Source organism: Mangifera indica, chromosome 3 (assembly GCF_011075055.1).
Source record: "Mangifera indica cultivar Alphonso chromosome 3, CATAS_Mindica_2.1, whole genome shotgun sequence".
Lineage (NCBI taxonomy): Eukaryota > Viridiplantae > Streptophyta > Magnoliopsida > Sapindales > Anacardiaceae > Mangifera > Mangifera indica.
The window spans coordinates 12,257,536-12,329,624 of NC_058139.1; the positions used below are offsets into that span (position 1 = coordinate 12,257,536).

Genomic DNA, 72,089 nt, shown 5'->3' on the forward strand with positions numbered 1-72,089 from the left:
AACATCATTTGTGTGTTTCTGCAGTTTGATTATTTAAAGGTATTTTTGTAATTTCATTTGATGGTTGAATGATAAATGAATGAAATGATTTAAGCGTATGTATGCTCAAATAAACTAAGTTAGAGACATTTTCCTTTGGAGGGTAGTAGTTTTGAATAGGGTATTATATCCTAGAAGAGTCTGCTCCAATTTGGTAATTTGTAATGTTGTAGGTGAGTGAACTATATAATGATGCTCACATGACTAAAATGTCAAATCTCTATCTTGACTTAGTCTAATCGACATAATATTTACTTTTAGTATGAAAAAGTGATTTCATCTGATCAACTAAGAAATCAAATAATCACCGTAGTTTAGGACTCAAAGTGATTCTTTAGTGATGGAAAGAGATCACAATTAATCTCGAGAGAGTGATACATGGTTTTAGAACTTCTCGAGTATATAGATGAGAGTAGTAATACCCATATTATCACAACTGAGTTTAGAGATAGACTCTTGATGATCAAGTTAAAGCGGCTTAAGCTAGGGGTATTTTAAAAAATTACTAAAAGTTAAGTAGAGCCTCATACTTGCTAAGTGATTTTCACTCACTCCCGTACTTTCTATTTTTTGAAGGTATAAGTGATCATGCTAATTAAAAGGTAGTGCTAATTAGTAAGCTTAGAGAGAGTATGAGGTACTAACGTCATTTCTTAGTTTATATATTCATGTATTTCAATACTTTGTTGGACAATGTATCGATTTTATGTTATTTTGCTACACACCATGCTTAGTTTGATGATTAACTTTTTCATGTTGACATTTTTTGCACATTTCCTTTATTGCTCTTATTAAAAGGGTATTTTTGAAACTTTAGTTAAATTACGAATGTATGAAATGATGTTTGCTCAGTTTTCTAAGTTGGTGACTTTTCCCTTTGAAGTACTTCTAAAGGGGTTGTTACATAAGATTGGGCAGACTTGCATATTTATCCCATTGTTAGTTGAAGTCAAACATTATTAGATTTATAAGCTGTAGGGATTATAGGTGTTTTCCTAAAGTGCCACCTTGATAAAGCTCGACATAGTGTATGGCACTTAAAAAATGCTTGTTATATGATATTGATGTTTATGCAAACATTTCCCTCTTGGAACTGGGCTTTTTGGGCATGGTGTTTAGCAAATTATGAAATTTTGTGTTGATTGAATAGTATTAAAGCATTTTAAGGCCTAGGACTGATATCTCCCTTAGGTTACAATGTGCAACCTTGAAGATGAATTAGCTCTACGAGAGAGGTTGTAGATTGCTCTTTGAGCTATCTAATGGTTGAAAAGCCTTTTGATGTCATTTTCTACAAACTACTGTTAGAATTTGCGAGAGATTATTCATATGAGATGTGTATATGCTTCTCCTTCTAGCATCAAATTGTTAATGTGATCTTTTACCCCTAATTTATGTATGCAATTCAAAGTCATGTGTAAGATACGTTACATAGTAACGATTAGAATAGACTCCGATTATTCTCTTATAGGTGTGTAAAAGGATATATTGATATGTAAATTGGAATACCTATGTCCACGATATTACCACTAGTTTGAGTGTAGTACAAGAATAATATAATATAGTAATGTTTACATATTAGTGGTCTCCTTTCTCTAATTTATCTCACTCTTTTTTCTCTTTTTCCTTTTATATACAAGATTTTTTGAGGTAAAATACCTTTGAAACTCCCCTGATTTAGGATCTAAATCCTTGATTTAAATCTGAATGGGATTATGACTATATCAACAATATCTTGTTTATGAGAAAAGTTAATGTCTTGTTGGATGATTGTTATGAAGACAATAAGTCCTAAAATTCAGATAGGTTCCTTTTTGATAGAATTATATTTGCAACCTTATCTTATAAAGAATTTGTAACACCTTTTTCCAAATGATTACCTTTAAAAGAGAATGCAACCCACAAAGTGAGTGTCACTTACATAGACTTAACGACATGCATGCATATAACCAAAATTATCTGATGTGGGAATTAACATATTTAAAAGGATTCAATGAAATCAAAACCTTAATACCCATAAAGTTCAATCTCTAAACCTTACACAATAGAATTGTGCAAAAGAAATTTTATAATATTCATACATAAAAAATACGAAAGGGTCCAAGTCTATTGTGAGTAAACAATAATAATAAGAACATAACATAATAGTCATCTCTTTATGCATCTCTCCTCACCGACTAGCATTCTACAACCACTGTTCACTTATTAGTAGCAAAACATAAAAGGAAATAAATGACTGTTGAACACTTAGTAAGCAACCAACTAAGTAGCTTTACTTCATTTTTCCTTACCTGTTTGTTTGCTTTATAACTTAGTTTTACAAGTCTTATATCATAACTTCGTCATTCAGGATATTTGATATTATCCCTAACTATGATAATATGAGATGCAATGCATACTAAAAAAACATGTTAAAACTTATGAAAGTATTTCATTGAAAACTTTTCTAAAAATTACATATGTTTTTGTCGATTGAACTAGGTTGAGAGAGGAATTTTGTACTCTAGCCATATGATCTAACATAAAATGATACAATCTCTCTCTTCATTCACACAATACACGGTCTAATATTCACATAGCTACGAGATTGTTAATATAACTCTCACCTTACTATAGGCGTGTGCAAGAAGGAGTTCATAGATGCTCCCTTGTTGTAGCATTCATGAAAACATAAACACTCATAAAAAAACATATTTTCAAGGAGCATTCAAAAAACTTTTATAACTCATGGGATCAAGTTCCATATGTACACAATTATGGGAACAAGTTCCTCAGAAAACTTAAATGCTCAAATACATTCTTTAAAAACATGCATATGCACACTCTTGCTTATCTCATGCTTAAAATAGAGTATGTTTTCATACAAATCCAATATTATTTGTATCCTACGGCTTGTATTATGCTTTCATATCATTCTCAACATTGACTTAAGCAATCATTCTTAGTTCTTACAGCTGGCATGCTCTTTTTTTTTCAAACACAGTTCTTGGCGCACCTTTAAGCTACAAAACATGTGTTATGGTCTTTAAAATGATCATTCCCTTCTACTTGACTGGAACAAACATTCCTCTTGTGGAACGACAGAATGGAACAAGCGTTCTAGTATCAAAACAATTGGTGCACCAACTGAATTCTCCATAATATTTAACTGTAACACAAAGATGCTAAAAAAAAATCCTTAACATGGTGATGTAGGGAGATTCCTACTAACCATATATGTGAAGAAGAATGAAAACTTCGCTAAACGGACGCCTTTGAGCCTCCAATCGAGAGTGACTTTTGAAAACCTGTTTGACCGAATAACAATTAACATAATAAAAGTTGTGGAGGTTACAGATGGTTATTTTGCACCTTCGGCCCATCTGAGCTGATGCCTGACAGATTGCTTACCTATTGGGTTCGCGGCCTTACATGTATTGGTTCAGCGTGCACCCATTTCATGCCGGGAATAGTGTCATATTTTGTGCAATAAAATATGGGAGGTGATTTCTAGCCACCTCAAATTGACGACTATAATTTTTTTTTTCTTTTGACAATTTAACCTGGGTAAAAATTTATTAATTATGACATAATAATTTTTAAATGCTCTCATACTCTATTTTACATTTTATTTTCATTTTTCTTAATTCATATCTAAATCCTAATTCTAAATTTTCTAAAATCATTTGAACATATTCTTTATTTCAAATATTTCTTTGTTTGGTGATTAATAAAGTTATTGAGGATGCAATCATGCAACACAATGAATCTAAATCTGAAGAACAAAAATTTAGTTTTAAATTTGAAATTGAAAAAAAATTGTATAAACTATAAAATCTAATTAATTGTAAAACTGAGTAAAAACCCCAATAAAATTTGAAATTCGGCTAAAGGATGTAAACAAAAAATCTAATTTAATTGGAAATTTAGGATTAGGTGTGCAAACAAAAAAACCTGATAAAGTAGGATCAGAGTCGATTTTTACCCGTATTATTTCATAAGATATTGATTACTATGATTCAAGCAGTAATATAAACCGAATCAAACCATTTTTTTTACTTTGATTTGAAAATTTTTCAAATCATTTTTTAGTTTGATTTGAAAAGGCTCTCAAACTGCATAAAATCAAACCATGCACACCTCATTGTATTATAGTTGTGGCCATTTATTAACATTCAATAAAACTATTGAGTACACAAGTAAATATACACTTTATGAGTGTTATCATATTAGTAGATGATTTTAAATTAATAATAAAATAACACTTAATCATATGATAATATATATAAATATATATCAATCTATATCTTTTAATGGTATGTATAGTATTACTTATATATATCAAGGGGTTGGGCCCGCTCGCAATACAACCTAAACTCTCTTATTTTGGCATGATCTATAAGCGTATGGCTCACCACTGAGATAAGGCCCTGCGAGGCAGCTTGACATGGGCCACACAAATTATTAAATATTGATTAAAAATTAAAAATATTATTAAAAATTATATAAATTATATAATTAAGCTTGACCAATAAAAACATGCAGATCAATTCGCTAAACGTTAATGAAGGCATGACTTGGGAGGCCGTAAGTCATGGCCCCAAGTTGTGTCACAACTCTTACAATTGGTCAGTCCAAAAGACATGTACTATAACAGGTCTTAACCCAACACAACCTACATATATAATGAGCCACATCAAAATCAATTCAATTTTGTCCCAGTACGACCCTCTATCACCTTTAGTATTGCTCATTAGCATTACTATTTTTTTCAAGATGATAACAAGCTCATTTATGGGCATGAGATATTGAAAATTAGAAATAACTTTCAATAGATCAATCAGTCATAATCAAGGAAAAGGTTATGTGATGTGTTGAAAATTAACCCTTCAGGCGACAAGCTGGACTTTCTCTTTAGTGATTGTCAAACTTTCCTTCGAACTTTTTAGTTAGAGTGGCGCATCTCATCACCCTTTGTCACCGCCATATTAGATCATTTAATTATAGTTGGCCAAATCACTATTTTCCACTCAAAGTTTGATACAAACTCAATTTCTCACATGTTAATTATCGAAAATTTTAATACTTATCAATCTGTTAAATTTTACTATTATTATCAAAGATAAAACTGTCATTTAAAGATTTTATTTAAAAAAATTTATTTCTTTTTTTTCACTTTAGTTTTGAAAACTGATAATTTTTCTCACTTTTCACATTTTCTAGGTTTAAAAATTGACTTTTTAACCCCAAGTATAGGGTTTGTAACCTCTATATTTTTCCTTTTCACATCACCCCCCACAGCCTTATGAAAAATCTTAATTTCAACCCCATTTTCATTTTCAAGTTTTTGCATATTCCGATGACCTCCAATAGATTCCTTTGCCCAAGACCATAACTCCCTTCCCCTTTGGTGTCGGTCTAGCCTTTATCTCCAGTGGAGTCTCTTTCACTCTACGAGATCGCGACGCGATAGCTTTCCCTATCGTCACGTAACTTTCGTCTGTCGCCAACATCCTATGTCGCATTGTTAGCATCTCTTCGTCGGCTCTTGATTCTTTGTTGACATGTTCCCTTGACAATCTTTCATCGACGACAAAGAGATGAAGACATCGGTCAGGAGCGAAATAGGAGGGAGATAAACGCCAACAACTTGGATAGGTAGAGGAGACGTCGAAGATAGAAGGAGAAAGTCTTTTACCACAATCTAGAAACTAAATCTAAAATGAGTTGAAACTAAGATTTTTCATAAGGGTAGAGGCGACTCTGAATGGGAAAAACATAGAGGTTTTACACCCTATACTTAGTGCAAAAAAGTCAAGTTTTAAACTTAGAAAAGGGAAATTGAAATTTTTAGCCTTTTTTTTACCGTGTATACATATATGTCACTCATTCTAAAGCTTAAACAAATATACCACAACCGTATTCTACTTTTCTAAAATACCCCCCTTTAATCTTTTATGCAGAGATTTTTTCTTTCTCTACAACTTTCTCTCTTAACTGAGGAAGAAATCCCTGCAGCATGAAAAAGATAAAATAAAATATTAATGGAAGAAGACATGTGATTGAACAATAAAACCCGTGAGAAATCCATTATAAAAGATTCAACTTGGACATAAGGGAGGGAGAGACAAAACTTGCTAAATTTATTAAGAGAATTAACATCATTAAGAGAATTAACATCTGCTGCAAAGACTTCATAGCAAAATCATCCATATTCAGGTTAGTGTTGAGTTAACCTCATATGTTATGTTATCTTTATAAATAATTGAAAATGAAATAAGTATGGTATATTCATGTTTATAATAACTTCATGTAAAATTTAACTTTATTGTGATTTCATGTTGTTAGATTGTTTAATGCTATTATTTCATGTTGTTTCTATTGTTTAAAGTTGTTATTACTGTTTAATGTTGTTGTGATGGTTATAAAATACCAAAATATAGCCCAAAAAAAATTCCAGATGATGAACAGGTTGGCGTTAACACCAACCCTTGGTGTTAACGCCAACTCCCCCAGCCCCAGTGAATTTATTTATTTTTTTCTGTTTTCTTTCATTGCACTCAATTCTTTTATTTTTTATGCTTATTTATTCCAATTTAGAGCTTGTGTGTGCATTGTTTTCCTTGTCTTGATAGAGAGTTACATAAAAAATTATGAAATTGCCACTGTCATTTTTTTCATGTTTTTTACTGTCTTGCCTTGATAAATTTTTGCACATCACTTGATGATATGATAGTTTAATGTGTTATAAATACGTATATATGAAGCTTGATTGCATTGGTATTGCATTTGAGGCTTAATTTGAAAAAATGGTAAAGTAGTGTAATTTGGAGTTTTTATGTTTTTTAGGTTTATTTTTAGTCAGGATGGAAAAAGCTGCATTTAAGATTCGCTATCGAGGCCAATGGGTTAAAGGTGATGATAATGTTGCAAGATATGTTAGTAAGAATGAGAAAGGGATTTGTATTGACACCAATGTTGATTTTGAAGAATTTATTACAAGAATCAGTTATCGTCTAAGACTCGATCGAAGTCAGTCAAATGTGTGCATATTTACACTAGGTGATATGGGTCCAATGGAGATTGTAGACGATGATGATGTGAAGTTTTTAATGGTTGTAGCAAGAAGTTCACAAGGATACACAAAACTTTTTGTTATCGAAAGTCAAATTGACGGAAGGGACAATCAACAAGGCAAAGATGTTCATGAGGAAGAAAAGGAAAATCATTCGACAGATAAGTGGGCACATCCATAAAGTTTTCAAGAGTTTGATGGGAATTATGGTGTTAATGATGATAATGACGACGACATGGATGAGGATTATGAAGTAGAAGGTAATGAGGAGGAGGAGGAGGATAATGATAAAGACAAAGAATTCTTGAGGTTTGATGACAACATATACGGTGTTCCGAGCCAAGACGTTGGCAGAAGTCAAAGTCATGCTTGTTACGATAGGGCTGACTATAGCACAAGACGTCATGACTTTATGAATATTGGAGCATATCCAAGTCATATTCATAATCCAAATCAATTTCAATAGGTTCCTAAACTTGTTGTTGATGTTGAGAATGTAGGTATTACTAATCACGCAATACAAAGGGGCAACCATTTACAAGTAATGGGCTTTTATAACTCCAAAGCATAATTGAGAGCATTATTTCAAACATATTCCTTAGAGACAGGAATTCAGTGGAAGGTTGGTCATTCTGATAACATACGGTATGAGCTTAAGTGCATACACCCACAATGTAAATGACAGGCATGAGCAACGAGAGAGCAAGACATAGACTATTGGGTCTTACGACTTATGGACGAGACCCACACTTGTCCACAGGATCAAATATTGCGACATCATAGACAAGCTGGTGCATAATCGTTAGGGAACATACTTAAGTCAATGTTTATGGTTGATCGTATTTATTGACCAAACAAATTATTTCAAATATGGCAGATAGGTACCGAATTGACATATCCTACATGCAAGCATGACGTGCCAAAACATATGCAATAAATACACTTCGAGGATCTCCAAAAGAGTCTTTTGGCATATTACGTGAGTACTGTCATAATTTGGAGCTTAAGAACCCAGGAACTGTGGCACGTATTGATATCGATCCAAAAAATAAGTTCAAGTTTTTTTTCATGTGTATGGGGTGTTCTATAAGAGGGTTTCAATAATTCTGTCATCCAGTGATATGCATTGATGTTTTACACTTAAAAGGAAAATATCTTGGGTCTCTTTTCATTGTTGTTGCAAAGGACGGTAATAATCAAATTTACCCACTCGCATTCGGTATTGGGCATAAAGAGGGAATAGATACATAGGCACCCTTTTTGACATGCCTTAGTATGCGCATTGGTGATTTGCCAGATTTGGCCATTATTTCTGATCGCCATCATTTAATAACTACTTCGGTCGTGAATATAATGCCTCGTGCTCGTCATAGGTTTTGTAATTACCACATAAAGGGTAACATGCATTCGTAGTTCAAAAAAACTAAACATATTGAAGGACTATTTTAGAAAGCTGTTAAGGCATATCGTCTCATAGACTTTCAAGCTGCTATAAGTAGAATTGCTAGAGTAAATCCTACTGTAGCAGCCTATTTGACCGACATTGGGTATGAAAGATGGGCGCGTGCACACTTTGGAGGATGACAATATAATATTATGATGATCAATATTGTTGAGTCCTTCAATGCTTTGACACGGACTGCTCGCGCTTTCCCTATCACCATATTGGTTGAGTTTCTTCGAAGCACAATGCAACATTGGTTTTTCAATAGGCGAAACATGGCTGGTTCATATGACTAAAATTTTAATGATGTTTCTATTTTTTCATCGCATTTATTTTAGTTGTTTTTTGCAGGTGAGAGATCTCACCCTTTAACACCATGGGTTGAGGACAAGCTTACTCGACATATGTTCAAATCTGCTAACATGGTTGTTAAACTAATCAACATGCAACAACACGAAGTTCATGATTCACGACAACAAGTGTTCATCATGAATCTTCTATATCGAATGTGTGATTGTGGAAAATTTCAACATTCTGAAATTCCATGAGCATACGTTGCAGCTATAACAAGGTATAATAACCTATCGGACTGTGTAGACTGGGTCAGTACATACTACTCTATTGAATATTTACGTAGGGTGTACGAAGAAGATATTAATCCACTAGGGAATCAATCAACTTGGGCACCATCAAATATATCTGCGATTTATCCTCTAGTGACGGAGCAATGAAGGTCCGACCGCCCTTCCAACCATGCAAGAAGACCTTCACAAGGAGAGGAAGTTCAACAACAATACTGTAGCTGATGTTATCAACCTGGTCATACTCGTTTGAAATGTCAGAGTCTAGCTCCAGCACCTGTGGTTAGCTCGTCCCGCACACCAAGTAACACACGAACCCGAGGTCGTCGTAGTCACGGTGTAACCCATACGACCGAATAGATTATCATGATTAATTTATCTATTGGGTTTTTTACATGTATGCGATGACAATGGATTTTAATGTATTTGCATGTTTAATTTTATGTAATTTATCTATTAGGTTTTGTACAAATTTTAATGTATTGCATTTTATTATTTTTTTGTTCAAACTCTTACATGTACGTGATGACAATGGATCAAAATAGTTGAATGGAATTACCACAATATGTATTTGTTACCCTATCATTTTATGTATATATTTGAATTTTTTCCTATACCACAACATAAAAGGGTTGGTTTCGCCAACCCTTTTTAATTTTATAAAAGGTTGACGTGGCCAACCCTTTATGCCAACCATTTTATTTTATTTTATAAAAGGGTGGGCCTATGCCAATCCTTGTATTTTTATTGTAGAAGCATGAGAGAATATTGTAGAAGAATCTTGCAAAGAATTATTGGTGCAATAGTATTCACGTGATTTATCTTTAATATATATATATAACACATCTATCTTAAATATACCATAAAAGAGAGAGAGATCTATACTTTGCACGAAAAAAATTTCATTGAGCAATCAACCGATGAAACTTGTTGGATTTGCAGAGACGAAATAATGGCAGGACAACAGGTAAGGTTTTCTTAAAAAACCTTAGTATAAATGTATGTGTATTGTATTGTACCAAAATTATTTCAATTTGGATTCAGTCTAAATCGCTTCAATTTAATTTATCGGAATTCCATTAAGTAAATTAAAATATTGTTAAATATTGTAATTTTAATAATATTGTTGATTAGCCAATTGGTTCAATCTTAAAAATGAAAAATCTGTCAAAAAACTAATTTTGACTGGAAAGATTTGGAAAAAATAAGGGGTTGGCAACCCTTTTATTGAATTTTGGCTTAATTTATTTATATTTAAACAAATATATATATTTTGTTTAGAGTAAATATTTATATTGTTATGCATGTATAATTTATTATTCTCTATTTGTTGATCATATATAAAATGAATATGTTGACTAAAGACTACTATCTGAACTATAAGATGAATCTAATGCACAACCTTTTCACTTATCTTGATGTCATGCATGAGAGATATTATGATTTAAAAGACAAGGGTATAAAATTAATTGAAAAGGAGAGGATATCTGGATTACTAAGGTCATTACTAGATTATTGGACTTCAATAATTTCTGATCTTGTTCAAGATAAGAAATTTAAGAATTATTGGCAATGTGTGAATGAATTACAGCTCGCTGAAGAACGCAAAATTGTAATGAATATAAGAAAGTCAACATCTCTCTCTATTTTCCCAAATTAACGAAGTGCGAGACATGTAGGCTATTGCAAACATTATAATAATTTTATCTTAGATAAAGTTACTTCTAATATTGTTAGAGATAGAGAAAATGTCTTTTCTCAATCTGATTGGTGGAGATTAAATCCCTATAAATATGGAGAGCGTTTGATTATTAAGTTACCCTATTTTAAATCGTACAAATCTCAAGCCAAGGATGGTTAGGAAGTTGGTCATAGTAATTGAATTTCATGTCCAAATTTATTTTCATGCCCAAATGTTGAACTCCGTGTTGATATAATATAATATATTTTATGGTTATTTGTGGGAATTCTAAAACTGGTGAAAATATAATGTAAAATATTTTATGTCCAAAATATTATTCATAATAGTAAAAAAATGGTTGACGTCAACCATTTAATTATAATATAATATAATTAAAAAGGATTGGCGACGTTAACGCTAAGAGTTGGTATTAACGGCAACCCTTTTTAATTTTTACTTTTGAGGGTTGGCATGTGGCGTGTGGCGTGTGGCCAACCCACGCCAACCCTTTTTATTTTAAAGGTTGGCTAAGGCCAACCTTTTTAATTGAAGGGTTGGAGTCCGTCAACCCTTTTTCACTTTTTTTTTTTTCAGTTAAATGTTAATATTTTATTTTTTTCGGTTAAATTCTACTAAATGATCTTCTTCAATCATCATTTCTTACACGATATAAAGTGGATGTGGTTGAGTTTTAGTGGGTTACTTTTTTTTTTTTTATATCCCTACTTTGAAGAATTTTTAATCTGAAATTCATTTCCCTTTTCAGTTTTTTTCTTCCTTTTTTTGTTTTTGAAGCACTTATTCTATTTGTTGCAATACAATTCCAAAGAGAGAGGATCTCTTTGTATAATTTTTTTATCACTTGAAAGATGAAGAAGAAGAGAGAAAAAGTTGTAGAGAAAGAGAGAAAATCTTTGCATGAAAGATTAGAGAGGGGTATTTTGGGAAAGTAGATTACTGTTGTGGTATATTTGTTTAAGTTTTAGAATGAGTAATATTTATATATATATATATATGGGTTAAAATAAGGTAAAAATTTCAATTTCTCCTTAGAAAATATGAGAGTATAAAAGAGTTATGAGTTTTTAAAATTAAAATAAAAAAATAGTTTTTTAATAAAATTTTTATATAATAATTTTATTTTTAATAATAATAATAAAATTTAATAGATAAATAAATATTTAAAATTTTAATAATTAACAGACAAAAAATTTGGAAATAATCATTTGGCCATTATAATTTTCACATTTTCCATGTCTGTTTAGGCTTTTGGCTTATATCATTATATGTAACAAATGTCAAAGCAAGCAGCCAATAACATTGATTCTGTTTCTGACATGCAAAAAGCCTACCGCACGTAGTGGAGAATTTGTTTTTTCTATTTTTTTAAAAAACTTTTTAGTTACTACAAAGAAAATTCCTGCCGCCTATGGAGAGAAGAGATACGGACCGTTGCATTTGAAAGGCGGGTCTCTGTTCCCTGACCACACGGCAGGAGTTGTTCCCGCGATTTGTTTCAAAGAAATGGATACCTAGTTCCAATATTGTACTTACTGTGCGTTCGATTAAGAGATATTACAAATTATTTTAATAATTTTTTAATTTTTATTTAAATTATTTTATTTGATTTATAAATGATAAAAAATTTTGATAATTTTTTATTATTAATAGTGCTGTGACAGACAATATAAGAAATAATCTAATTATCACTTCTATCTTAAGTATTAAAAGATAACTAAGATAATTTTAATTTTATTATAATATATAATTTATTTATTTATTTTTTTAGGACAAAAATAATCTTATTTTTTAAACTATAACAAATAACATAAAAAATATTTTAAAATAATTATATTTAAGGGTATTTAAATAAAATAATATATTAATATTCTTTTATTATCTGTAATCAAACATAATAATTATTTATATCTACCTATTTTTATCAAATATAGTAATAATTTATACCCAATAACCTTTAAGATAATTTATCTTTAAGATAATCTTTTAATTTTAGTAGTAAAACATTCTCAAAATTAAACGTCATATTAAAGTTTTAAAGAAAAAAAGGGTTATACCATTTTCCGCTAATAAATAATAATAACATGTTTTTCACGTTTATTTCATAAATAAAATAGAGGATAAATAAATAAATTGTAGAGATTTAATTTATCTTTTTAATTAATATTATTTTCTTATTCAATAAAAAAGATATATTATTTTTTTTCCAATTATAAAAAAAAATTTGCCGATAAACAGTAAGAAAATAAACTAACATAAAGTGTTTTATCACTAAGACAAATAGTGTCATTGGTACGCTAAGAATAAACCATTAGGGTAGTGAGATAAATGAATGTGGTTCTTTTATTATTAAAACAACTTTAGTATTATTTTTTAAGAGGTAGATTTGATAGTAAAAAAAAAAGTTTTAGGATATAGGTTTAAATTTTCTTGATAATATTTTAAAATCAAAATTTTAATTAATTTAATTTAATTATTGGTTTCTCGTCATAAAAAATAAATTTTTATTTATATACTTGATTCCTTCAACATATTAGAGTTAAAATAAAAATAAGATAAATCAACATTATATTTGATTGGAAAATATATGTAGATGATAATATGAATTTTTTTTATTCTTTGAATATAATTGTAAAGTTATTCTTTTAACAGATAAAAAATCTTAAAACTGGTGAAAAAGTTAAAACTGTTATAGAAGGTGGATTTTCCACCACGTGAGAAGAAACTTTGGCCAAAAGAGTGTGAAAGTATTAAATTGCTTTTGCCTGGCTTGAGTGTGAAAGCCATTTTCCTTGGCTTGAGGGCTGTGAAGGCTTATAAATACACCCCCATCCCTTTGTAATTGAAATATCAGAAAATTATATTGCTCTCAATTGCTTTTGCTCTCTTCTTCTCCTTTCTTCTCAATTCTTCTTTAATTTATTTATCTTTTTATATCTGTCCATTATATTTATAATACGTTATTAGTACGAGCAGCTCAGGTATATCATAATCTTTTTATTATGTTGTTACACTGCTTATATATTGTAAATACGGATGTCCTAGTTGTGATGTCCTAGTTATCTTTTAATTTCTGTTATGCTTTTATTTAATTTTTCCATTATAATTGTATCTTATTTGCAACCTAAAGTTTACAAAATCATGAATCTGGACCTGAAGTCTGGAATATCATAAATTTCGACCTGAAATCCTACATATCATTTGCAACCCGAAGTTGCAAAATTATAACTCTGAACCTGGAGTCTTGAAACCTTTGAATCTAAACCCGAAATCTTAAATATTATTTGTAACTTAAAGTTTACAAAATTATGAATCCAAACCTGTAGTCCCGAATATCATGAATCTGGATCTGAAATCCTAAATATCATTTATAACCGAAACTTTACAAAATCATAAATTTTATTTGTAACCTGAAGTTTACAAAATCCATGAATCTGTGCTAGAAGTCCTGAATATTTATTTTTATTATAATAATTTATTCATTTTATTTGAATATTTATTTATTTGCATCTTTAGTTATTTTAACCTTTATTTATTTGCATTTTTATTTTTATTATAATAATCATAACCGATTTACAACCTGAAGTTTGTAAAATGTGAGAATATATATATATGGGCTCGAAGTCCCAAGTTTCATCAAAGTCTTTATTTTAAAATAATTATATCATCTTTGCAACCTAAAGTTTGCATAAAGTGTGAAAAATATAGACTTGAAGTCCAAAATATAATCAGAATACATATTATAATATTTTGAATACTAATTACAAAACCAAAAATTTTGTAACTATGGGATAACATATGAACCTGAAGTTTTTAAAAATTAGTCCTAATATTTCTCATACAAAATCAGCTATTTTGTAAATATGAGATAATATTTGAACTTGAAGTTTCAAAGATTAACTCATATATATTATCTACGAAACCAGAAGTTTTGTAAATATGATAAAATTTGGACCTGAAGTTCCTAAAATTGGATAGATAACATTAAACGGGCTTTTTACATGATTCTTCACTTAGAATTTATGAGCTTTGAAAAACTGATTAAATAAAATGTCCCAGAATGACAAATACAAGACTATTATTTTTCAGCGGCATATCCCTGAAGGATTGCAAGCCGAAATATGGATATAATGATAAATCCATTAACTTTGCAGAGAAATTTGAAAGATAGATTTGAATATCAAATTTAATAATACTCTCAATGGCTTTGTAATTTAGTATAACTCTGCGATGGAAAATAAAATATTCTCCACTTTTTATTTAATGCTCTTGTAGTAGAAATATCGGAAAAAGATATTTTGGATTAATATTTTGTCGTTAATGAAAAAAACCATCAAACTCGCCCTATAAATATTATATCATTCTTTGAAGTGAACGCAACTACAAGAAGTAGTTGTCATGGGCATAAGTAAGATCATCCCCATAAGTATGACATCGTTACCTGAAGTGAATACACTACCAGAAGTAATTATCATGGGTGTGAGAACTAATTTTTGATTCAAAGATTGTTATGGTAGAAAATATCAGTCATACCACCAGAAGTGGACTAAGACTGAAACGAAATAAATTATAATGCAGAGTAAACCATAAAATAATAAGTGTGATTACAAAAGCCATTGGTGGTGTACCTATAGTACACACAAACATTGGGTGGACCTATATTAAGCGACTATAAGAATTAAATTTTTAATAAATTAGACCTTGTCGATCTAATGAATCTTGATGTTTCAAATCCTCTTTCAAGGAATAAAAATATGGGTCAATTGAATAGTGACAAAGATGCCCAATACTTTTATAATTAAATCCATCATATATATTTATTTTGGAGTTATGACTATTATTTTGTATTTTATTATCATGTTCTCTTCTTTTCAATATTTGTGTACGTTATAATTAACGTAATTTTTAAATGAAAGGAAATGGACTCCAAAATTGAAGCGTTGACTTCAAAAGCTGATGAGGGAGACATGTGTTTGGTGGATAGTGCAACAACGCACACAATTCTCAAGGAAAATAATTTTTTCTTAACTTTAGCATTGATTGAAGCTAAAACTAATACTATATCAGGATCAATCAATTTGATTGAAGGCTCCGGAAGAGCCACAATTATGTTAAAAAATGGGATCAAATTAAGCATCAATGATGCATTATATTCAAGTAGATCCAGAAAAAATCCATTTAGTTTTAAAGATATAAGAAAAAATGGCTATCATCTTGAAACCATGAGTGAAAATGGTGTAGAATTTATTTGTATAACTGGTAATCCCTCAAAAAGAAGGCTTATACTAGAAAAAATTGTCTGTTTTATCATCTGAATTGTATTATACAATCATAAAGACAATTAAAACTTACGTAGTATCGAACCAAAAGTTTGTTGATCCAAGAGCATTTATGCTTTGGCATGATCATTTAGGCCACCTAAGATCTACAATGATGCATAAGATTATTAAAAATTTACATAGACATACATTAAAGAATCATAAAATTTTATTGTCCAGTGAAAAATTTTGCACTGCTTGTTCTCAAGGTAAATTAGTAATAAAACCATCCCCTTTCAAAATTGGAAATGAATCTCTATCATTCCTACAAAGGATTCAAGGGGACATATGTGGACTCATTCATCTACCAAGTGGGTCATTTCGATGTTTTATGGTCTTAATTGATGCATCTACATGATGGTTTTATGTTTGTTTATTGCCTACTCGAAATGTTACATTTGCTAAATTATTAGCACAAATTATAAAATTAAAGACACATTTCGTAAATTATTCGATCAAGTTAATATGGCTAGTTAATGCTGGTGAATTTACATCCAAAACATTTAATGATTATTGCATGTCTATAGGGATTGAGGTTGAACATTCAGTCCTGCATGTCCACATACAGAATAGATTAGTTGAATCTCTTATAAAACAACTCCAAGTAATTGCACGTACCTTATTACTAAAAAGTCAATTACCTACGTCTATGTGAGAATATGCTATATTACATGCTGCAACATTAATTCACTTGCGACCTTCTTCTTATCATCAATATTCTCCCCTACAATTGGTTTTTGGTCACCAACCTGATATATCTCATTTAAGAATATTTGGTTGTATTGTATATGTCCTTATTGCGTCTCCTCAATGCACAAAAATGGGACCCTAACCTCTTTTGAGAATTTATGTCGGATATAATTCACTATCCATTATTAGATATCTAGAACCATTAATAGGTGATATTTTTACTACACGATTTACAAATTATCACTTTGATAAAACAACTTTCCCATTTTTAGGGGAAAAGAAAATGCTTCTTGAAGTTAGGCATGAACTTACTTGGTATGTACCTACTATATCTTATTTAGATCCTCGTACATCCCAAAGTGAAACTAAAGTACAGAGGATAGTGCGTTTATAAATTATTGTCAACCAAATGTCTGATGCATTTATAAATATGACAAAAGTGACAAGATCACATATTTTAACTGCTAATACACCAGCAAGAATTAATCTGACTATTGAACAATCTATTCGAGCTGTGACTAATCAATCTACCTCACGCTAGAAGCATGGTAGACCTGTTAGATCGAAAGACATTGTTTCTCAAAAAAGAAAGACAAATAATCAAATAAATATTAATCATGATGATTCTAAGATTAATGAAAAATCCACACTCTCTAATATTTCTTCAGAAGAGATTATGGTGCCTGAAGAGTCTCAAGCCCCTAAAGTAGCACAAGTGAAGTGGTACAAAATCCTGAAGAATAGGAAAATAAGAATATTGAAATATCTTTAAATTATACTCATACACAAGAGATGTAGAACCGTGAAACAATTATAATTAATGATATATTTTCATTTGCAGTAGCTACTGAAATTCTGAATGATGATGATTTTGAACCACGTACTGTGATTGAGTGTAAACAAAGACCTAATTGGCTTAAATAGGAAGAAACAATTTGAGCAAAATTAGCTTCTCTAGCAAAACGTCAAGTGTTTAGGCCTGTAGTTCCAACACCTCAAAATGTACAACCCGTTGGATATAAATGGGTATTTGTGAGAAAAAAAATGAGAAAAATGAAATTGCTAGATATAAAGCCAGACTTGTAGCTCAAGACTTTTCTCAAAAGCTCGGTATAGACTTTGATGAAACATATGCACCTGGGATAGATATAATCACATTCAGATATTTAATCAGTTTAATAGTCTCTGAAGGATTGGATATGCATCTAATAAACGTAGTTACTGCCTACTAATATGAAAATTTAGACACTGAAATTTATATGAAATTTCCTGAAGGATATAAATTGTCTGAAACAAAAAGGGTCAATTCAAGAGGTATATACTCAATTAAATTATAAAGATCATTGTATAGATTAAAACAATCCAGACGTATGTGGTACAATCACCTCAGTGAATATTTAAAAAAAGATGGTTTTATGAATGACCCTATATGTCTATATGTCTTTATCAAAAGGTCAGAATCGAGATTTGCTATTGTAACAATTTATGTTGAGACATAAATTTAATTGGAACTCTTGAAGAGCCATAAAAAACTGCTGAATATCTGAAAAAAGAATTTGAAATGAAGGATTTGAGGAAAACAAAATATTGTCTTGGCCTGCAGATCAAACACAATTCAAATGGAATATTTATCCATCAATCATCATATATTAAAAAATTATTAAAACGCTTTAATTTGGATCAGGTTTATCCTTTGAGCACCCCAATGATTGTTCAGTCTCTTGATCCAAAAAATGACCTATTTTGTCCTAAAGAACTTGGTCCTAAAGTGTCGTATCTTAATGCTATTAGAACCTTATTATATTTGACCCAATACATGAGATCAGATATATCTTTCGTAATTAATTTATTGGCCCAATTTAGCTCTGCATCAACTCGTCATCACTGGAATGAAATCAAACATATACTCCGTTACTTGAGTGTTTGAACTTGACCCAATTTATCTTTTGTTTGACTTGAGTGTTAAAGGCATTCTCCTTGACTTGAGAGCGATGAAGGCTTTTAAAAACACAACCCCCCACCACACCCACAACCCCCCCCCCCCCCCCCCCCCCCCCCCCCCCCCCCCCCCCCCCCCCCCCTTTTTGTAATTGAAACATCTGAAATTTATATTACGCTCAATTGCTTTTGCTCTCTTCTTCTTCTTTCTTCTCAATTCTTCTTTAATTTATTTATCTTTTTATATTTGTCCATTATATTTACAACAAAAATTAGTATTTTGATATGCATGTTATGTTTTTATATTTTGTATGAATAATGAATTAATATTTTGCATACAAACTTTACATAAAAACTAATTCTTACAAATTGATGTAGTAATCACATTGATTCAATGTGATTCTAATTGTTGTTAACGATTTTTGTCACCAATAACTGTTTTAGATTTTAAAATTTAGTTTCTTTATAAATCATGTTTAATAAAGTTTTGAGGAAAAATGTTGTTTACTTTAATAAGTATTAAAAGTTATAGAGTGCATTTATTTGTTTTTAATATGATTATCCTAAAAATTAACTAATTTCACTTAATGGTAAAATATCATTTTTTTGACTTCAACAGTGAAAACTTGTCATTTTAATATAATTGGGCTTAAAAATAGTTGTTCTCTGTTTAATACATTAATTAATTTCATAAACATTATAACTGTTTCACATTTAAAATTGTTATTTAGTTAAACTTGTGGATTCAATACCGAAAAGGAAGTGGAGAGAGAACTTTTGTTTCACATTTTGTCAAAAAAACCCCACTTTAATAATTAAAGAAATAAAAAAATAGCATATACACAATCTCTTTGAGTTAAATATTACATAACATTAACATTCACATCTTAACTTCTTAGCATGAGTCACACAACATTTGGCCTATTATTTATTTACTTAGTTATCTTCCACACAACCTACGACTTCATTATCATCAATCCAACACATAATAATCATATTTCATAATGTGTGCATTATTTCACACAACTTAAGGTTTTCTTTATCAATAAAACTATGTATACTCATTTTTGATACACAATTTGTGTACACAGATGAGGTATTATCATGTGATTGGATATTTTTTTATTATATGATGACACATGTTTTAAAATCACTTAATTACATGATGACACATCACTGTATACATGAATTGTATATCAAAATAGGTACACATAGCATTACTCTTTCTTCATATCCATTCCATTTATTTCACATAGATTGTAACTACTTCTCATGTTCAATTGCCTTATTTCACACAAATTATAACTACTGTCTGTTCATTTGTCTTGGTGCACACAACTTAAAAATGTTTAACATTTCATTTCCTATATAGAACAACTTTATGAATAGATGTTTATGGTCTATGAATGATCGTATATCATTTTTAAGACATGAACATGCATTATTGTCATTGTCACAATTATTTGCTACTGCATCTATTAACTACTATTCATCATCTCTAAATGGTCGACTATTTATCTTCAACCTTGAAGATAGAATGACCATTTGCCACCATGAATGTGCACTCTGTTGAGTCTATAATATAAAATATACATTTTTTTGGCTATTGTTCATACACTCTAATGCATCAACTTGTCTATTCATCATGGTTCAATTCAAAGTGTCACAATTTCTCTCTCTCTCTTTTGAATGATTTTTCTATAACTTACCTCTCCTCTGATGAAAAGCAATCATCAAGCTTTTTAAATTCATTGATTAGTCCTTAGAACAATGTGAAGTCAACGTAGAGGCTTTTGTAATAGTTATCCCCTGAAACCTTGTTTTGTCCTCTTCTAGAACCACAGTTTTTTTATAACTTCCGGTCATGAAATGGTGTCCCTGTTACTGTAATGAGCATTCATAGCATCAAAATTACTCTCTTGACCTAATGCGATCAATTATCCATCCTAAACGACTTACAAGCATAGAACAAACATTTATCTTTAATGAATGACTGTTCATTAACACTTAAATAAATTTTAATGAACTTTAAAAAAAATATAAAATAATTAAGATACCCTTGAGATGTACTTACAGATATTACACACTAAACATTGCACGCAATAAAATATCATGTTAACCCGCATTTAGTCCATAAAAATATATCATTTACCTGATGTATGTGGGTAATTGAAATTTCATTTTACCCCTATAATGCCTGCCAAAAAATTATATTTTCTCTACGCATGATTTATGCAATACGTGTGATCAGACCTATTGGAGAATTCATGCCTAATGACAAGATTTCAATTATTTCCTGACGAAATTTATCATTGTCTACTAAATAACACAAGCTAGACTTTCTTAAATCACTTTTTCGTTAATGATGAACCAATTCCAACTAAAACATAACATTCATAATTAAAAAAAAATCCAAAACTCCAACCCAAAATGGAAAACATCAACCCGTCAATGCAAACATAAGAACAATCATAAAAAAAAAAAATTATCAAAATAAGAGAATTAACCGATTTCTACTAACTTTTGAACTCATTTTCAACAAAATATGATTAACAGATTTTCTGTTGAAAATTCTGTGAGTTCATAGGGTGTAAAGTTCGAACGTAGTTAACTTTATCCAAACCAACTTTTGTATATTGAGACAAATTTATCAATATTTTAATTAGTTGCCTTTGATATGTAATAATGAAATATAACTTTCTTTAATATATAGTAGTTTAAAAAAGTAATATTAAACTATTTGGATTCTTTTATTAAACATGTCCAATATTTTCCCTAATTCATTAATATGCTTGAGAAATTATTTTTTAAAAATAAACATAGAATATAGCTTCTACAATTAAAAAAGAATGATGGCGCTATCTATAAATAAGTGGGAACAAAAAAGTCAATTTGGGAATTAAATGCTTCAATTATATGGTTTCTTCATTTTTTGCGTAGACGTTTACGTTCTCGTGGCTTTTACAGGAAAAGCAATACCGATAACAAATCATTGTTGTTTCCTTAGGGAGAGATTAGTTGCAGAGGAGAGCCTTTTCGGTGGTTCAATGCCTATTCTCCGTTTAAGTTTCGCCATTCTATTTTTAGCCTCTGCAACAGCATTCTCTCATTTCACCTGAAACCAAAAAGCTCTTCAATTTCTAACAGAAGCCCGACTTTAACGACGTCCTCTTGCACGTACACATTTCTTTTTCAGAAATATGTATACAAAGAAATAGAGACGCTGATGTGATAGAAGTTTAAACATTTCTCGTGTTCGTGTGTGGTCCTGGTCTTTGACCATTTTAATTATGGTTTCTTGTGCATTGTGCGTCGGTTTTTGGTGACATAACGCAGGCTTCATTGGCGGAGCCGTTGGATCTAAATCTTATCTGTTTGTTCAATAATGGTACGTTTTAAAATTTTTTTTTTTGGAGTTAATAATGGAAAATTCATTTTTGTTTCTCTTATATTGATGATTTTTATAATCGGTTTTTGTGTTGATTGCGGAATGATTCTGGTGATCAGCTATATATAATGTAGATATAAATGTGAAGAATGTTACATTGAATTTACAGAATTGAAACAATGTTGTTGATTTCTTTCAGCTGCTTTGCGTAGGAAAGTGTTATACGGAGAGTTTAGGATGGCCTAATGAACTGGGTGCTTCACTTTTTATGTTGAAACGAATAAGACCGACCCCGTTTCTAGTTGCATTTTTATGGAATTTTATCTGGTTGGAATGTAACATTCTCGCTCTTGTTCATTGTCTAACGAATCCTTCCTATCTTCCCCCTTGAGATTTATATACTCGTTGGATGAATTGTGGGAGCTCATGTAAGACATACATTTCTGTATCATGCATATATATGATGAGATTAATTGTGTGGCTGAACCTTTTTCATCCATTCTCAATGTTTTGCACACTGTGCTTGGTGTTGACGGACCCGGTATGCCCCATTTCTTCTTTTTGGAAAGTTTAATGTATTTGAATGTATGCTATGCAATTGAGTGGAATGGAAGAGCGGCATTTCCATTGTTGCTTGCATGATGACTGCCTTTGGAGTATGTTGTAAACTTGGTGAAATAAAAGCCATTACAACTTATTGGTAGCAATAGCACTGAAGAAAGCCACTATTAAATTATTAATTGATGTCAACTAAGTTTATTGGTGTCGAATAGTTTTAGCTGTGAAAATGCTGATATATGAGAAGCTGGTTTCGTTACGTAAGCAGGTACAAATATGTCGAAAAGGTCTATGATAAATATTGTTGTGAGATGAGAAAAAGGCCAATTTCAGATCCTTTTCTGTAACTTCTTGATACTTGTGTTTTCAAGAGGAAACATTTACCCAATGTGTGATGATAGTCACCCTCAAACTGGATGGCGTTACCCATATTTTATCATGTGTTAGAAGGAAAAAAATGATGACTTATAGCTTATGTTCTATGCTATTGAATTGTATTCCATTGATATTAGTGACCAAACTATTGCTCATAGAGTTGCGTGGCTTGTACTTGTTTTGTTATGCCTATCTTATAGATGAAGATCAGACTACTTTCTCAGGCTGATTTACTTATGATTACTTTGCCCTCAGGCTGGTCAAGTCAATTTGTCGGTTGGGTCTGCTGTTTGGACTGAGGATCCGGAGGTAACCTGGATAGATGGGGAGGTAATAGCAGTTAACAATGATGAGATCAAAATAAAGTGTACATTAGGGAAGGAGGTAAGTGCTGCCTCTCAGTCGTGTTTATGCATCTTTTCTATACTAGAAAAAGGGTACTTTTTGTTATCTTTGAAAGCTTGTTTTTGTAACCATTGTATATAAACATTGATACCCAAATATTTAATTACGTGGTAATTTTATTAATCTTTTTTTTTTTTACATTTTATAATTGGATAATGTGTATGTGGAAATTATATTCTATATATCTTGTATGAAGGTACTATTGGATTTAATTACGTGGTAACGTGTATTTGACTACTGCCCTGTCTGTCACTACAACCAGTCCTATAATAACATGCATTTTAAGTTAGTCACTACTTGTAATTCTATGCTTCTTTAGTATAGCTTATTTAATCCAGATTATTGGATCATTGAAACAGGAAATAATTTTCCCTTATATTTTTTGTATGTTTAACTCTTCGCATTGCATTGGTCTAAATATTTCATATTGAGTTGGATAAAAGTGAAGGGGATTATGTTTAATATTGTCATGTGTTTAGTGTAACATTGGATTATATGTGTAACTATTTATAGAAAAATATAATTATGTAAAATATTAAATTATTGAAATATTTAAACATTAAACTAAATATAATCAATCTTTCAGTATAAAATTTTGAAAATAAAATAAAAAAATAACTAAACCCCCAAAATCTGTAACTTTACTATTATGATATCTACGTGAAGTTAGTATTAAACATTTTAAGTTACAGATATTAGTATATCATCAAATATGTTATATTGGTATTGTGTTTTTCTTGAGTTTTTACGATTGATGATTTTCTTAATTTATTTCTTTATTTTATAATTGACGTTTATCTAATGATACCTCCTTAGTATAATAATTTATTAAAATTTAGTTTAAAAAATAGCATATATTTTGAATTTAGTTTAGAAATTAAACCCAGTAGTGTAGTAGTAAATAAAGCTAAAGTATTATGCATATTGGACATTTTAACATAAAAATTCAACTTTTTAGACTATATGCCGAACATGGGAAGTTTATATTAGAAGTATTGATTGGGGAAGATTTGCTTCCAGAATATGTTAATTAATGCATCTTTCAGCATGTGTTTTAAAGTAGACGGTCGTTACCCTTTTACATTTTTCTTGGATACGAAATTGCTTCATATCAGTATTGCTTGTTAGAGTGAAGGCTGTGCCTGGACACAGTACAGTCAAATGACTGGTTTTGTGTTTTTGTTGGTGTACTGTTTGATCTGGGTGTTTAAATCGTTGGCTAAAAACAAAAGAAAACCCTTGTTGACACAAATTTTAGGATAAATGATAACAATAAAATGATACGTACTCATTTTGAACACATATTTTATATGTGTTATTATATGATTGAGTGATTTCGAATTAAAAATAAAATAATACATAATTACATGATGATATACATATTTATGTATTCAAAATAGTTACATATAATATTATTCAAATAATAATGATCTAATATTTAATAGGAAAAAGTTAGTAAAATTTGGAAATATCATTGTGTGATGAAAGTTGCTTTCGTCTTTCTTTTGGGAGGCTATTCCAATAGCAAATGCTGCTTGTCATTGCCCCTCTTATTTTGTGTTGTGCAAGTATCTTAATTAATGCAGGATTTCACATTAGAATCCTTGGACTTGGTTCATCTAAATGTGCCGTTTTTATTTTGTTTTTGCGTAGATATTTAGTGTACTGATGTACCTATCTCATTATTGTTGCTATTATTTTTTTAACAATAGTTTAATCATTTCTTATAAGAAAAATGGTAGCTATGCTTGTAAAACTTTTTGTTTTCCTTGAATGTTATTTAACACTTCATGTTGACTGTATCTTTATGAAATCTGGTATCTGCTTCATTTTTTATTTAATTACAAGAAATTGTCGGTTTTGTTGAAGTGTTCTTTATATATTTACTGTGCATGTTCTAGGTTGTTGCCAAAGCCCCCAATGTCCATCCGAAGGACACTGAATTTCCTGAAAATGGTGTCGATGATATGACGAAGCTGGCTTATCTTCACGAACCCGGGGTTCTGTACAATTTAAAATGTCGATATGATATAAACGAAATATATGTAAGTATAAACAATTAATCTGTATACAAACATTTTCCTTCAGGGCTTCTTGTTTGGTAAAAACATTAACTGTGCAGCTCTTATTTGATGCTTCATATCATTGTTACTATTTCATGCATTTGTGTTCTTTTTATTTTTGTTCTCGCGTTGGACAGTGCTCATTCTGCTAGCATATGTGCTTAATATTCTGGTGCTAATTTCTTACTTCGGTTTTATTTTTCCCTGGTAAAACTTTATATGTATTAAACTAACTACTGGTTATTCCAGACTTATACAGGAAATATATTAATTGCTGTGAATCCTTTCCGAAGACTTCCTCATTTGTATGATAATAATACGATGGAACAATATAAAGGGGCAGCCCTTGGTGAGCTGAACCCTCATCCTTTTGCTGTTGCAGATTCTGCTTATAGGTAATATATCTTACGCATTGGTCTGTCCTAATTATTTTTTGCTATAGGTTTTGTAATGCATCTGAATTATAAAAATTCCTTATTGCAGACAGATGATTAATGAGGGAATAAGCCAGGCAATTTTGGTTAGTGGGGAAAGTGGAGCTGGTAAAACAGAAAGCACCAAGATGCTTATGAGTTATCTTGCCCATATGGGAGGAAGAACTACAGCTGAAAACAAGCGGTCTGTGAAGCAGCAAGTCCTAGAGGTAGCAAATTAGTCTTATGACTTGTCCAATTTGGTGGTATGTGACTAAGATGGTATATTGCATTAATTCCATTTTTTTCCTTGTGTGGCAGTCCAATCCTGTCCTAGAAGCATTTGGCAATGCAAAGACTTTGAGAAACAATAATTCTAGGTGAGAAAACTTGTTCTAGGATTTTTATTGTATTGTCTGTTTCATGGCAAATTCTGTTGGAATTGTTTGTAATGTCATTGCAGTCGTTTTGGCAAGTTCGTGGAGATTCAGTTTGATCAAACTGGGAGGATATCAGGAGCTGCCATTAAAACTTATTTACTGGAACGTTCCCGTGTCTGTCAAGTGTCTGATCCTGAGCGAAATTATCATTGCTTTTACATGCTTTGTGCAGCACCAGCAGAGGTAAAGTATGTCCTGTTTATGATATTTGTCTTGTGTTGAGTGATGATAAATTGGTATGGTGTTATGATGCTTATTAGATATATAATCACTAATTCTTTATCAAATACAAGGTTTCAAACATTTTTCTTCTTCTTTTTCTAATATTTTTGGAACAATGGTAGTACAATGTATGGCTTGTTTATGATGGTGGTTGGTGATAAAATGAATATAATGCTATAGTGTTTCTCAGTCATATAATTATTCTCTATGTACAAAATTTTGATGGTACTTCATCTTATACTTCTTTTTCCATCCCTTTTGGATTACTATAAATATGGGTATCCCTTTGCAAAGTAATTTCAAAGGATTTTTTTTTTTTTTTTTATATTGAAAAGGGATTGAGTTGTTATCTAGTCTATTGAACATAGTTGTTAAAAGCGTGTTTAAGCGAGAAACTCCTCAAAATAATAGGTCCATCACCTCTACACATGTAAGGTGAGCAAAAGTCCAAAAGCACAACTTAATCTCACATTTATTCCATTTAAGAAGAAATAAAAAACACTAGAAAAACACACTTTTTAACCAAACCGAATAATATTAATATAGGTTTAAATCTTTTTTTAATTTTATAACCCTCTTATTTATAAATCACTCATTGTGACAATCCAAAAAAGATCAAAATCTTTTCTTTTTTTAAATCTAACCTTAAGTTAATATCTAAAGATAAAGAAGTTTTAGAATATAAGTTTTCTAATCAAGAAAAATGTTTTGACAAAAAATAGATGAAATCGGAGATAAAAAATTTGATGATGAGGAAGAAGATATGACTTTCCATGATAAAGACTTAGATTTTGATTAAAATATATATTTAATAAAAGTTTATGTAAATTGAAAAGTTTTAATATTCTTTTATATTTTATTATAAATATTTATTTATACTTTTGAGACTCTATCTATGATATTATATTGTAGTATTTGAGTGATTACTGTCTATTATTTTTTTTGGCTTTTAGTCCAAAAGCAATGCCTTCACCTCTCTTTTTTCGCTTAGGCAATGGGACCATTCATCATTTTTGGGCGTTTTTTGTCTTTAACAACTATGCTATTGAATCGGAAAGCAGTTTGATTGTCCATCTTTTTGATAATGTTATGACGTTTTTAATCTTGTTGAGGGAGTTTTTGTTGTTTAAAAAAATTATAACACTAGTTACTTGCGCCAATTTTATAGTTCCAAAAGTACTTTTTGCTTTTGTAGAACCAATGCTTGCACTAAATGTGGACTTGTGTTTTATAGGAGGTTTTTGTTGAAAGTGTGTTAACAATTAGAGAAGGGGTTGCTTTTATAATCAAATTAAACGAACCTTCCTTCTTTTGCCAAAATATAGACATTGTTTCAAGAGGATTGATGTTGTATACGTGAAGACGCATCCCAAAATTCCCATACCAAGTGATACAGTTATGCCTCATAAGATGATACATCACCTGGAATAAGAATTTTGGGATGTTACTTGAGTTACGAAATATAACTCTTTTGAGGATGCTACACATATTTTGTTATGAAATTTTCATGTTCTAACTTTTATGGTTTTTCCGTAAGTAATGAAGCCACAATACTAATTCTTCTTATTGAAGTATTAGGAGTGCAAAGACATGCTATATATATCTGTGTCTTCGTATTTGGATTCTGTGAGTTACCATGTCCAACAGCATGTGTTTGTGATTTTTGTATCATAGAATGAAGTCCGTTGTTTTTGTGTGCATTAAGGACATTCAATTTGTTATTTCTAAATGAATAAAGGCTCTACTAGGATTTATGTGGTACTATTAAGCTAGAAGTTATCATGATAAACTTTATATCAATGTAGTTGTTTAATTTCATTTCACTGGTTAGTGTAGTGCCTCTAACCATATTTTTATTATGGTCTCTATCAGGACATTGAGAAGTACAAATTGGGAAATCCAAGGACCTTTCATTACATAAATCAATCAAATTGCTATGAACTAGATGGAGTGGATGATTCTAAGGAGTACGTTGCAACCAGAAAAGCTATGGATGTTGTTGGGATAAGTTCTGATGACCAGGTAATTTGTCTAGAATTTTTGGCTATGAATTATAGTTATATAAAACTTAACTAAGGAGTTTCCTTTCTTAGGATGCAATATTCCGGGTTGTTGCTGCAATACTCCATTTGGGCAACATTGAGTTTGCTAAGGGAGAGGAACCAGATTCTTCAGAACCTAAGGATGATAAATCTCGGTTTCATCTCAAAACCGTGGCTGAACTTCTCATGTAGCTTATTATACTATGAACTTTTACTGATATTCACATAACTGTTTTAATTATAAATCATGGAAGGCAAATCCTTATCCGCTACTTTGTTCAGGTGTGATCAGAAAGCTCTTGAAGATTCCTTATGTAAACGTGTCATTATCACTCGGGGTGAAAGCATAACAAAATGTCTTGATCCAAACTCTGCAACTCTCAATAGAGATGCTTTAGCTAAAGTTGTTTATTCGAGATTATTTGATTGGTAGGTTCAAGTGTATTTGCAAGTTCATTCATATAAGAAACAATTTTTATTAACCTTTCATTGATCTATTCAGTTTCCAGTGTTTTTGATGTCTTATAGACTTGTTGAATCAGGCTTGTGAACAAAATAAACAATTCTATCGGTCAAGATCCAAATTCAAAAATCCTAATCGGAGTTCTAGATATTTACGGATTTGAGAGTTTCAAGACAAACAGGTGCTTAACCGGTACGCTTTTATTTTCATCATTTATGATGCTAATTTCTTATGGGTGAACTGCATAAATTCTTGTGTTTTCTGAGATGATAATGCTTAAGGAAATGGAAACATTAGTGGCAGTATTGCCACATTTAGATTGATATGAGAATTCCTCTTATTTTTATCTTGTCAAAAGTCCTAATGATGCATTCTAGTATTCAACTCTTCATCTTCCACTGGGGGAAATATTTGGGTGGTTGCCCTTTGCTAAATTCTTCTGCTAGCTCTTTGCTTTTGCTTCAATAAATAGCCAATGTGTTGGATATTTGAATTCTTAAAGCATGTACAAGTCAATCTATGATAATGTGCCTCTGTCTTTTCTACTGGAATTTCTTTTCAGACTTTCATAGTCAGCATATTTTGATGATCACATTCATTTTTTGATGTTGACTACTTGTCTGCAGCTTTGAGCAATTTTGTATCAATTTGACAAATGAAAAGCTGCAGCAACACTTTAACCAGGTTAATCATAAGATTTAGCTGCATTCATTTCGTGTTTTTAGTCTTTTATTGTAACGTATAAACTAACTCTATTTAACCTTAATACTCTGCTCACAGCATGTTTTCAAGATGGAGCAAGAAGAATATAAGAGGGAAGAAATTAACTGGAGCTACATAGAGTTCATTGATAATCAGGATGTTCTTGATCTTATTGAAAAGGTGTTTCAATCTCCTGATGGTTAACAATTTATGTTGGATTGCATTTTACATTATAATGCCAGAATTAACCGATATTTTTTGTAAATTGACTTACTTTAGGCTGTTTTGATTGTTATATCAGCATTTTTTCTGGGACATGCAAAACTCTTCATTGCATCAAGACCAATTGCACTTAAGCACAAGCACACAGACCTCTGAGTATCAATTGGAACAATTAAAGCCACACACTTAATGGACTTGTAGATATAGAATCTGGATACATGTTCACCTTAGCTGAGAGGGATCTGGTGCATAATAACTGTTTCTCTCCAGGACATTAATGATCAACTGTTTATTAAGTTTTTTCATTTATATTTTATTTGTAAAAGGGAACTCCAGGTACAACAGTTTACTGGTGGAAGAATTGTTACGGTGTTTTCTAAATGTTCACTGATTTGTTCTGTTACTATGCAAATTTACATGAGATTGAATGGCACCGTACACAACTGTTTGTTGACATAGTCATAAAGATGAATTTATGTTTTCCATTCAAATATATACTTCCACAGTTTTTGCATATCAAGTGTTTTACTGCAATCCTACTTTACCTTTGCAGTTTATTTTGGATTTCTTCATTTTTTTTGGTTTCTTAAATTAGTTTTGCTCTATTGCTGTGAAGAAGTTCTCCAAATGGTGACAGTAAAGAGAAGTTTGTGCTTCATTTGTTTTTTGTATTTCTAATCTTTACCTTTTAATTTCAGAAACCCGGTGGCATCATCGCTCTTCTGGATGAAGCATGGTATGTATTGAAACAAAATGCAGTTACCACTTTTCCTCTTTGCTTCATTTATTTTCTCTTCTTCATAGGATAATCTTCTGACATGCTTATTGTAATTATATCTAGTATGTTTCCTCGATCAACACATGAGACTTTCGCGGAGAAACTATACCAGACTTTCAAAGACAATAAGCGTTTCAGCAAGCCAAAATTGGCGCCTACTGACTTCACTATTTCTCACTATGCTGGTGATGTACGTATCCATGTTGTTTCGGCTGCAGAGTACTATGCCAAATTTAGTCAAATATGTATTAAAAGAAAGCAGTGATTTCAGGTCACTCACTGTTGGTAAAATATGATTTCAGGTCACATACCAGACTGAGCTCTTTCTGGACAAGAACAAAGATTATGTTGTTCCTGAGCATCAAGCTCTTCTGAGTGCTTCTGGATGTCCCTTTGTTTCAGCATTATTCCCACCTTTACCTGAGGAATCCTCCAAATCGTCAAAGTTCTCATCCATAGGTTCTCGCTTTAAGGTTTGCCTTGATACGCATCATTTGCCTATATTTTCTTTGAAGTCCTCGGTGGTCATTCTTATCAAAAACTTATATACAGCAACAATTGCAAGTATTGCTGGAAACACTGAGTGCCACTGAACCGCATTATGTACGGTGTATTAAGCCGAATACTGTTCTCAGGCCGGGAATCTTTGAGAATAATAATGTTTTACAACAGCTACGTTGTGGGGTAAGTTTTGCCATATATGCAGTGATTGTAGTGCCCAGTGCAACAATTTCAAGCTCAAAGAATTTCATTTTTCCAGGGTGTTATGGAGGCAGTTAGGATCAGTTGTGCTGGATATCCCACTAGAAAGCCATTTCAAGAGTTTTTAGCTCGTTTTGGCATCTTGGCACCAAATGTCTCGGATGCCAGGTAACTTCTCTACACTATTAAAGTTCAGTTAAACTTTTTTTTTTTTTTTTTGCCATTTGTTGGATCTTGAAAAGTTCTGCCTTGGCTGTTTCATTATTATTCTTTGGCTTCTACCCGTTTGTTATCAGCCATGATGAGGTCATTGCTTGCAAGAGGCTTCTCGAGAAGGTGGACCTCAAAGGTTATCAGGTACATGTTTTACTCTTATCTCTTTTTTTTTTTTTTTTTTCAATGCTGTTGTTCTTGTTGTCATTAATATCTGTTGTGTAGAACCATATCTAAAAAATGTTTCCTTCTGCGGAAGTTGCACATTCCCTTCTGCTAGAAATGTGTCATATTGTACCAGTTTTAGGTTCAAGTTGCATCACAATATTGACGCTTTCACCAAAAAAGCCAGTGTTTAATATAGGGAAATTAAAATTTTTACCTTTTTTACTGTGTATACATATATACCACTCATTCTAAAGTTTAAACAAAACTACTACAACAGTATAACATTTTCCTAAAATACCTCTATTGATGTAACTCATGCAGAAAGAGAGAACACCATCTCTCTTTTTTTCTTCAGCCTTCCAGTGAGGAAAAAATCTCTGCAGTATGAAAAAAAAAATTTTCAACAAAGAAAACATGTGATTGAATAATAAAACTTATATGTTATGTGTTTTTTTATGAACAATTGAAAATCAAATAATGTATGATAGATTCATGTTCATAAATTCATGTGAAATTTAATTTTGTTGTGATTTTATGTTGTTAAATTGTTTAATATTGTTATTTCATATTGTTTTTATTGTTTAAAGTTGTTATAATATTATATTAATGATTATAAAATACAAAATTTTAAATCTGAAAAATTTTCAGACGAAGAACGGGTTGGCGTCGCCAACCCCTTGGTGGCAACGCCAAGGGGTTGGCGACGCCAACACCCACTGGTTTATGTTTTTATAAAATTCAGTTCACTGTAGAAAAGATTCAATTCACACCAATACCCATGCAGTGGGCCCCACTGAAATTAAAAATTTCTGAATTTTCTTTTATAAAAATAATATTTTAACTTATATGGCCCACCATATGAAAGAAAATCCAAAAATTCATAACAATAAAATAAAATGGTTGGTGCCAAGGGTTAGCGATAGCAACCCTTTTTAGTTTTAAAAAAGGTTGGCGTCACGCTAACCCTTCTATTTTATAAAAGGGTGGGCTCATGTCAACCCTTTTTAAATTGAAGGGTTGGCCAATGTTAACCCTTCTTTAATTAAACGTTAACTCTTTTTTAACATTTTTTTTTAATTTTTCAGTAATTGTTTTTTTTAGTTAAACGTTAACTTTTCATTTTTTTAGTTAAATCCTATCAAATAATTTTTTTTTGCTCATTACAATACAATTTTAAAGTTGTAGAGAAAAGATAGAAAATCTCTTTGTATAAGTCTTCACTTGAAAGTTAAGGAAGAAGAGAGAATAAATTTTCAGAGAAAAAAAAATTTCTGTATGGATCATTTAAAGAGGGGTATTTTGGAAAAGTAGAGTATTGTTGTAGTATATTTATTTAAATTTTAAAATGAGTAACATATATGTATACACGGATTAAAATAAGGCTAAATTTTTCAATTTCCCTTTAATATATATGCTATCTGGTAGCTAATATTTACAAAAGCACTCTTATCGATTTAATTATATGCAGATTGGAAAGACCAAAGTGTTTCTGAGAGCAGGTCAGATGGCAGAACTAGATGCTCGACGAAAAGAGGTACTTGGAAGATCAGCAAGCATCATTCAGAGGAAAGTTCGTACGCATTTTTGTCGTAAGCGCTTCATCTTGTTGCGGTTGTCTGCGATACAAATCCAAACCTTTTGCAGAGGTAATGATAGCACTTGTGCATCTCGGTGAATTAATTGTGTGCTGTTGCATTTTGTCTAAAATTTATTGAATTATTGCTTTGAGTTGAGTTATGCATATTTTACAGCTGTTTATCCTCTGAGCTATTTGTAGGACAAAATTCACTCCATCAGTTTGAGAGAATGAGAAGAGAAGCTGCTTGTGTAAAAATTCAGAAATATTCGCGTAGGTATATTGCAGAGAAAGCTTACAGTAAGCTGCGTTCTTCAGCGATATCTATTCAGTCAGGCATGCGCAGGATGGCTGCTTGTAATGAGCTTAGGTTTAGAAAGCGGACAAGAGCAGCAACTATTATCCAGGTGAGATGACATTACCATTCTGTGTCTTTTTGTCTTTATGTCCTATATTTTTCGGTTTGCATCTCTTCATTTTTTGGCTTGTGGGTAATGTGCGGAAACTTTTCGGCAAAACAATTGTTTGTTTGTCTGTTGAAGTTGAGTTTTCTAATGGTGAAGGACTATTTCCCACCCAAGTTTTAACGTAAAAATAAACGCACAAAGGTTTTAAAAATCTAAAATTCCACTCATCATCTAATTTTTATTAAAAATTTTTTGTTAAGATTAAAAAGAAAACAATTATTTTACTAATAATATTAAAAATTATAATTTTTTCTCATTTTTCTCTCAAATTTTAAAAACTAACAATTTCACCTTATTTTCAAAATTTTTTAGTTTTAAAAAGTGGTTCTCCTACCCCAAATCCCTAGGGTTTCTATCTTTCCACTAACCACCATCTGTGACGACATCAAAAAGAGATGATGACATCTTTGTGTCTTTATCAATGTCCAAAAAAAGATGTTGACATTTGTCTCTTTCTTGATGTCAATGAAGAGACAAAGACGTCTCTTCTTTGACAGCAAAGCTTCTCCTTGTTGATGGAGGTGTCACTATCTTTTCCTCTTCGTTGTTGCTGGAGATGGTGGCTAGTGGGAAGATAGACACCCTAGCAATTTGGGGGGAAAAAGCCACTTTCCAAAAATAAAATAATTTTGAAAATAGGATGAAACTGTTAGTTTTCAAAACTTGGGGTGAAATAGGATAAAATTATAATTTTTTTAATATTATCAGTAGAATGACGGTTTTATCCTTAATTATGATAAAAAATTTTAATAGAAATTGAGTGATAGGTGGAACTTTGGGATTTCGAAATTCTACAGATATATGTTTGTTTTTACATTAAATCTTGGGAGGGAAATAATGGTTTGGCATTTTCTAATTAATGGTATTGAGTTTGTACTCTTTGGACCTAGCTATGATCAGATTCTACTTGAAACGAAATTGTGTGGTTGCATAGCATATATGAATTCATTGTATTTTCTGCTCCAATCAGAACTATGATTTCTTAGTTTATTGTTTCTCAACTCATGTTGTTAGATTAAAATTTCTGAATTGACAATTGGTTCAAGTAAGATTGTTAGTGTTATAGGATATAAACTAAAAGCATTAACAGAATAATGAATCAAAAGACTGGGCTTCTTATCTAAGTCAATGTTGATTTTAATTGTAACAACATCTAATATTTAAGAGTTTAACAACCTTCTTACATGGTTTTTTCCCTCTGATTGTAAACACGCAGAGTTACTGCCGGCGAAACATAGCTCGTTGCTATTATTTAAAGCTGAAGAAAGCAGCAATTGCCGTACAATGTGCCCAGAGAGCGAAAATGGCACGCAGAGAATTAAGGAAGCTTAGAATGGTGATATCCTCATTCATATTTCATCAATATTCTCTATTTATTGGTTAAGTTTTTTGTTAAAATTATTGGAGAGAATTTTTACTCCCTTGCTTAACAAGGAAATGTGCAAGCTTAAATAGTGGAGAGACTGAAAACCTTCTTCCACTATTTCAGAAAACAAATAAAACCTATCCAAAAAAAAGCTAAATCCCAGTAAACCAGAAAACTAATATATCAGGATTAGGAATTTCCTTAATCTATGAAAATAAAATAGCCAACAAATCATTTATTGTAAAACTCCCAGTAGTGAAGAAAATTAAGGCTGAATTTATTTGTAGTAAATTTCTTGGAAATTAGGAGAATACCTCAACCGTTTGAAGAAAAGTTGGTGTGAACAATGGTTTGATTATCCTTTCCTCTATGATCTCTTTTATGAAGCGACCATTAATCTCCCCATTTTTTGTCTTGCCATGATGCATAGGGTTCTTTACAATGCTAATAGAAGACTGATTGTCATAGACATCTTTATAGGCTCCTTATTTGAGATTTTAGTTCTCTTAGTATTCTTCTCAACCATATTCCTTCATAAATGCATTATGCCATGGCTCTGAATTCAACTTCAAAACTACTCGATTCAACTAATTGTTTCTTCTCCATATGACTGGATTACCCCATATATTGGTACAATACTCAAAGGTTGATCTTTGGCCATTTACTGATCCAACCTAATCAACATCATTAAAGATCTCAATGTCTTTTCTTAATGTCTTCCTGAAGTATAAACCTTTGCTCGGTGTTAGCTTCAAGTATGTTAGGATTCTATAAACCATCTCCAAGTGTTCTTCATTAGGGTTGTCCATGAATTGACTTGTCAAACTGACACATAAACCAATATCAAGTATATTGTGGAATAGATATATGAGTTTTCCCATGAGTCTTCGATATCTGCCCTTGTCTACCATTGTACTAGCTTCTTTAGCCCTAGTTTAGTTGTTGAGGCCATAAGGAGTATCAACAAGTTTGTACTTGAGATTTCCTATTTCCTTTAGAAGATCCAAAAAATATTTTCATTGAGATACAAAAATACCATTTCTTCACTAAGCCACTTCCATGCCTAAGAAGCCTTTTCTTAAGGGTTGATTGTGACTGATTGAACAATTTTTTGCAATAATTAAATTTCTCTTTTCTTGAAGAGTTTACATTCAAATGATGTAGGGTTCTCATAAGTGAAGGTCAGGTTGTCATAACCTTTTTTATTACTAGCAAAATATGAAGGCTCCTGATAGGATAAGGGGACATTTGTTTTTATCTTAAGGATTATAAAAAAAGAAAGAAGAATTATAAAATTTTGGGCAAACTTGGGGTTATGGGTAGCCTTAAGTGGCCAAATAACGGATGCCCTAACTCTTTGAATTGTTGGTTTATCAATAAAATCATTGATATTTTGTTGTGTTTTGAGTTTATATATTGTATTGGGAATAGGTTGGGATCTTAATAAAGATAGTATCAGAGCAATGAGATCCAATGAGAGAGGCAAAAAGGCATCAAAATGGTTAAGAGGAGATAGATCAGTGTCAAAAAAAGCTGGAGAAATCGAAGAGTCACAAAAATATAGAAGTATATGAAACAACATTGGGAGGTAAAAAGGTGTGGCAACGTTGTTGTTGGAGCAGAAATTGTTGACAAGGGAGTTTGGTGGATTATCGATGAAAGGGAAAAGTCACGAAAGTTGAAACATCATCACTAGACATGATATTGGCAACGGAACATGATGGTGAAAGATAAATTGGCATAGGAAAGATGAAAGGTTAAGGCTGCAACAACCAAAAAATGTGTGATTTGCTAGAAAATAGTGAAAAAGTCAAAGTTTGAGCGAGATTGGTGACATTCTTGGTGAAGGCGAGTGTAGCAACAGTGACATAGTGGAAGTTAGGTCAAATGTGGAAGAAGTAAAAAGAAAAAGTGGAAGAAAAAGCGCAATAGATAAAAAGGCAAAAAAAAAGGAAAATACATAAAATGTGTTGGACAATTGATAAAAGAAAAACAAAAGGAAAAAAAAAAGAAAAATGTTTTGGTCAAATGGCAGAAAGGGAAGAGAAAAACAAGAAGAAGCAAGAAAAAAAGGTATTAAATTTGAAAAAGTTAAAAATCAGCAAAAAAAAAAAAGAGGAAAAATAGAAAAAAATATATATATGTAAAAAGAAACCAATATTTCTTTTCTTGAAGACAAAATAATTTTTAAAGAGATGGATAATGTTAGGATAGGAAAACATTTGTCTATATCTTATAAGTTAGATTTTATTTATGTGGGATAGTTAAGGTTATCAAGAAAAGGGAAGAAGAATTAGAGAATTTTGGACAACTCTAAGGTTATGGGCAGCCTAAAGGTTGAATGTAGAGGTCTCTGATGCTTTGAATGATAAAAAATGGGAGGCTCTGAATTTATTTGTTTGCAACCTCTTTCTATCAATAAAATCATTGTTATTTTGTTGTATTTTGAATTTATTTATTGTTTTGGATGAATCATGGGTTGGGATCCTAATAGCTTGAAATCCTCTAGTCTTCCATGAACCATCTCACAAGTGTCTTTGATATAACTAAGTTTTTGACAATGGTCGCGCCATGATCATCCTCTCTTTTGCTTGTCATTGCTAAGATATTGAAATTTTCAAATAGTAAGTGCAAAATTTTCCAAATTCAGTGTGGCAATTAGTGACCCCATCATCACCTTTTCCCTACACTCTTCTCTAGGAACTAGTAGGCTTCTAGAATGTTAGGTAGGAGGTTTTGAACCCAGTATTCTTTATCAAGATTTTCATTGAGACCAATCAAGAACTTGTACATTCTTTTCTTCTTAGCAATCTTCTTGTACTGGATTCGATTTTATGGGTTGTCCCATTTGTATTTCTCAAGCATATTCAAGTGTTGCCAATGACAAGTGTATCAAGGTATTGAGTCACTATCAAATCACCTTGACTTAAACACATGAAGGATATTTTCTATCTTGATTAACTTTGATGTATTTTCATTATTGAATATGTCTTCTTAACAGCTTCCTAAATTTCTTTCATTGTTCCATAAAGTATGAAGTTTTCTCCTAAGTCTTTCGTTATGAAAATGATTGGCCCATTGGGTTTTCCTTGTGAGGTTTTTAATATAACAATTTTAGCTCACCCAGTCCCACTTGACAAATATTGAATAATTATTTACAAGTGATGGAAATCCAAAAGGGAGTTGTAAAGAACGGTTTTCCACCTCTTGAAGAAAGCCTATATAATATTCATCAAGATGAGAGGCCGGGGGGGAAGAGTTCTATACATAGCCCCCACCCCTACTTCACATAATAGATACACACCCTTTTTGCTTGAATAAGCTAAAGAGAGAGTTAAAGAAATTTCTCCTTTCGATATTCTATACTTTGAACCTTTAAATTTCAATTCTCTTTCAATTTCTTCTAGTATGTACGCAACACATGACATGACCATGCTGTTTTCTGACTTTCATGCCTGAAACTTCCGATCATATTTCCTTGGTTGAAAGGCAACTTCAGCGAGGCAGTCATCTTTCCCTTACTGCAAATGAACATCATCTCATATTGAGACCATTGCAAATAGATGTTCCCATTCAACTTGTATCTTGTAATAGAGATGCGACTACCATTTGAACCTCCACTATTGCTTGAGACCATGACTTCTTGCCTAAAGTGACTTTGGAGGAGGAGGAGCTATGCTTTTCAGTGACTATCCTGTATTTTGGTCATTTGGAAATTTTAGAGATCACAGAGTACTCTGCTACCATGTGGAAAATTATGGAATAGAATATATTTTCCCTTGCATAACAAGGAAATATACAAGCTTTAAATAGTGCAGAGGCTAAAAACCTTCTTCCACTATTTCGGGAAACAAATAAAACAACTTAAAAGAAAAACCTAAATCCTGCTAAGGTAGGAAACTAATAAATTAGGATTGGGAATTTTCTTAATCTATGGAGATAAAATATTAAACAAATCAATTGATGTATTTGCTGTAAATCTCCTAGAAATCAGGAAAACTAGAACTCAATATCTCCATAGTTTTAAGCTTAAATTTTGTTTATTAGCATGCATATGCTTATTTTGTTTGATAATTGTAGGTTTATTTTGATTCTTTGACAAAACATATTTGCACAAATTTAATTTACCAAATGAATATTTACGTTGATTATCAGGATATCCAGACCAGAAGTTTACATCATTAGGCGACAACATAGACTGCTTTTAGTTTATGTAAGAAAAACTAAAACCTTTTAATGGAGGTCCTTTAGAAGACAAAACTAAATGGTTGTTGTTCATTTACTAACTAGGTTTTGAAGTTTCTGTCAGTCCTTACCATTTAATAAACTGAAATAAATTGTTGCTACACTATTTTGGAAAAACAGATAACATAGTGTAGGTTAGAAGTGGTAATTTCACTCTTAGCGGCAGGATCCAGTGTAATTTATTATTTCAGAAATATATTAGTTGATTAATTGTACTAGTATACCTGTAATTACAAACAACTCCCAAATTTTCTTCTGTTATGTTAATTTTCTATCTTTAGTTCTTGATGATTTTTTATTGGGAATATCTGAATATTTAGAAGGGTAAAATATTTTGTTGAATGGATCTGAAATATACCTGCTTCAGGTTGCAAGTAAATTGTCAAGTTTTTAGGTCATTAATTTCACATTTTCTCTCTTGCGATTTTATACTTACGTCTCTTTTTGTTGTTACTAATTATGAAATTAAATCCTGAGGTCGTCAGTTTGGTTATTCATACTCTTTATGCTCATCTTTCTTGAAGTGATCATTTGCATGAATATTTCCTCGTCCTTGTATGTCTGTAGGCTGCTAAGGAAACTGGTGCTCTCCAAGCAGCCAAAAGTAAACTGGAAAAGGAAGTTGAAGAACTTACATGGCGTTTGCAGCTAGAGAAACGAATGAGGGTAGAATACTTTTTTTTTTCTGATAAATTGTTATGAAAATATGATTGTGCATCACAAAATTTTAGGGTAGCTGATGTTAGATGATGATGATAACATTATGTTCATGTGTTCTTGATACAATCATTTTATGATGCAATGATTTTTAATTGCTTAAGAAGGGATTCATATTAAATTATATATAACTTACAATTTATTACTGCCAATAAATTGCATATTACTATTAAAGTGATTTTTAGATTTTCTTTGCTGTCCTATGGGAAAAAGTTGAAGAAGTTCATAACTTAACAAGAAGCAGATGGAGTATAAATATGATATATTTATGCTTGATACTTTTATAGCACGGCCCTCTGGTTTCAAAAAGTAGATAATGCTTATAGTATTTCATATTGCCTGCTTATAACTTGATTAACTTAGTGCAGGCTGACCTTGAGGAAGCCAAAACACGGGAAATTGAAAATTTGAAGTCAGCTTTACAACAGACGCAACAACAGTTACAGGAAACGAAGTCATCGGTCATTAAGGAGCAAAAGACTGAAAAAAAAGCAGGTGAACAAGTTCCAGTTGTTCAGGAAGTCTATGTTAGTGATAATGAAATGGTGAATAAACTCACTGAAGAAAATGAACAACTCAAGGTTAGTTCAAACATATTTGCTTCTGAATGAGATTTTGAGCTTATATGTGTGATGCATACTTTCATGTCATTCTTGTTATATTTTCTATCTTTGCTTATTGATACTCTGCATGCTGGGTTACCCATTGTAGGCTCTGGCAAGTTCACTGGAAAAGAAAATTGATGAAACAGAGAAGAAATTTGAAGAAACAAATAAACTTTGTGAAGAGCGGCTGAAGCAAGCTTCGGATGCAGAGTCAAAGATAATTGAATTAAAGACTACAATGCAGAGGTCAATACAATAAGTTGTCTACTTTTGCAAAATTGTCCCTAGTTGCATCTCTAATGTAATTTCTTTTTTCCTTGATTAACCTGGGTTTGTTAATTTGTTCAAATTATTCCTTACATTGTTTACAGGCTTGAAGAAAAGCTTTCTGACATGGAAACTGAGGACCAAATTCTGCGGCACCAAGCACTGATGAATTCAGCTTCTAGAAAAATCTCAAAACAGTTATCAAGTGCAACTCAGGTAAAAACATGTTACAAAAATTTTTGCTTATGTCTAGGCTTTGCTTTTACATCGCATATTTGGGGAATTTGCTAAACCTTTGTACTGCATTTTTGCAGCCTCTGGAAAACGGTCAATCTGTGAGTGTAGAAATTAAAGTAGATGCATTTTTGTTTTATGGTGTGCTATTTTGATATTTCATATCTATAATTCTGAGAGCATACTCATGCAGGAATCACAAAATGGCCCTCCGGTTAAGAAGCTTGGTACATCTGATAGTAAATCAATGATACCCCCGATTGAACGGCAAAATGTATGTCATTTAGACAGAAAGGAAAATTATAGTATTATTCTTTGAGTTATCTTTCTTTTATTTTCAGTTGAAATTCAATTGGATTTATTCTTTAATTTTGAAGTCTTTCATGGTGCAGGAATCTATAGATGCTTTAATCAAATGTGTGTCAGGAGATCTTGGGTTCAGTAATGAAAAACCAGTTGCAGCATTTAGCATATATAAATGTCTTCTTTACTGGAGATCATTTGAGGCAGAAAAAACTAGTGTATTTGATCGTCTCATTCAGATGATTGGCTCTGCCATAGAGGTGATTGGGAAAACATTGCACCATTATTCTCTGCTATTTTTTGTTCCTTTTTCCAGTGCTTGTGTAAATTTCTGTTTATGGAAAAACACTGGGGGAGTCACTTGCTGGTAACACTTTTACCTCGTCATCTATGGTTCTGATCATAAGATCCAAATTGTGAAAATTCCATTTTAGTTTAGTATGAAAAGCTGGATTGCATTTCCCATCACTAATTTTTTTTTTGGGTATCGGTTGATTCTTTATAGATTTTGAAAATCTGATGGGATGCTAGATTATCTTTCCCCAAATGGAAGGACCTTTTATCCCTTATGATTTTAGCATGGTTAAAGAATGTGTACACAGATTAAGGAGGTTATGTGAATTTCCACCATTTACATGCCCACCATGCTCACATCTACAGCGAAGAAAAAAGGAAAAAAGATGAAGAAAAGCAAAGAAAAGGGTGATGAATAGTAAACTGGAGTAAAAAGGAGCCGATTGGTGTACAGTGAATCTAAAATCTAACCATTTTAGCCATTTTTTGGGTTATTTAGTAAGAAATAGATTGAAGTCACTTTGAAGATGCTTGTGAGGAAGTGGGAGATCTTTTTGGGATAAATTCTGTTTTTCAGCAGTTCTATGAACTTTAGTTTCAAGAAAATTATTAAACACTTTGAACTTTTTATAAATGCAAATTGCATGATTTTGTATTGGTTTTTGAGTACTTTATCTCTGTTAAACCTTAGATATGTAGACTGATAAAAAGCAAAAGAAATCAACATGCTTGTTTTATTTAATATTTTGCAGAACCCTGACAGCAGTAATCATATGGCTTACTGGCTATCTAATACGTCCTTTTTACTGTCTTTGCTTCAACGGAGTTTAAAGGCCAGTGGTTCAAATCCACAGTCAAAGCCTCCCGTACCACCTTCATTTTTTGAACGGATGACCCAAGTAATCATACTTATCTTAGATTACAGTTTTAACTATTGCTTTTTAATATGATCATAATTAAGAACTCTATGCGGAACACATTTATTTTTCAAAACCTGTCATATTCGGCAGGGATTCCGCTCATCCCCTTCCTCTGCCAACCTTCCGATTGGAGATATAGTGCGCCAGGTTGAGGCCAAATATCCAGCGTTGCTTTTTAAGCAGCAGCTTACAGCATATGTGGAAACAATTTATGGGATCATTCGAGACAACTTGAAAAAGGATCTGTCTCCACTTATTTCTTCTTGTATCCAGGTATGAGAACTCTTAGTTTTCTCTTCTTGTTTCTTTAAAAAATCAATTTTCCTTACTGATTTCTTTTTGTATCCAGGTGAATTGACTCCTAATTTTCTGCTGCTGTTTTTCAGTGTCTTATTTTCTAACTGTGCATCTTCTTTTACGTGCTATATTTGAACTACTTTAACAATTTAAGGAAACACTTTTTCCCATATACTTTGTGATGCATTTTGTTGAAAGCTTCAAAAAGAGAAAATTGAAGTGTTTTATCTGTGATCAATTGAAAGTTAATTTACTAATTTTGGCATTGTATCTACAAAGTTCATTAGTTATAAGTTATGAATTTGAGTTATTTATTTTTTTACATGACCAATTGACAATAGCAGCTTGTTTGACAAAATTGGTGTTGTGCCAAATATTCGGCATAGTCTTGCCTGCTCTTGCTTGCATTTTTATAATTGTGCAAAAATACCATGCTGGAAATTACAGTAATTGTAAGAGTACTAAGGGGCAGGATCTTGTGCTTGATTTAAATGCCCTGCTGGTTATTTTACTTGAGATCGGTTAGTTATATCCTGGAAGTGCAAATTTTCTGACTCCAATGAGGTGTTATCCCATTGATTTAGGAACCAACAACGTCAAATGGAACATCTGAGCAGTCTTCTAACGATGGTCCTGCATCTAGTCCCTGGAGCAGCATTATTGAGAGCCTTAATGGGCTGCTCTCTACACTGAAAGAAAATTTTGTATGAGATTTTAGTTTTTCTATATCAAGTTATGCATATTTTTCATGCGTGAGAGACTTATGGTTACAACTGTTTCAGGTGCCTCAAGTTCTCGTGCAAAAGATCTTTACTCAAGTTTTCTCATATATTGATGTACAGCTCTTTAACAGGTAACTCATTGCCCAATCTTTTGTCAATTGTTTTTCCTTTAATTTGGTGGACAACTTGTTCATCCTTTTATTAAAAAAAAAAAAAATCAATTGTTACAATTGATCTTTTTAACTTTTATCATGAAAATTATTGAAGTGATCTTCCTCCATATTAACTTTTATTCAATGTTTGCATCGCTAATACAGCCTTCTTTCTCGTCAAGAGTGCTGCACATTAACCAATGGAGAATATCTAAAATCTGGTTTAGATGAAATAGAACTATGGTGTGGGGAAGCAAAAGTTGAGGTACTGTTTTAACTTTTATACAAGTAACTGTAAATTTCTAAATTTTCCACCATTCGACAGTCCTCCCTAACTGGAGTTTCCTCTTTGTCAATCTTGATTGCATGTCAACAGCCTTAATGTTATACCGTTCATTTGTTGCTTGTCTGAAAATTCCTCTTGTTGCAGTATGCAGGTTCATCATGGGATCAACTCAAACACACTAGACAAGCTGTTGGATTCTTGGTGTGTTTCTTTAATATTATGTTTGAAAAATATAAATTGCTCAGTACATTATTTTATGATTTCTTATATTAAGATGTAATTTTTTGGCTTTTTCATTTTATTTTTTTTAATGCCTGGTAATAGATGATCTTATTTGGCTGTCCTTATGAATTAAGCATTGTATTATGTCCCTCTTTCAATTGTGAAGATTGCTAACTTGACTCCATAAAAGCTCATTTTGTAACTGAAATTTCCAACATAGGTAGTAGGATAAAGCGGTACTATGCATTCTCCCATCACAAAAGGGGGTTCACCAAGGCCAGAATAGTATAGCAAAGATTTCTGGTGTTGCTAGACTTTAGAGTGCATTAACTTTATAAAATGCTGTCAGTCAAAACTCATCCATTCATCAAGCAAATGGATTTAAAATGATTGTAGGAATAGGTTTATATCTCAACACACCCACTCTTCAGTCTTTAAGTATTTTAAAATGGTTTTTGAATAGATGCCTAGAGTCAGCCAGTAAAAATCAATGAATGATTTGATCTACATATACAGGTTTTCTTACTAGACTAGTTACTAGTTAGGAGGTATTGTAGGGATTCTGCATTGGATGATGAAGAAATGGTTGATTTTCTTTCTCTGGTGAAGTACTGTGTTTTTTTGGGTAGTGGTCACAGGTAGCCTTATACAGGAGTTTCAGGAGTAATAACCGCCTGTAAATTCTAGTCAAGAATTTCTGATTTTCAAAACTAGAGATTGAGTTAAGATGGACGATGAAAGCTAGTGTTAGTGATTGCATGATAAGTCCAGTATTTTCATGTAATATAAATGGTAGAGCTGTGGCTCTTAGCTTTGGGATCCACTCATTATCATTGTAATTGAGTAGTAAGTCCACTAAATACAACATATATATAACCTTGTAGATTGGCATTGTCACTAAAGCTGCTTGATAGCTTGGATCCTGCTTCAATTGAAAATGTCCAGTGAACTGCTCATGCATATTATGATCATTTCCATTTTTGTTGTGATAATTAGCTTGTTATAAAGATGTTCATTTTGGAATTTTTGGAGATGGCTATTTTTGAAGATCTTGCAGTGACTACTGTTTACATTTCCTCAAAATGGAAATGATCTTAATCTTCCCTTTACTTTCTCCTTCTTTTTTTTTTTTTTCCTATCATTAATGTCAAGGATTTTTTTTTTAATTTTTATTTAAATTGCTTCTCAGGTTATTCACGAGAAGACTAAAATATCATATGATGAAATTACAACTGAACTGTGTCCTGTAAGTCTCTCTTTTAAGCACAATTCAAGTGTAAAATATAATGCTTTTTGGGACTATTGTATTAGCAACATTATGTCAGTTTTTTTCCCCAAAGTAGTATTTTTAGTTAATGAGTTGCATTATTATCATTTTAACATGATAATTTTGGATTTGTATTATACAGTAGAAAAAACTTAAGATTCTTTTGACACATGTTGGTTTCTTCAGGTGTTCAGCGTTCAACAGCTTTATAGATTATGTACGCTTTACGGGGACAATGACAACAATACTCAAAGTGTATCCCCTGATGTAAGTCAAATAAATTAAGACAGTCCTTCCAAATCCTTGTTTATTTCTTTTTAATGTGGTGCTTCACCCTTTGTTTCGACAGGTTATATCTAGCATGAAAATTCTTATGACAGAAGACTCCATTGATGATGATAGCAAATCCTACTTGTTGGATGATGATTCCAGGTACGTGAAGATGAAAAGGGAAATGTTTCATATGGGTGTTTTAAGCTCTTACTGATTAGTGTTCCTTGTATGCAGCATTCCTTTCTCAGTGGATGATCTCTCTTTGACCTTACAAGAGAAGGATTTCTCAGATGTGAAGCCTGCTGCTGAACTCCTTGAGAATCCAGACTTCCAATTTTTACAGGAATAAGGCCTTGGTTATTGCATTTTTGTCTCTCCACAGTGAATCCACCACCATTTTCCTCACCCTTTGTAGGTAATTATGTCATCATCTATTATTAATATCATTTTCTAAATTAAAGTTGTATAATCTAACTATCCCAGTTGATTTAGTTCAAGGGGCGAGGATGGTTTCATAGTAGGAGTGATGTTTTGGTTTTTTCATTTACAAGCCAGTGAGTCAGAGCCGAGGCTAGTTATAGGAGGGAAGTTTTATTATGTCCCAGCTTCAAAATTTCATATTGTATAAACTTACAAGAACACACCAATATAATATAATATAAGTTGAAATGTTGGTTTACTAATGCTTTATCTTTCTAAATTGAAGTAATGTGAGTTGATTTTCAAGGAAAATAGCTTTGAAAACACTATTTATTTTATTGTTATGTTCTTTGATAATTAGTCATAAGGTAGCTATGCGTATGGCTCTTTGAATCTTTGCACAGCATGCAAAAATGACCTATGCATAGCCGCTTGTTCAAGGTGAAGATGTTATAGCCGAAATGGTCATCAACCTTAAAGTAATAACCCTTCACTTGAGAACCCATCGTCCAAAAGTTCGTCTCTGAGTTCATGGCTAGCTCTCACAGTAGGCCTGGCGATCAGTCATGTTGAAGTGGTTTCATGCCATGTTTTGTCAAATTTTCTTAAAATGGAATGCATTCTATTATTTTTTTGTGTTTTGACAAAAAAAAAAAAAAAGAAGAAAATTCTGGATTTTTTTTATTCACATAGGATAACTTTTTACATGTAAGTTTGACAATAAATTAAACCACTATCCATATTTGATTTATAGTAAAAAAGGAAGTAAATAATATACAATGAATAGTCATCTATACAACTGTTATAGCAAAATAAAAAGAGAAAATATAGTTGTTCCAACAATCTTGAATAAGAGAAATTATAGGACATAACTGTTCCAGTAATTTTGGTTGAGAGAAATTATAAGACATAATGGTACCAATAATCTTGAATGAGAGAAATTATAGGAGAGGAGAAAAATCTGCAAAATTTAACACTCCCTTTCCAATTGGAGAATGAATATTAAGAATGTCCAAATTGTTTGGTAGTCATTGAAATTGATCACCCCTAGAGGTTTAGTGAAGATATCTGCAATTTAATCTTTGGTTGAAACATAGGATGGATAAATAAGATTAGCTTGAATTTTTTCATAGATAAAGTGACAATCTATTTTTATGTGTTTCGTTCACTCATGGAAGAATAGATTTACAACAATATAGAAACAGTTTGATTATCTTAGTAAACTTGTGTAGGCTGCACTAGATTAGCACTAAGATCTCTTAATAAGTAATATAATTATTGAATTTCACAAGTAGTGGTTGTCATGGACCGATATTCAACTTTTATAAAAAAAAGGGGAAACAGTGTTTTGTTATGTCGTTAACATAGATGAGAACAACAATATAGGAATTACATTTCTTCAATGTGAACAAAGAATAATCAGCCTTAGATTCTTGAAAACCAACATTTTGTAAAACACTAGAGAATTTATAGAACCAATTCCTAGATGCTTGTTTGAGCCCGTAAAGAGATCTGTTCAAGCAACAAACATTATTTTCACCTTGATATGAAAAAACAAGAGGCAATGTCAAATAGACTTCCTCTTGTAGATCATCATGCAAAAATGCATTATTGACATCCAATTGATACAAAGGCCAATTATGAATAGCAATAATTGCTAAAAGAACTCGAATTGTGACCAATTTAGCAACATGTGAGAAAGTTTCATGGTAATCCAAACCCTCCATCTATGTATACACTTTTGCAACAAGGTGTGTTTTAAAATGTTTTATCAAACCATCTGAATGATATTTGATTTTATATACTCATTTACAACCAATGAGTTTTTTGCCAAGAGGTAACTTTGTGAGAGTCCAAGTTTTCTTTTGTTCAAGAGTACTAATTTCTACTTTCATAGCCTCACGCCAACAAGCATCCTTAACAACCTTAATAAAACTAGTAGGTTCAAAAGAAGAGGGAATGGTTGCAACAAAATGTTTGTGTCGAAATAAATGTTGAAACGAAAGATATTAAGAAAAAGCAAAAGAATTACTTTTTAAATTATCTGTCAAGTGAACTGGTGTTAGACTTTGTTTAATCATGGCATTAAGAACATAATCTTTAAGATAATCAGATTGCTTATAGTTATGAGTGAAGCAACGTGGAGGTATAATTAGGAATGAGATGGGTGTAGAGTTTGATTCCATTTTAGTTGAGGAGACTGGTTCAATTGGTGTCTCTAGTGAAGTTGTTTCATTACATGAAGAGTCAAGAGAAGTTGTTTCATTATATGCAGAGTCAAGAAGATTATCACAAAAACTAGTATGATCACTAGAATTTTGGCTATTGGAATAGATAGGATTTGAATTATCTATTGAAGAATTTTGTTCATCTTGAGCTGGTTTAGGAAGGATGAAAGGTGAAAATGAGTCAAAATATTAGTCATTTTTTAAAGAAAAAATTGTTTTATGACAAATTACATCCTTACTTGTAAAATATTTTCGATAAGGGAGGTAATATAGTTTATAACCACATTGTCCATGTTAGTATCTCACAAAAACACATTTTCTTGCTCTAGGAATCACATTTGTTATGATGATAGGACCAACAGAAACATAACAAAGACAACCAAATACACGCAAATGATCATATTTAGGTAGATGATTAAGAAGACGTTCATGAGGTGTGATATTATTTAAAAAAGGTGTAGGGATACAATTAATAAGATACGTAGTTGTTAAAACACAATCACCCCAAAAAGATAATGGTAACCCAACATGAAAACGTAAAGCATGAGCTATCTCTAAAAAGTGACAATATTTACATTCCACTACCCCATTTTGTTGCGACATTAAAACATAACTATGTTGGTGAATGACTTTATTTTCTTTATGGAATTTAGTTATAAACATAGAAAAAAATGTTGTCCTATTATCTGATTGTATTCAGTACACTTGACTGTTAAATTGTGTTTTAACATAAGAAAAAAATATTTTAGTAATTGTTTAACTTTATTTTCATGTTTCATGAGAAATACCTAAATGCAATGAGAAAAATCATTAACAATAGAAAAGAAATATTATGCACCAGAATTTGAAGCAGTTGAATAGCTACCCCAACTATTAAGATGAATCAATTGAAAACAAGTAGTAGTATTAATGGAACTAAGACTAAAAGAATCTCTAGTTTGTTTAGCTAGAGGACAAATATCACAATGAAAATTTGAATTATTTGAAACATGAGAAGAAAGCTTAGCAATTTTATTTAATTGGGCATTTGAAGGGTGACCAAGTGTCTAATGCCAAGGTCTTGTTTAGGGACTAAAAAAGTTGTGCCAGGAGATTGCAAAGAAAAGAAATAGAGTTCACCATGTTCCTTAGCTAGTCCAATCATCGTTTTCATTGACAAGTCTTGAAAAATACAAAATTTAGCATAGAAGATAACATAACAATTAAGTTCTTAGGTGACTTTAGCAACAAGTAGCATGACACCATGGCAAGGAAGAGAAGTAAAATCAAGTGAAGCTCTTATTTTAACTCTGACACCATGACAAAAAGGTAGAAAATTCTGGATTCTTTTTTTTCACATAGGATAACTCTTTATATGCATGTATGTTTGGCAATAAATCAAACCATTATCCATCTTTGATTTACAATAAAAAATGAAGTAAATAATATACAAGGAGTAGTTAACTATACATCTATTGTAGCAAAATAAAAGGAGAAAACATAGTTATTCCAACAATCTTAAATGAGAGAAATTATAGGAAAGGAGAAAATTCTACAAGATTTAACATGTTTAAACAGATAGCATGGTCTAAAAGACTATTATTAATGTGTTACTTAAACTACAGGTGGATTCAAGTCCAATTTAAATTTAGGTTAGCTCAAGTTTGACTCAATTTATGAGAGTCCAGGTTGAGTTTAGGCTCAAGTTTGACAAGTTTTTATAAAGCTAAACTCGAGCTTGGACTTATTGTGATTAGTTGAGTTTAAGCTAACTAAGCTCAATACTATAACTTAAATATGTTATTTATAAAATTTTAATTTATTATGATTAAATATAAAAAATTATAAAAAATTATTTTTTAGGTTGTAGTACAATAAGAAGAAAAGAAGTTAGACTTATTTATCATAGAAGAGTTAAGTTCATAGGACAATTGAAAAACTTAAATTTGGTTATTATTTAAATATGAAGTAATTAGAGTATATCTTTCTAATATAAGAGTCTTTCTGCGACTCAATCAAAACATTAAAATGGTCTATTTCTTTTGCTATCATTTTCTTGTATTTTGGCAAATTCTTAGATTATAGCAAGATCTTTAAAAGGATGTAGATAGAATAAAAAACAAGTTTTTTACGTTCTTGGCTTCGATACCATGAAATAGTGGGTTTTTTGGTTTAGAATAATTTTTTTCACAATTTTTTATAAAACATTAGAAGGATTTACACAAATAATAAAAAATCTAGGATCTAAAACTAGTAAGAAACTACACAAACTAGGACACACAATGGAAACTAGGGAATGAAACAAAAAAATGGAAATATACAAAAGAGAAATCAAAACTTTGAAAATAAAAAGATATTCAATCTAACAAGTTGAATTTCGAACACTTAAAAAGAATTATAACCACTAACATTTGACACTTATAAATTCTTTCCTACAAAGAACTACAACCATCTGTAAACTTTAATTCGAATAAAAATTTAATACAATCATGCATAGAATATAGAATACTGAATTTTTTATATTAAATTGAACATAAAATTAATAATTGGGGTTATAAAAAAACCTGTTTGAGCTATATTTTTGAAACCAAAGATCTTCAGAATTCCACCTGAAACTTGAAGATTTGTGATGATAGGTCTTCCACTCCAGAAACCTCCTTATGACGGTTTTGAATGGGTAAGCTTATCAAAAATTAGGTTTTGGAGTGAGGACCTAACCTATTTATAAGAAATTATCTGGACCCTCCTATTAAAGGTCCAATAACTAAAGGCCCACACTAAACCGTCTACCCAGACCAATAACTTTTAAGTGTATTGGACATATCTTTATTGATCACTCAAGTCCATCTATAATCTAGCATTAGACTATTTAATTACCAGATTTTATAGAACCAAAACTATAATTAATGTTAGCCCATTTTAGGAAATTTCTAACATTCTCCCACTTGGGCAACATTAATTATTTTATTTTATTTTATTTTAAGAAAAGAAAACAATTTTGACTCTCGGGTAATCAACGATTTTAACTTTAAGTGGCCACTATTTTATAAAACATAATAGTCCAAAAATAGATTACACTATAATAAACAATCTAGTTAATATGAGTATCAATAACGAACCAAGACATTACTTATGTACTATATTGACACAAGATCGTCCTCGATTACAATTACTAATAACCAAATCAATGCAGATCAAGTCTGGGAGTGTGGCAGAATAGAACCCAACAAGGTGATCATAAGCAATGTTATATCTCTGTCAGTCCTCTTTATGATTTCTCTCTAACCTTTATGTTTCAAAAGAAACAAAAGAAATCTTTTTGCTTCCAATGAAGCCTGTATGTTTCAATTTTGCTCTAGACTAATGAAACATACTCATGCAACTGTCATACTCATACAACTGTCATCCTCAAGGGAAACTTTATCTTGAGACACATGTTATACCTTAACCTTGTACATGCACATATATTCATACACAGATAAATATATATAACCAAGCATTCATATAATAAGTTTTGCAAAACTCATAATTATAATAAATCACCCAATGAAACAATGTCATAAAGTTAAGCAGAAAATAACCAGAAATTACTTCAAGACTCCCACTAACCTAAGGTATCAAAAAATTCTAACACACCCATATTCATCACATGACTTTTAAAATCAATAGGTCTAAGTCTTTTGGTTAGGGGGTCAGCCAACATTGCGTCTGTACTAATATGCTTCACCACGATGTCTCCTTTCTTTACGAGGTCCCTGACTGTAAGATATTTCAGCTCTATATGTTTTGACTTGCTACTGACCTTATTGTTCTTGCAAAAGAACACAGCTGCATAATTATCACAATAGATCACAAGCGGCCTAGAAATGGAGTCAACCACTCGAAGCTCAGAAATATAATTCTTCAACCATATGGCATAGGTGGATGCCCCATAATAAGCAATAAACTCTACATACATGGTTGAAGATGTTATTAATGTCTGCTTGACACTTTTCCAAGATATAACCCCACCTGCAAGCATGAAGATGTACCCTGAAGTGGATTTGAAGTCATCAGGACATCCACTGAAGTCTGAATCAGAATATCCCACCACCTTAAGAGTTTCCATTCTTCTATACACAAGTATGAAATCCTTAGTCCTCTGCAAATATCTCAAGATTTTCTTTGCTGCTACCTAATGATCAGAACCAGGATCAGCAACATATCGACCAAGAACATTAACAGCAAAAGTTGTGTCAGGTCTCATGCACACTTGGGCATACATCAGACTCCCAATCATACTAGCATATGGTTTATCCTTCATGAATGCTCTTTCAATATCATTTTGAAGACACTACTTGTTACTAAACCTATCTCTTTTTATAACAGGTACATCGTCAGCTCTACAATCTTGTATCTGAAATCTTTTAAGAACACGCTCAATATATGCCTTTTGAGATAAGCTGAGTAAACCACAATTTCCATCTCGGTGGATTTCAATGCCAAAAACAAAGGAAACTTCCCCAAGATCTTTCATGTCAAAGGCTCTAGACAAGAACTGCTTGGTCTCAAAAAGCATATTGCGATCACTACTTGCAAGTAAGATGTCATCAACATAGAGTACCAAGAAAATAAAACTGCTTCCACTGATCTTCATATACACACACTGATCAAACTTATTTTCAGTGAAGCCATGTGAGGTCACAACCTCATCAAACTTAAGATACTATTGTCGAGAAGCCTGTTTTAAACTATAGATAGATTTTTTAAGTCTACATACCATGTGTTGTTTCCCATCAATCACAAAACCATCTGGTTGTTTCATATACACCTCTTCATCAAGATTGCCATTGAGAAAAGCTATCTTTACATCCATTTGATGAAGCTCTAAATCAAAATGTGTTACTAAGGCCATTATGATTCTAAACGAATCCTTTGAGGATATAGGTGAAAATGTCTCATTGAAGTCAACCCCTCATCTTTGAGTAAACCTTTTTGCAACCAATCTTGCTTTGAATTTGTCTATCTTTCCCTTAGGATCTCTTTTAGTTTTAAAAACCCATTTACAACCAATACTCTATAAGATCTCAAACCTTATTTTCTTTCATGGATTGCATCTCATCTTCCATAGCTTTCATCCACATGTCTCCACTTGAGCTTTTAATTGCTTTAGGAAATGAAACTAGATCAGTCATATCTCCAATATCATACTCATTTTCAGCTAAATAAACATATATATCTGAAATGGCAACCTTTCTTTGTCTTGATGATCTCTTAAGGGGTATCTTAGTCATAGGATCTTGAATTATATTTTCAAGAATTTCAATTGGTACAGAGGTATCTTGAGCTTCAGTTGTTTCTCTTCAGATAGAATCATTAATCCCAGAGGAAGGAGGCAGAGATAATATGGCAGCTTCTCCCTGATCCTTGGTAGGGGAACCAACAAAAGTAGGAATCTCAATAGGTACTGGAGCATCATGAACATCAAGCTCAAGGAACTTAGCAGTTTGAGACTCAATTATCCTTGTGTCATGAGAAGGATAGTAGAACCTGTATCCCTTAGAATGAGATGGGTATCCAATAAGGTAACACCTGATGGAGCGAGGATCAAGCTTTTTCTCAGTAGGATTATAAATCCTAACCTCAGCAGGACAACCCTAAACTTGAAAATGGTTAAGGCTGAGCTTTCTACCAACCCATAACTTAAAAGGTGTTTTAGGAACTAATTTACTAGGAACTCTATTTAGAATGTATAAGGCTATTTTGATTGACTCTCCCCAAAGATATTCAGGTAAGTTAGTCCTACTCATCATGCTTCTTACCATATCCATAAGTGTGCGGTTACGCCTTTCAGCCATACTATTTAGATTAAGACTCCCAGGCATGGTATATTGAGCAACTATACCACATTCTTGTAAGTACTTAGCAAACGACCCCATATGTTGACCTGAATCTCCATGCCTTCCATAGTACTTACCTCTTTGGTCAGATCTAACTACCTTAACAACTTTTCCCAATTGTTTTTCGACTTCAGTTTTAAAGACTTTAAATTTCTCCAAGACATCAGACTTCTCTTTAATCAAATAGAAAAAACCATAACGAGAGAAGTCGTCAATAAAAGTGATAAAATATTGACAACCACAAATTGTAGTAGAGTACGGCCCACTAATATCAATGTGTATCACTTTCAATAAATCTGAATTACGAGTTGCCCCCTTCTTTTTAGTCTTGGTTAATTTCCTCTGATACAATCAACATAAACTTCTAGATCATTAGAATTTAATAAGGGAAGAATATTATCTCTTATCAGTCTTTCAATCCTCTCTTTAGAGATATGCCCAAGCCTTTTATGCCACAATAAAAAGGATTTTTCATCAATTAAGGATCTTTTCCCCATATTCTTTTCAACATTCATAGAAGTAGGAGTATTGGCTAGAGCTAGATACACACAATATAATCCATTGTCTATAACACATTCATCAACAATTTTAGAATTTAAAAATAATTCAATTGAAGATTTTTCAAACTTAAAGCAAAATCCAATCTTATCCAAAGTCGAAACTGAAATCAAATTCCTTCTAAATGAAGGTACATAGAATGTATTATTTAAAACTAACTCAAAACCACTTTTCAACCTAACGCAAACAACTCCTATATATTCAACTTCAACTTCTACATGGTTTCCAACTCTAAGTGTTCTCTCAGCCTCACTTTGTCTCTTTTTGCTTTCGAACCCCTGTAAAGTAAAAGCAACATGCACAGTTGCTCCACTATCAAGCCACCAAGAATTTAGAGATATATCAACAAAATTAGATTCAAAACACACAAGACTTAGTGGGTTACCTCTCTTTTCTAACCAAGACTTATATTTCATGCAATTCTTCTTCATATGGCCTTTCTTCTTGCAAAAGAAGCACTTACCAGGATCTTTCTCCTCTGTTGCATTTGAATTTTTTTGGCCTTGACCATGCCTTTTATTCCAATCATTTTTAGGAGCAGTAGGATTAAACTTGCCTTTCTTATATTTTTTCTTACCATGATCATCTTTAGAATGAGAAACAAAAAGAACCACATCATTCTTTTCCCTCTGGATCTTACACTCCTCAGTAACACATTTAGTAATTAAACTATCCAAGCTCCAAATTCCCTCTGTTGTGTTATAAGCTTTTTTGAGTTGGGAAAAGGTTTGAGGTAAGGTAGCTAGGGCATGATGAACAACAAACTCATCAGGTAAGGAGATCTTATGATTCTTCAGTTTGTCTTAAATGTGAACAAGTTTCAATATATAGTCCCCAACACCCCCAGATTCGGTGTATCTCATACTAATCAATTCGGTAACAAGAAATGAAGCTTCAGCATTGTTAGAGATCTGAAATTGTTCCCCTACAACAGTAAAAAATTCTTTGGCAGTCTTATCAACTGGCAATCCACTAAGAAGATGTTCAGCCACAGTCTTTTTTATAGCCATCATGCATAAATGATTTGACCTCTCCCACTTAGCAAACAAATCTTTCTTTTCAATGGTACTCTTATCAGTCATATCAGCTGGCTTATCTTGAACAAGTGTCATATCCCAATCACCCATAGCCATAGCAAACTCAATGTCTTGCTTCCATTGCTTGTAATTACTTTCAGTTAGAACCTCAACAGTAGCATTGTTATTGTTCACAGAAATGGAGACTAAAAGAAGATAATGCAACAAATTAAAACATGAGCAACAATCAATTAAAGTAGCTTTAAAATAAATAATGAAACTTGATAAGCTACACTTTATAGGGATTCCTTGGCATCATCATTGACTCACCTTTGGGCAAAGAAAATGACATGCAATAAGGGTCCTAAACACAAGGTTATATATATAAACTTTATAAGGACCTTTAGAACATATGATATTTAAAAATAAATCACCTTTGGGCAGATATATTTTCTAGATCATAATTCATCCTCTAATTTATGTGGTTAAATAATCTCAGTAACTAACCTTATGTTTTCTTTATATTTAACACACACAACAACCACCTTTGGGCAGGAAATTATATGTATTAAAACTATTGAATGTATCATTCCTAAAAGGAACATTTTGTAAGCCTCCAAATGTGTCGCTTTGGCGATCAATATTCTGAGAACTCATAAAGTATTCCCTGATACAAAATCATGTTGCTCTAATTAAAAAATTTGATGAGACCTAATACCTTATGATCTCTGACAATCCTTCCTAAGTTTGTTGCATCTAATTTTGTGAACAATAATTAAAATTTTATCATGCATACTTGAATTTTAACAATTTCAAGCCCTAATTGAGTAAAACACGCCAACACAGCAATAAAATACTACACGCACCACCACACAATAAGAAAAAAGTTTCACGTGCCGCCAAAAAAATGCAATGCACGTGTTTTCACACGCCTCCAGAACTAATGACGTGTCATCACACGCTGTCATGCACTTGGACGTGTCGTCACGCGTTTTAGCACACCTTATGGCGCATGATTGCATACGCAAAACAATATTTGGTTGGGTCGGGTTGACCCATATACAGTTCGAGTCAAATGGGTTATTTGACCTTGCGGGTCGGGTAATCGGGTTAAGAAAACTCGGATCTGACCCACGATTTTAGAAACCCTAGATGCCGATTTTACGATTTCTGCCGTCAGATTTCGCCATGACCTGCCACCGATTTAATCGCCCATTATAATAAATATGTTTTCTATCAATATTTCGGCGTCAAGATGGACGCCGATGACAGGATCTGGCCGTTATCACACAACAGCAAGCATAACAAGAAAACTGAAAAAAATAAAAGAATGGGAAAGATCACCGGCAGCCTCCAATCATAGAGAAAATTTGTCATAGTTGCCACGGCTCGCGTCAGTAGCAATTGCGACAGTGCCGCCGCCGACGTGTACTATTACAGATCCTAGGGTTTGCTTATGCATGTGAATTTTAATCAAAATAACAATAATAATTGAATAAAATAATGATAATCACAACAAACCCTAATCTGAAAAAAGAAAAAAAAATTTACCCAAATTTCAATTTTCCAAAAATTCCAGATTCTATATCTATGTTGATTCGCTCTGATACCACATGTAAAACTTTAATTAATAACATAATTTAATACAATCATGCATAGAATATAGAATACTGAATTCTTTATATTAAATTGAACATAAAATTAATAATTGGGGTTATAAAAAAACTTGTTTGAGTCATATTTCTGAAACCAAAGATCTTCATAATTCCACCTAAAACTTGAAGATTTGTTATGACAGGTCTTCCACTCCAGAAACCTCCCTATGACGGCTTTGAATGGGTAAATTTATCAAAAATTAGGTTTTAGAGTGAGGACCTAGCCTATTTATAAGAAATTATCTGGACCCTCCCATTAAAGGTCCAATAACTGAAGGCCCACACTAAACTGTCTACCTAGACTAATAACTTTTAAGTATATTGGACATATCTTTATTGATCACTCAAGCCCATCTGTAAACTGGCATTGGACTATTTAATTACTCGATTTTATAAAACCAAAACTATAATTAATGTTAGCCCATATCAGGAAATTTCTAACACCATCAACATTTGACAATTATAAATTCCTTTTTGGAAAGAACCATAACCACATACATTTGACGCTAGGGCATTTGTAAGCCTTTATCTCTTAGAAATTGAGAATGCAATTAAGAAAGCATACTCTTATGAAGCAACAAGTGGATCAAACACATTTTCCTTTATAATTCTATTGATATATGCAAATACTTGATATTATGACTTCCGAATTAAATCTTACTTCTTCCACTCCCATAGAGTTGTTGGAGACTAAAAGAAAAAAATATATCTAATAAAAGTTACTAAAGTAAGTGGTATATAAATGTGGTGGATTGGATCTTAACATTAACTAATTGGTTTTATGTAATATGGGTTTTAATCTTCACACTTATAAGTCTAATATATTTCGATATTGTATCAGAGCACGAACTAAACAACAGATCTAGCAGTCTAAAGTGCTTATTAATACCAATGACAATGCACCCGTCTAAACAGACTCAGTCAAATGGTAAGCCTAACAGCCTATGATGATTGCACTTAAGAGAGGTATTAGAGATTAAAAGAAAAAGAGTCTCACATCTAATAAAAGTGAGTCAAGTGAATGGTATATATGTGTGATGGATTAAACTTTAACATAAACCAATTGGTTTTATGTAATATTGGTTTTAATCTCTACACTTATAGGTCCAATATATTTTGACAAGAGTATTAACCACGAGTATTATATATGTTATGTCCACCACTCATATACTTACTGGCATAAAAGACAAGCATTGTACCTCTAGCATATTATGATTCTATTCATGCATCCACCACCACGCACTCGACAATATGGTCACCTAATATTGTGTACACCATGCGCATACTTAATACCATAAAGCACAAACATTGTACCTCCAGCATATTATGCCCTTATTCTTGTGTGCATTACTCACATATATGGAACCTTATATTGGCTGTCACATCTCTCATTTTCTACAAAAAGCATAGTTTCCTTAAAAAACCACACACAAGGAAAAATAACAGTCAACGTAGTGAACACCAAATATAACACAAAATCAATTAAGAAAAAATTTGGGCAAATTTTAATGTTTACACGTTTTTATAGCTAGCTTTTGCTTCTAGTTTTGCGGAAATGCACATATTCAAACAAGGAAAATTATTATATCTATGCGATTACAAGAAGGAACTATAAAATCTATACCATCAATATAACTGGAAAGAGTTTTTATTTGATTTCTGGGGTAGGACCGTAGGGTTCCATTTACAGACAGCAACTGTCATTACAAAATTTAATATAAGGCGGCAACTCCACCGCCCACGGCAGCTCAACCGCCCACGGCAGCTCAAATATTCTCAAGATTGTACAAAATTATAACATAAAATCGTGTATGTGTGACAATCTTTGCCCATACATGTTTTTCTGAGCTTGTCACTGGGTCAGGTTTTATCTGCACATAATAAATAGTTTGTTCCAATATTGTTCCTACCGCCATTCTTCTTATTTAGTATCAAATTCAACACTGCGAAATACGACATTAAATTGCACATGTTAATAACATTTACTGCTCAGTCCATGATACTGATAGAAGTTCTGATATTAATCATTGCATATGTATAATTTATTTAGTTGAGAAGAGAAGCACATGGTAGCAGAAATAGAGTTGAGTTTTCATTAAATGGGGGTGTTGACCACTTCTTCAAAACTAACTTCACGTGATCACGTGTTGCCATGTTTGATTGAATATATATTCCATTCAGTTATTACAGTTGAGGAGTTCGTTGTTCTTCTTCTTATTATACAATATAATATGTCGTATGGCATAACGATAATGTGTCTAGTTTATTTCTGGGTATAATAAATTAAATTAAATGCGAAGAATTTATCCAGGCAAGAGGATGGAATCTTGGTAAATGAAGCAGACACTACTAAGGAAGCTTGAACTTGATCGTGGAATGAACAAAGACCAATTCATTGAATCCATTTATTCTTGGGAGACGCAACCCTTTGAGATCTCTGTTTATGCATGAATAAGGATATTAATAATTTATTAGTTCAGAATACATTTTTATTGACTTTTACGGTATGATTTACTTGGCAAGTGGAATTGGTTGGTTACATCTTCGAGTTATATAAAAAGTGTTATGGGTATTTCATGCACATTAATTATGGTTAAAATGTTCGTTTTCCTCTCAATAAAAGATCATATTTCTTTCTGTTAACGGTTTAACATGAATTTTGGAAAAATAGAGAAGATTTTTAATATTTATGATTATCCAATGCTTGAGCTTAATTGGTGAGAGTGTTTTGGACAACAGTTGAGCTCCTAAAGGAAATCCGATCCATGGACCATGTTTAGCCCGAAATTAGAAGAGCTAACTCTGACTCATAGATTAATTTCAAATTAAGCACTGCAAACACAAAACCACCCTAAAACTATCGAACCCATTTCTAAAAAAGTAATACTATGTATATCCATTTTGAGTATATAAATAGATACACACTTATATGTGTTATCATATGAGTGAGTATTACTTTATTTTAATTCAAAATCATCTAATCACATGATAATATACATTAAGTGTATATTCGTTTATGTATTTAAAGTAGGTATACATAGTTTTATTGTTTCTGAAACCCCTAATGAATGAGATTTTGTATTCATTTTTACATAATTTGATGCCAATTAAGATCATAGTGTCTGGACTAAATAATTTTTTGTTAAACTATATATCCTAAGTGTATAATTCAAGTTTAGATTTCAAGCAATATGTTATTAATTAAGAATTGTTATGGAAACAATCAAATGTAATGACAAGTAATGTGGTAAAATCATATTGATGAAAACATCTTTGGGTTGAATAAACCACTTGAAAAATAAATAATTTTAATAAAATTGTAGCCATTGTAAATCAGTGTCTTAAAACTGAGAAGAGACATGAGAAAAAATTCAACTGAGGCAAGTGCAATTGCAGCCACGTAATTTGGATGAATGAGTAGACAAAAATGGCTTCATTCATTAAAAAAATTTGAACCGACCTCATTAATCGAATCTTGTCATAGGGAAGTCTGTTAGATTATTTAGTTTTTGTATGAAGATCATGATATTCCTAATAAACAAAATTAAATCACCACACCAGCTTCAATGATTTTGTAGATCACACTTTTGCCATCAATATCATATTACTTTGCTAATTGATATGCCTTTAGTGAGATTCTATTTCATAATTAAAAATCATCACTCTGACCAAACTCCTAAAAGTTGAAAAAGAAAACAAAATATACAAATATTTCTTTCAAAAAGACAATATGATTCTCCAGGTCCAGATATTCTAGTTTTAACAAAATAATATTCATACTCGTAATAGAAATGCCTAATGATTGATCGGTTGGAAAGAGCTTGGTCAAGCTTGTTGATTAGGGCACATGTAGAGATTCACAAATTATCAATAAATTGTTTTTTTATTCATTACTTTTCGTGATTTTCAATTGAAAAGTCTCAACTTTTTTACAATGGAAAACAACAATAAATATATTAAAATTACAGCAAATCTTGTAGGTAGTTATAAATACTATAATTCTTATAAGAATTTTCAATGATTTGTGAATCAGAAAAACAAGAAAACCCATTTGCATAAAACGATGAAGCATATTTTGGAGAATAATAATTGATGTAAAAGGGAATTCTCAATGATCTAATTTTGTTTTGCTGTTAATTAGGTGAAGGCATAATAATCTATTTGCTTAAACACCTCTTATTATTAATCAGATAATGGTACTTTTCTGATCAGTCAAATGAGAAATCAAATAGTCAAATGAAGATTACACGCTAAGGAGGTTGATGATGATATGGAATATTATTAAAAGTTTTCCAAAGGTTCTGAAACAATGTGCTAGCGCAAATGATGGCCATGGAAGCTTGTGGCATGCCTATTTATTTATTCATTTCCCTCCACTTCTCATGTTTTCATGTGACTGACTGACTCACTCTTTATTCCAAAAAGAAAAAAAAAAATCTTCGCATTCACAAAGCTACCGCAATGAAGGACTATATAATACATATTTATATTGTTTTATCAACCAAGTAATTGATTGAAAATTGTTGCTTATTCATACAAGAACATGAGTGAAAAAAAAAAAAAAAAAAGCGTTTGACATAGGCAAATTCAATCGTCTAATGATTATAGAGCCTCATCATTGCTTTTGTTTTTCAGATATTCATTAATGATGCGTAATAGATATTCCCTTTTTACCTCTTATTTAACTTAGGCCAAAGGACAATTTCGCATCCAAAATTTCAAAATCACACTCACAATAGTTTTAAAATTTTAAGTACTTATTTATAGACTAACTTCCATTAAAATTTTTTATTAATAATTAGGGTAAAATTGTTATTTTACCACTCAATTTAAAACTCTAAAATTTATATTATTTCTCCCTTAAGTATAGAAAAATAACAATTTTTTCTCATTATTAAACTTTAAAAACTACATTCCCCCCCCCCCCCCCCCTAGGGTTTCAATTTTTCAAGTGAACCAAAATCCAACTATTGTGAAGGAGAAATGTTGATGAAGTTTGGCAGAGAAAAAACTTCCTCTAGACAACACATCATCGTCTAAAAGCATTAATATGGACGATGACGGTCGTCCAGAGGTGTCGACAAAGGAAGCTTCTTCTCCTCTAAACTTCATGGACGCTCCTCTTTTGTAGTGATCAAATTTTGGTTCACCTAAAAAATTGAAATCTTATGGGAGAAATATAACTTTTCAAAGTTTAATTTTAAGGAAAATTATTAATTTTCTAAACTTGGGGAGAATGATATAAATTTTTTGAATTTTAGGGTTTAGTGGTAAAATAATGATTTTATTTTTGCCTATAATCAAAAATTATAACAGAAGTTGGTCTATGAATAAATATTTAAGTTTTAAATTATTGTGGATGTGTTTTTTATCACGCATTAAAACTTGCGTGGGAAATGAGCTTTGGCCTTTTAACATATTTCAAATCTATAAAATAATGAAGAATCTGCGCCGTGCTGATAAGAATATACATATTATTAATAAACGCAAAAAGAAAGGTTAAATCCACCAATACTCTACTTATTTTTATTTGATATTTGTTATCAATAAAATATGTGCCCGAGAGTGACTAAGCAATAAAAAGAAAAAAGATTCCGCACCAAAAGAGCCAAATATATTAAATATATATCTTTAAAATTTCAGTCTAATTCTTTTATAGATCTTTCTTTTTTATTCTAAAAACCCTAAAAGCCAATCACTTTTCTATTAATAAATAGTTATATCAATGCTATGTTAAAGTTTGATTTCAAAGATTAGCAAAATTGGTGAAGCATTAGAACTTTCAATTTAAATGTTTGGGTTTGAACCTCTCTCAAGAGCATTCGTCAAGTTATTATTAGTTTTATTTTTTATTTATATTTATAATATTTTCATCATCAAAAAACCTGTTGAGATATAATTAAGGTTTAAGATGTGAATACTCATCATATCTACTAGAATTGATAGGCATTATTGATCATTATTATAAATGTTAATATTACGTTTAGGTCCACTCATGACAGATTGACCTGATTTGATTATTTGAACTGCTATCAAGCTGTTAGAAGGGAGTTAGAGGGTAATTAAATACTTATAAATTGTCTAAAAACTGTCTCCTCCCCACTATAATCATTATTATTATTACGCCAATTACAGAAGAAATATATGGCTTATTCTCCTTGGAACCAAAAACATAAAGAGATCATGTCTCCCAAAAGAAGTGCAATACTCGGGGTAAATGGAATAGTGGAAATGACTAAAGTCAACACCTCGTGCCGTATCTAAATGGTTTTCGTTACAAACTCAAAGCCAAGTACGTAATTTATGTTTACAGAATTTTATAGAATATTTTTGGTATGCTTTAAATGTTTTCAACATTAGTATCAGAGTATAGGTTATGTATATGTTATGTATTCTATAAATGATATAATCTGAATTTTTTTATTTTTGATTAAAATTTTACTAAATTCAAATTTTAGGCATGAACTGAATTCGACCAAATTACATAAAATTGAACGTTAGAAACGTGTTAGGATAAAGATTGGATGTCCTTTACATGCATTGAAGTAAAAATCAAGTTGAAATAGACGAAAATCAAGCCAAAACTAAGACCTAGAGTCGTGTTCTTCTCGATGCCATATTAGTAGAATTTGGTGACGTTGGAGGCTATTGTTGGTTTGAGAAGGATGGTTAACCAAAGAGCTTTAAAAGCCTTATGGTCTTGTTACCAGATAATGGTTGAAAGACTTCTAATTGAACTGGTCAAAAGATAGAGTTCATGGTACGATTTTGGGTTACAATAAGGTTAAGAAAACTCGATTGTCTAACCCATTTGGTCAATGGGTTACCCAAACCCATTAGTCAATGGGTCAACTTGTGGTCAACTAGGTTGAACTTGAACCGATCAACACCCACCCAGGTCAGTTGACTGGTCAATGATCAAAGTTTGACCAATCATCGATCAATGGTGATCCATCAATACCAATCAATGGTTAATAGCAATCCTCTGATACGTGTGAGCACATGAAGGTGGGTGAGAGACCTTTCTTGATGTGTGGAGAAGTGTGAAAGACTTCTCCTGATGCATGACAACGTGTGTTGCTCACTCCTAGCTTGTGAACGTGCATGCATACACTATTTCGGTGCATGGAGACATGTGTGACATTAACTTGACACGTGAAGGCACGTAGGACCATGTTTTGGTGCATGACAACGTGTGAAACCCATTTTCTGACGTGTGGTAGCTTTGTGATGCTCAAATCTAATCGTTTATAATATCTTTAGTATTTGTCCCATTTATAACAAACCTAAAGGGTACCTACTAAATTCATCAAAATTGTCAACCAGTTGCAAAAACTGATCATTTATAACATTTCTACTATTTGTCCCAAATAGCAAGACATACAATAAATACAATACCACAAATTTCACAGCATCCTCATCATTATCTCCCTAAATATGATCTTTTATCACACTCTAGATGTTCTTATATTGTAATGATCTTTGAACCCCTAAAAGTATTCCTCCTTCAATCTAAGCCTTTCTGAAATATCCACGAAATGTGATACATCTATATTATCCTCAAATACAAGACCAATAGTAAGAGCAAACTCAACCGGGCTTAAAAAAACTTCCACGTCCTTTATTTTGAACCATAGTTCTCTTTCAATGACTTTGACCACTACATGCATAAGAATGGTGCTAAATTGAATTTCCTTCAATCTTAGGAATAACCCAATATAGGTCATCCAGAAAAACTCTCTTTGTGTCATTGTCAGTTTCTTATTAATAGTGCTTCCCACATCCATCTTCATGCGAAGGGTCATTTGGACACAAAATTTGAATGTTTTGTAAAATTTGTACACCCCTCCTAGATATTGATTCAATGTTCTTGGAAATAGAAAAGTGGAAAAGCATTACTGGAAAAAACTATTTTGTGAACATTAAGAATAGGCAATATCATCTGCATGTTCTTTAGTTCATTGTCATTTCAAATCAAGGTTACCCAGCAAAATTGCAACTAATCATAACCCAAATCAAAACTTCTACTTTCCAATTATAAAACCTTCATTTTCACCAAAAAAAAAAATCTCCAATTTTGTATGCATCCAAGCCCTAGATTTAATTTATAAAACAAGTCATTATTCAACAATGTAATCTAAACTCACTCGACGTGTCATTGCTCCCAAATTAGTCAATCTTCCTACCTTTAGACTGGTGTCAACAGCATTGGTGGATGGAGCAACTAATCTTCTTTGATGTTCAATCTTCTCATCAGCATCAATTCTCCTTCTTCTCATCGACGTCGGTTCTTCTTCTTCTCATCGACCTCGATGATCTCCTTTTGGTCGACATCGACAATGAAGGCTTGCAATGGGAGAAACTTTCTTTTAGTTTTTCTCTTCTGCAAACTATATACATAGAGGTTCACGTGATGTTTCAAAAAAACATTGTTTTTCCTTTGCTTGGTTTCACAAGGGAATTGCCTACAAGATCCATTCATGCATGATAGTGAGTGATGTAGGGTTCAAGCTTTGGACAAAAATAAGGGGTATTATCAAAATTGTGCGTATTTTATGGTATAATTGTTTTGTGAGTAAAAAAGTGTGCTAAAATTGTGTAGACAAGCCCAAAAAATGTCATTTTTTTTTCCAATATCCCATTATTTATTGTGGTTTGAAATTTGGAACGGTTTCTAGTGTTTTCAAATTATTTAAACAAATTATATTAAATAACATTTTCCCACCTAAACTCTTAGTTGATATAAATAATATTTTTTTCACTCAAACTCAAATTTTGTTTAAAAAATTAATGATATAAGGGTAAAATAGTAATTTTACTATAAATTAATTTTGAAAATAAAAACAACAGTTTTCTATTAAACCCAAACATTTTAAACATTACAATTTAGCCCTTAATAAAGTCTGTTGTATTTTGTTTAATTCTTTGTGACGTAATTATTACTTTTTAAACTATTAGGGGCATAATATTTCAAAATTTAAAAAAAAAAACCCTAAAATTTTTGTCAATTTCCAATAACCCTTGAAAATTTTCATAAAGACCTTCAATATTTTTAAAAATTATTATTTACCTATTGATATACAATTATATGACAAATGCACCCTTATATATAAAAAGAAAAGAATAAGGGGTAAGGGTAAAAAAATAAATGATATAAGAGGCTTCCAATATAATTTGGACATTTAAAAGATTATTTTAATTTATATTAATTTACGGTTATATGATACGTTTTTTAAATAAAGTTGTAAGGATAAAATAATAATTTTACTTTTTAATAATTATTGTTTAATTAATATAGTTTAATTTTGGAATAAAAAATTCTACTTATGCTTGATTTTAAGTAAAAAAAAGTATTATTTATATCAATTAAGAGTGAAATAATGTTTTAAGGCTAAATATTGGACAAGAAAATGTAATTCATTCAACAAATTAAAAGGAATGTTATCACGGGAATAATAATTATGATTTTTAAAATGATAATGTATACTCATAAATTTTATTAATAAATATGTAAGTAACATGACAAACCCAAAATTTGACTTATAAAATGAGGTATAACATGATATATATACACACTCCATACATTTTGGTATGAACATAAGTTGACTGTCAAGTTCATGAAGGGGCATGTTAAACGGAGTTTAACTTGGTTAATAACGCCGGTGAGTCACCCTAAAGAGATGATTTTCCAAAGTGAAGAGTTTGGGTTTAAATTTTTTGATAATATATCAAAATAAAAATTTTAAATTATTTGATTTAGTGATTTTATCCTTCGATGTCAAAAAAAATTAAAAAAAAAAACCTAGGCTAGAGCCATGTTTGTTCAACTCAATTTATTGCAGGTTAAACTACTGGGCACGAGACGAGCAGAAGGGTTGAATTCTGCTAATGCTAGCTGTGAATTCAGCCTTCTGAATTCAATTAATTACAGGCGTACATTCATTTTACCCAACAATTAATGCCGACATTACGAAAGGGGTAAAATATATAAATGATTCCTTGGAGGTCTTTTACTTGGGCTGTTGAATGTAAACACCAGAAATTCTTCCTTTTTTTCAAACCAACGTACGTTGTCGATTATAGTGCCAGCCTTTCCACTAGCCAAAAGTGGCCCCAAAGTTTGAATGAGGTGGTCACTACTATTCAGGACGAATAAAATTATGTGTATAAATAATAATTTAAATTTTTTATTTTTTAATAAAATTATGTATATAAATAATAGTTTAAAAGACTTATTCTTATTTAAAATATTCTTTTTTATAAAATTTTCATTTTTTAATTTTAAAAGTTTCTTTCACTTATTTATAAACAGATAAAGTTAATGGAATTTCAACCTTTTAAAATTTTGTTTTCATTTTTCTTCTTAAACTCTAAAAAATAATTATTTTTTCTCTAGGTTAAGTTTTAAAAAATAATATTTTCTCTCATAGGGTTTTGTTTTCAAACTTTGACACTATTGTCAACGGTTTCTCCCGTCTAACGTTTCCTCTCCCTCCGACGATCTCTTTCCTCTCACCTGGACATCAAATCAACGTCGAATAAAGCCAAAGAAATAAAGAGCTTCATTGGGAAGGCAGTCATCATCCCAAATTAAGACAAGATCTTCGTCTTCATTTGGAAAAGGGAAGAGCTCTGTCTTCTCGACAAAGCTCTTCATCCTTCCAGCTTCATTCGACGCCGATCGAACATCCAAGTGAGAGGAGAGAGATCGCAGGAGGGAGAGGCCATCGACGATAGCACCAAAATTTAAAAACTAAATCTTAGAGAGAAAAATATCATTTTTTAAAACTTGATCTAGGAAAAGTGATTAGTTTTTTACGTTTGAGGGGGTGGGGGAAAGAAAATAAAATTTAATTTATTTTTAATATTACATATAAAATAACAATTTTATCCTTAAAACTAACAAAATTAGTTGTATATGAATAGATAAATGAGATTCAAACTTAATAGATGAAAACTTAGAAAAAATAGATACTTTATATGAGAATAAGTCTTTTATCTTTAATTTAAAATTATAATATATCACTATTTATACTTAAGTTTGTCCATAATCACATAGAACAAATAATTTTTAGTTACATAATTCTCAATTGATACTCTTAATTAATTCCATAATGAAGTCGTGGATTCAAATTAAAGAGGTGCACTCTATGCTCCAGTATTTGAGATTATCATTGAGTTAAATGGACTCACTCAGATTCTGAGCCCTGAGTTGTACTGAAAAATATATACTTAATGGAGAGATAATATGAATTTTCTTTCCAAGATACCTCTCTATTTAACTCCCATCCCTCTCTTCCTCTCCACACACATCAATTCTAACATATTCATTCACTTTTGTTCTCTTCTCTATTCTCCTTTGTCACCATTCATTTTTTCTACAAACATCATTCTTCTCCTCTCCAATCTTCTCAATTTCTTTTAAAGTTGTCTCTTTCACAATCTTTTTAGCGCAGATATACATTTGTCTTCATGTTTAACAATTGCCATAACGTTCCGGACATGTCTCCAAATTTCAGTCTGGATGAGTGCTTGTTTAACGGCCGTTGCATATGGGTGAATGGGCCTGTAATAGTTGGCGCTGGTCCTTCAGGTCTTGCAGTGGCTGCAGGCCTAAAACAACAAGGTGTTCCATTCACAATCGTAGAACGCGCCAGCTGCATTGCCTCTCTTTGGCAAAACAGAACTTACGATCGCCTTAAGCTTCACCTCCCAAAACAATTTTGCCAGTTGCCACACTTTCCATTTCCTGGTAACTTCCCTGAATACCCCACCAAATATCAGTTCACTAACTACCTGGAATCCTATGCAAAACACTTCGACATAAACCCGCATTTCAATGAGACAGTTCAGTCTGCTAAGTATGATGAAACTTTCGAGTTGTGGAGAGTCAAAACTGTTTCATCTAGTGGTTCAGGTTCAACTGAGTATATTTGCCGGTGGCTTGTAGTGGCCACAGGTGAAAATGCAGAGAAAGTTGTGCCTGATTTTGAAGGCTTGCAGGATTTTGATGGTCATGTTTTACATTCAAGTGACTATAAATCAGGTGAAAATTTTAGAGGAAAGCGTGTACTGATTGTTGGCTGTGGCAATTCAGGCATGGAAGTTTCTCTTGATCTCTGCAACCACAATGCAAAGCCCTCGATGGTCGTTCGAAGCTCAGTGAGTGAAAACATTCAATCGGATTCTGCAATTTATCCCTTTGCATATAATTACAAGTACTTAAAACATCTCTGTTTTTGGTCAACAGGTTCATGTATTGCCAAGGGAAGTTGTTGGGAAATCAACATTTCAATTAGCTGTTTTGATGATGAAATGGCTTCCACTTTGGCTAGCAGACAAGATACTGCTTATTGTAGCGCGGTTGGTTCTGGGAAATGTGGAAAAATATGGTCTTAAAAGGCCAGCCATTGGACCCATAGAGTTGAAGAACAATCAAGGAAAGACTCCAGTTTTGGACATTGGAGCCTTACAAAAAATTAAATCGGGTGACATTAAGGTTGTCCCGGGAATCAAAAGGTTCAGTCAGGGCAAGGTGGAGCTCGTTAATGGACAGAATCTTGAGATTGATTCGGTTATTCTTGCAACTGGGTACCGTAGTAATGTTCCATCATGGCTAAAGGTGAGCTGAGCTTTTAGTTTCATTAAATTATATCATATAGATTTAGGCTAAAATACTTACCAAAAAAAAAAAACAAAGATTTAGGCCAAATTATATTGCCCACCCAGGGTTGTATCAAATAATCACCTTTTAAATTTGAAAAATCTAATTTTTCACCTATTTGTTAAATATATTTAGAAAATATGTCCAGTTTTTTTTTTATATAAAATTGTGAATTGATAAGAAAAACCCTCAAATTATTTTTGTCCCTTAAATTTTATTAAATATTTTTTACCCTTAATTTATATTAATTTTAATGAAAATTATAAAAATTAAATTTAAAAATTAATAGTCACTAACGATATTTATAGATTCAATTTTAGTTGAGAATTACACAAATTGGTGTAATTTCAAAATTACAGCAAATCAATGGTTTCGGTATAAATGGCACCAAATTGGAGTAATTCTTGACCCTAGGAGAAAAAGTTATAAGAGTGAGGAGAAAATGGGAAAGAAAAAATAAAGAGTTTATAGTTCAAATATATTTGTACTATCAAGGGTGTAAGTCCAATTGATTTGGCCAAACGACTATTTTCCACCCAAGGTATGTTGTATGCCCAAGATTCCACTCGTTAACTTTAGAAATCTCATTTATCTATCTGTAGACAATTAAAACTAACAGTTTCAAGGGTAAAACGTCATTTTGTCTATATTATAAAAAATAAACTTAAATTTGATTTAATTTTCTCTCTTAAACCCTAAAAAATAATAATTTTCCCCAACCCAAGTTTTAAAAAACAGCATTTTCTCCCCTAGGGTTTTCAATTTTTTGGCATCTTTTCTTCCTCTCCGGTGACCTCCAGGCGACATCTCTTCCTCTCCGATGCAATCTCCTTTTGGCGCCTCTCATAGGAGTGCTCATCGATGATGATGAGGTCTTCGTCGACGAGGAGTCTTCGTCGTCCACAAAGATGACTCGTCTTCATAGACGTCCACTCCTAGAAGAGCCGCTGGAAGAAGACAGTGCCGAAGAGGAAGAGTTGTAGCCTGGAGGTTGCTAGAGAGGAAGAAATGGCACCGAAAAATTAAATCTGAAAATTGGAAACCCTAGGGGGAAATGTTGTTTTTTAAAACTTGGGTTGGGGTGAAATTATTAGTTTTTAGGGTTTAAGGGAAAAATGATATAACTAACAGACTCAGTTAATTTTAACATCCCATAGGTGGGTAAATAAGATTTTCAAAGTTAACGAAAAAAAACTTAGGAAATGCGCATACTTTGGGTGGGAAATAGTCCTTTGGCCAATTAATTTTATACATAATATTTGGACAAAAGGAATAATAGGTGGAAAAATAATTTTTCCAATTTTAAATGGGGTCATTTCATCAAACCATTGGGGGGGGGGGGGGGTGGTGGGGGGGGAGAGGGGGACAGAATATTTGGCCTTCAGATTTTTGTTGACCTTGATAAGACTTTTACATTCTTTTCACAGTTTGATTGAGAATTGTTTGTCTTATTCTTAGAGATGAAATTTGACAAAAATAATGTTGGAGACTTTCTTCTGTGTCACCTACTTGTTTTCTGCAGCTGAGACTTGTTTGATGATAAAGGGAAACAAAAACATA

At 31.8% G+C, this 72,089-nt stretch overlaps 2 protein-coding genes across 2 annotated transcripts in view; both read left to right on the top strand.

Annotated features, from left to right (window-relative positions):
• Window positions 1-22,601: 22,601 nt before the first annotated feature.
• Window positions 22,602-46,804, top strand: LOC123211560 (myosin-6-like). Its single transcript, XM_044630366.1, has 40 exons — window positions 22,602-22,692; window positions 22,925-22,977; window positions 23,340-23,468; window positions 25,391-25,534; window positions 25,802-25,947; window positions 26,036-26,195; window positions 26,287-26,345; window positions 26,429-26,588; window positions 28,500-28,649; window positions 28,721-28,857; window positions 28,952-29,098; window positions 29,212-29,313; window positions 29,759-29,816; window positions 29,913-30,014; window positions 30,755-30,792; window positions 30,898-31,024; window positions 31,137-31,307; window positions 31,387-31,518; window positions 31,595-31,704; window positions 31,833-31,893; window positions 33,386-33,563; window positions 33,695-33,900; window positions 35,177-35,296; window positions 40,139-40,237; window positions 40,657-40,869; window positions 41,000-41,139; window positions 41,265-41,376; window positions 41,475-41,519; window positions 41,588-41,668; window positions 41,787-41,957; window positions 42,744-42,890; window positions 43,002-43,184; window positions 43,793-43,912; window positions 43,991-44,061; window positions 44,248-44,347; window positions 44,513-44,569; window positions 45,780-45,836; window positions 46,044-46,124; window positions 46,207-46,289; window positions 46,365-46,804. Exons 1-40 carry the CDS (start codon window positions 22,602-22,604, stop codon window positions 46,477-46,479), a joined length of 4,656 nt encoding a protein of 1,551 aa, XP_044486301.1. The 3' UTR covers window positions 46,480-46,804.
• Window positions 46,805-69,201: 22,397 nt separating this feature from the next.
• Window positions 69,202-72,089, top strand: part of LOC123212368 (probable indole-3-pyruvate monooxygenase YUCCA3) — a 3,502-nt gene continuing 614 nt past the window's right edge. The window contains exons 1-2 of the mRNA XM_044631482.1: window positions 69,202-70,027; window positions 70,116-70,487. Coding sequence (XP_044487417.1) covers window positions 69,338-70,027; window positions 70,116-70,487 — 1,062 coding nt within the window. The 5' untranslated portion in view covers window positions 69,202-69,337. The remainder of the gene's footprint in view (window positions 70,028-70,115; window positions 70,488-72,089) is intronic.

Excerpts from the sequence above, each read along its gene's own strand:
- LOC123211560 (XM_044630366.1), top strand. The coding sequence starts at position 22,602 with ATGCATATATATGATGAGATTAATTGTGTGGCTGAACCTTTTTCATCC. Across the intron at positions 33,564-33,694 it reads AATCCAAACCTTTTGCAGAG|GACAAAATTCACTCCATCAG; the intron begins GTAATGATAGCA and ends AGCTATTTGTAG. Across the intron at positions 42,891-43,001 it reads TTTTTGAACGGATGACCCAA|GGATTCCGCTCATCCCCTTC; the intron begins GTAATCATACTT and ends CATATTCGGCAG.